This window comes from Oncorhynchus mykiss, chromosome 8 (assembly GCF_057628025.1).
Source record: "Oncorhynchus mykiss isolate SJ-2025 chromosome 8, ASM5762802v1, whole genome shotgun sequence".
Lineage (NCBI taxonomy): Eukaryota > Metazoa > Chordata > Actinopteri > Salmoniformes > Salmonidae > Oncorhynchus > Oncorhynchus mykiss.
Window position 1 is genome coordinate 66726924 of NC_143029.1, and position 72089 is coordinate 66799012.

General features: G+C 40.8%; 1 protein-coding gene across 1 annotated transcript; it reads left to right on the plus strand.

Moving 5' to 3' along the window:
- Positions 1–17610: 17610 nt before the first annotated feature.
- cdh12a (cadherin 12, type 2a (N-cadherin 2)) lies at positions 17611–52387 on the plus strand. Its single transcript, XM_021613322.3, has 12 exons — positions 17611–18087; positions 28972–29394; positions 32558–32852; positions 36648–36767; positions 37392–37559; positions 37954–38141; positions 41094–41347; positions 43895–44031; positions 46986–47107; positions 47344–47458; positions 50611–50862; positions 51677–52387. The coding sequence occupies exons 2-12, from the start codon at positions 29152–29154 to the stop codon at positions 52201–52203; spliced, it is 2421 nt and encodes an 806-aa protein (XP_021468997.3). The 5' UTR covers positions 17611–18087; positions 28972–29151; the 3' UTR covers positions 52204–52387.
- The last annotated feature ends 19702 nt before the right edge of the window (positions 52388–72089 follow it).

Here is a 72089-nt window from a genome sequence, read left to right on the forward strand (position 1 = left end):
AATTAATGACAAGTCAGAATATTTTAAGACAGTTTTTTAGTAATGTCACAAAAAAGGCTTGATGAAAAAGCATGTAACTTTTTCTGATCATAACTTTGGCCTATGTCATAAAGTGGCTACAACACAGTGGATTCCAATGCAGATATTCATAAGTATTTGGTCATACATCATATGTGAATTTCATAAGGGCTTGTGGTTCGTGATCTGTGTAATAATACATAATGGTTGCCTATGCAGCATATATACTGCATAACTGTCAGAAGTCATAATCTTCCTAGGCCGGTCGATGGAAGATGAGTCGCATCGTGTTTTCTAAGTCTAGAACCCAGAGAAAAAAATACAGCCCTCCTATTTTAAACTTGAAGTTTCTGTCCACAACTCTTTCCTACTCCACCTCTGTTAAATGTTGCATCAGCATGAAAGGGGGCACAGACAGACGGAGAGAGAGTGAGAGAGATAGTGAGAGAGCTTGACCTGGGTTACTCTGGAGTGAAGTAACTAGACCAACAGTAAAACTGTGTTCTCATAGTCACCGTGTCAGAACTCCTCTGCATCTAAAACCTCAGATGAGAGGACATTCATATGAAATTTACGTTTTAGTATAATGTTCTCATATTCAATCAAATACTGTAATTTCAAATAAGGCAATGATGTTTCAATTTGAGATTGTAAACACTAGCCTGTGACCATTTGAAATTCAGATCCATCATAATTATGAATACAACAGGTACATTGATGTTTTACTGCAGTGTAAGGTAACTCATGTACTGTAGTAATCCATGCACAGCTGCAGTAGCCCAACTCTTAATAGTAAATTAATGACAGTAACATGTTGACATGTGGCTGGTAGGAATACAGTACAGTATATTCCCTGAAAGCACTACATAGATCAACGGGGTTAATTCATGTTGATAGATGCATCCCCAGAGTTACAGCAGGCTTTACTAAAGCAATACAGCTTTTTGAGATTATTCTAGAAATCAGGAGATATGGTTTACCAGGTAATCCATTTGAACAGCTGAAAAACAGATAAAATAAAATATATATTTTTATAGCCTAAACTGTGTCTTTGTTCATCTGGAAAAGCTGAGAATAAGTGCACTATAAAGTACTTATAGGGCCATAGATTATCCTAGCAAACCACCCCTACTGTGTGACAAATGACAGAAGCAGGATGTGGCTTCACCAGCACAGCAGATACCATCTCTTGGAAAAAGCCCTACGGACCTTGTTAGAGAATAGAATTAATGTGTAAAGTAAAGGTCATTTGGTATTTGTCAGGATAAATATGTTTTGTTCATTCAAGTAAGAAGAACCTGTGTGGGCTTCATGGAGAAAGAATACCATTATTCTATAGAATAGAATGTATAGAAGTCCATTTTCTTGCTGAATTACGACGAACTACAAAACTAATTGCTCTAGTCTATGTTTATGTGAACAGGCAAAAAGGCTTATGATTTGACAAGCACAATAAATTGAACTGGCTAAGATATTACTGTATGTATTGTGAGATATTGTAATGGTATGATCAGAGACAACCATGCTTTATGAAGAGACAACCAAGCTTTATGAAGAGACAACTAAGCTTTACGAAGAGACAACCATGCTTTATTAAGAGACAACCAAGCTTTATGAAGAGACAACCAAGCTTTAATTAAGAAGAGACAACCAAGCTTTATGAAGAGATAACCAAGCTTTATGAAGAGACAACCCAGCTTTATGAAGAGACAACCAAGCTTTATGAAGAGATAACCATGCTTTATGAAGAGACAACCAAGCTTTATGAAGAGACAACCAAGCTTTATGAAGAGACAACCAAGCTTTATGAAGAGACAACCAAGCTTTATGAAGAGACAACCAAGCTTTATGAAGAGACAACCAAGCTTTATGAAGAGACAACCAAGCTTTACGAAGAGACAACCAAGCTTTACGAAGAGACAACCAAGCTTTATGAAGAGACAACCAAGCTTTATGAAGAGACAACCAAGCTTTATGAAGAGACAACCAAGCTTTATGAAGAGACAACCAAGCTTTATGAAGAGACAACCAAGCTTTATGAAGAGACAACCAAGCTTTACGAAGAGACAACCAAGCTTTATGAAGAGACAACCAAGCTTTATGAAGAGACAACCATGCTTTATGAAGAGACAACCAAGCTTTATGAAGAGACAACCAAGCTTTATGACATGTCTCCTTATAATGCCGTTCACCACTGTGGAACCTAAAGAGTGGGAGGAGGAGTGTCCATTTTTGTTCATAAATGTTTTCAGTTCTTTGTAAGAGAGGACCTCATACTTATATCTGATAACATTGATGTTGTTTTTTCATAGAAATTCCCTCCTGATTGTTTTTTTTGGTGGTCAAAAGTGGTAATTGGAAGCATCTATCGGCCACTCGATTCGGACATTGGTAGTTTTATTGATATCCTTGCATCACCCTTGGATTTGAATAATAATGAAGATAAAATGTGTTTTCTATTGGATGCTTACAACATAAACATATCTAAAAGTGAGAACCATTCACTGACATCAGACTTTCTGAATACTTTATACTCCAGCTATCTGTATCCCCTCATCAAAAGCCCACAGAGTGACCAGTTCGTTCATCTGTCATCCTTATTGATAATATTGTGCCTTAAACAGGTTTACTTTATACTAACATTTCTGACCACTTTCCAATTTCCCACTTCTCTTTGGCAGCTGGAAATTAACAGATGGGAATTATTAGTAGCATTGTGTAGAATATTTAACAAAAGTAATTGTGAGCGCTTTAAGATGTTGATTGAAGATTTTTCATGGGAAAAGTTTATAATCATGCCGATATGGATTCTAGGTACCAGATCTTTCAATTCTGTATTTCACCACTGCTTTCCCTTATTTAAATCACATAAGAGAGCAGCAGATGGGTTCTGGAAACCTTGGTTTACAACTGGTCTAAAAAAATCTGCAGTTAAAAAAAACAAGTTGTATAAAAAGTTTCTCACAAATCCCTCCCCTGAATTCTGCACATTTTTGGATATCCCAAAAATCTATATTTTACAAACAAATTCCTAGAATCCTTAAATAATATAAAGTCAAATTGGAAAATCATCAATCAACTGTTGAATATGAGGCATCTATAACTATCCCATCTCAAATTATTGTTGAAAATAAGACCAATAGTGATCCTGATGTTATTTCATGTGAATTCAAATCAAATCAAATCAAATTGTATTAGTCACATTAGCCAAAAACAACAGGTACAGTGAAATGCTTACTTAAAAGCCATTAACCAACAATGCAGTTTTTAAAAATACGAATAAGAATAAGAAATAAAAGGAACAAGTAATTAAAGAGCATCAGTAAAATAACAACAGCGAGACTACAGTATATACAGGGGGTACCGGTACAGAGTCAATGTGCGGGGGCACCGGATAGTCGAGGTAATTGAGGTAATATGTACATGTAGGTACAGTAACTATGCATAGATAATAACACAGAGTAGCAGCGGTGTAAAAGGGGGAGGGCAATGCAAATAGTCTGGGTAGCCATTTGATTAGATGTTCAGGAGTCTTATGGCTTCGGGGTAGAAGCTGTTTAGAAGTCTCTTGGACCTAGACTTGATGCTCCGGTACCGCTTACCATGCGATAGTAGAGAGAACAGTCTATTACTAGGGTGGCTGGAGTCCTCGAAAAATGTTAAGGCCTTCCTCTGACACCGCCTTGTGTGAAGGTCCTGGATGGCAGGAAGCTTGGCCCCAGTGATGTACTGGGCCATACGCATTACCCTCTGTAGTGCCTTGCGGTCGAAGGCCGAACAGTTGCCATACCAGGCAGTGATGCAACCAGTAAGGAGGCTCTCGATGGTGCAACTGTAGAACATTTTGAGGATTAGAGGACCCAGGCCAAATATTTTCAGTTTCTTGGTTTTGTCGCCCTAGTCACAACTTTCTTGGTGTGCTTGGACCATGTTCGTTTGTTGGTGATGTGGACACCAAGGAACTTGAAGCTCTCAACCTACAGCCACGTCTATGAGAATGGGGACATGCTAGGTCCTCCTTTTCCTGTAGTCCACAATCATCTCCTTTGTCTTGTTCATGTTGAGGGAGAGGTAGTTGTTCTGGCACCACACCGCCAGGTCTCTGGCGGATGTGTTGTTACCTACCCTCACCACCTGGGAGCAGCCCGTCAGGAAGTCCAGGATCCAGTTTCAGAGGAAGGTGTTTAATCCCAGGGTCCTTAGCTTATTTTCCGAGCTTTTGAGGGCACCATGGTGTTGAACACTGAGCTGTAGTCAATGAACAGCATTCTTACATAGGTGTTCTTTTTGTCCAGTTGGGAAAGGGCAGTGTGGACTGCAATGAGATTGCATCATCTGTGGAAGTGTTAGGGGGGTATGCAAATTGGAGTGGGTCTAGGGTTTCTGGGATAATGATGTTGATGTGAGCCATGACCAGCCTTTCAAAGCACTTCATGGCTACAGACGTGAGTGCTACGGGTCAGTACTCATTTAGGCAGGTTACCTTTGTGTTCTTGGGCACAGACTCGGGCAGAGAGAGGTTGAAAATGTCAGTGAAGACACTTGCCAGTTGGTCAGCGCATGCTCGCAGTTCAGGTCCTGGTAATCCGTCTGGCCCTGCGGCCTTGTGAATGTTGACCTGTTTAAAGGTCTTACTCACATCGGCTGCGGAGAGTGTGATCACAAAGTTATCGAGAACAGCTTGTGCTCTCATGCATGTTTCAGTGTTATTTGCCTCAAAGCGAGCATAGAAGTAGTTTAGGTCGTCTGGTAGAATTGTGTCACTGGGAAGCTCTCTGCTGTGCTTCCCTTTGTAGTCTGTAATGGTTTGCAAGCTCTGCCACATCCGACGAGCGTCGAAGCCGGTGTAGTACGATTCGATCTTAGTCCTGTATTTACGCTTTGTCTATTTGATGGTTCTTCGGAGGTCATAGCGGGATTTCTTATATGTTTCCAGGTTCGAGTCCCGCTCCTTGAAAGCGGCAGCTTTAGCCTTTAGCTCAGTGCGGATGTTGTCTGTAATCCATGGCTTCTGGTTGGGGTATTTACGTACAGTCACTGTGGGGACGATGTCATCGATGCACTTACTGATGAAGCCAATGACTGATGTGGTGTACCCCTCAATGCCATTGTAAGAATCCCGGAACATATTCCAGTCTATGCTAGCAAAACGGTCCTGTAGCTTAGCATCTGCTTCATCTGATTACTTTTTTATTGACCGAGTCACTGGTGCTTCCTGCTTTAATTTTTGCTTGTAAGCAGGAATCAGGAGGATATAATTATGGTCAGATTTTCCAAACTGAGGATGAGGGAAAGCTTTGTACCCGTCTCTGTGTGTAGAGTAAAGCTGGTCTAGAGTTTTTTTCCCCTCTGGTTGCACATTTAACATGTTGACAGAAATTTGGTAAAACGGATTTAAGTTTCCTTGCATTAAAGTCCACAGCCACTAGGAGTGCCGCATCTGGATGAGCGTTTTCCTTTTTGCTTATGGCGGAATACAGCTTATTGAGTGCGGTCTTAGTGCCAGCATCGGTCTGTGGTGGTATGTAGACAGCTACGAGAAAATACAGATGAAAACTCTCTAGGTAGATAGTGTGGTCTACAGCTTATCATGAGATACTCTATCTCAGGCGAGCAAAACCTCGAGACTTCCTTAGATATCATCCACCAGCTGTTATTTACAAATATACATAGTCCGCCTCCCCCTTGTCTTACCAGATGCCGCTGTTCTATCCTGCCGATACAGCGTATAACCAGCCAGCTGTATGTTGATAATGTCATCGCTCAGCCACAACTCCATGAAGCATAAGATATTACAGTTTTTATTGTCCCATTGGTAATTTAATCCGCCTTGTAGATCGTCGATTTAATTTTCCAATGATTACATGTTAGCTAGTAGAACGGAAGGCAATGGGGGTTTATTCGATCGCTTACGGATTCCCAGAAGGCATCTCTTCGTGCAAATGATGGGGATTTGGGGCTGTTCCCGGGAAAGCAGTACGTCCTTCACCTCAGGCTCGTTGGACTTGTTAAAGGGGGAAAAAAAGCTTCTGCAGTTCGTGGTGAGTAATCGCTGTTCTGATGTCCAGAAGTTATTTTCTGTCATAAGAGACGGAAGCAGCGACATTATTTATAGAATAAGTAAAAAAAAACAAGTACCAACAACACAAAAAACTAACAAAGATTCACAGTTGGTTAGGAGCATGTAAAACGTCAGCCATCTTCTCCAGCGCCATGATACATTCATTTAAAGTTTTTAATTGTATAATTTGTATATAATAACTTTTTTTATAACTTTTTTGTGAATGTGGGTTCCTCTCTGTCAAAGAAAATAGAGAAAACTGATTGAAATCCTTTGGATTACATTAACGCATATTTCCCTTCTCTGCATCAGTTTGATCCTCCTGGTGTAATGGAAGTGATGGAGGTAATTGGTAGCTTAAAGATATCAGCAGCAGGTCATGATGAGATTGGTGCCTCTCGATTACTGAGATCTTCCTCGATTACTGAGCCTCAAAAGTATATCTTCACCAAATCAATGCAAACTGGTACTGTTCCTAAAGATATGAAAATTGCCAATGTTCCCCCCTCTATAATTCTGGGGGTCCCAGATATTTTACAAATTATCTGCCAATATCTGTACTGGCATGTTTTTCAAAAATCCTAGTAAAATTGTTGTTTTAGAAAATGATCAACACTGTATTCTACGAGCACCAATATGGTGAAAACTATTATGGTAAAAACTACATGCCTCTTTTGTAACTTGTGGATAAAACCTTTACAGTCCTAACAAACAATGAATATGCTCTTTCTATCTTTTTAGATTTATCTAAAGCGTTTGACATGGTTGATCATGAAATATTACTTTCTAAATTGCATTATTATGGTTTTCATGATTATACATATAATTTACTTTAGTTCTTCATCTATATCAATGACCCTGCTGTTGTGTCTTCGACCGTACTTCCTATTCTCTTTTCTGACGATATCCATTTGATTTTATCACGCAATCATTTTGACTCACTAGTTCATGAAGCCAACTCAGGTATGGCCAAATTTTCTGAATTGTTCTAGATAAACAAATCATTCCTTAATGTTAAAAAAAATCCAACTTAATTTTATTCACTAGCAAGAATAAGAAATAATTTGTGTAGGTAGGAGGCACATGCACTGGCCCAGACAATATTACAGTAAATTAGATGTGGGTAAATTAAGCTATAGTATAGAGTTAGGAAGCAAGCCTGATGAGCCAAACCACTAATCTTTCTGATGATGCCAACAGATTTCATCACTTTGCTGCAGACAATTTTTTTAAACAAAATTATTGTAAATTAATTTATCCATATCTCATTTACTGTAATATTAATATTGTCCAGGCCAGTACATATGGCTCCTACCTACACAAATTACTCATCATACAAAATAAATGTGCAAGTCTAGCCACCTCCTCTAATTACCTGGCTCCATCTGCACCTTTGTTTAAGAAACTCAATCTTGTCTGTTTACGACATTAATGTAAGTCAATCATTCACTTTTATCTACAAATACTCATACCTCACAGACAGTTTACCTAAACCTTTCAATGGATTCTTGCAGGTTAATTCTGAAATCCATCCATGTAACACAAGACACTGCGATAGCCTTCGCCCTCCCTACTGCCGCACCTGACATTTTCTATCAGATACAGAGGTACCATACTCTGGAATTCTTATCTTCACATTGCCAAAACATCGTCATCCCCAATAACTTCAAGCAAAGACTGGGGGTCAGCCTGATGAACCTAACTACTCAGTAATCTCCTCCATATAGCCTAACAAGTGCACATACATTACAGGTCATTTGTCATGAATACCAACCACACCTGCACACCCCTTTTTGTGTTGTTGTTTTCATTTGGTTTTATCAATTGTTTTCTTTGGTGCAAATAAATAAATATGTTGAGGGAGGAGGCCTCTTCCAAAGCATCTTTACGTTCCAGTTGATATAAATATGTTTGTAATGTTACAACAAAGTCCTGCAGCATCAAAGACCTATACAGGCTTAGGATAGAAGAGAGCCGAGAAACCCCTCATACATACATAATGGAGCTAAAATGCAGTGGATTACACAGCCCTGAGGAGCTAACAAATTACAAGCCAATATCTTGAGTGTATTAGGACTGCAGTGAGAAGGTTGTTGGAACTTCTGACCTCTTTCATGTCTAAATACCTATGATGCCTACTTGCACAGATGCACAGTAAGAGACTACAGGGAGTACTCAACAAGTAATACACAAGTACATTATGATCTCAACTAAGAAACAAACCCACTGAGATGTGAAACTAAACCTGACCTTGGTGGGTGTAGTGTCCATCATTATTCAATTACATGCATAGACCTTTTTAAACTCATGGGAATTCATGAATTCATGAATCAAATGTTACATTCTGAACACACCACCTTCCCGCTGGGGGAAATGAAATTTGAGGAGCCCATACCAATCTCCAGAGAGGGAAATTATGTGCAAATGCATTTTATTTTGCCTAATTATCCTGCATGTTGGAAGACCATCATAAGTCTTACCAGGATAAGCTGACTGGAGGACAATTTTGCAGGAGGTTGATTACAACACAATCCTGATATCACTGTATTGTTTATGTCCACAAAGTACATTCATTTCATTTCCATTTTGATGTCAGACTGGATGAGAAAATAATACATTGCATGTATAGGAAATGCTTCTAAGCCCTTAAGAATATGCGTAAGTCCTCAACATTTTTTTGGACATATTTTGGACATGAGAGAAAATGACAAGTTTACACACATTTCATTGTAATTACATTAGGGAAGATACCTTCTGCTTCATTGAGCAAATCAGGGCTTGATTTGTTTCCACCCTATCATGGTAGGATTAGCCACCTTGTTAGAGAGGGTGCTACTCTACCTAGTCATGAACCTGTTGAGACTGACCTTGCCAGGGGCTAGACCCTGCTAGGTCTCCCTATCCTGTGTTAGCTGAGAACAGGCTTCGTTAGTGTGCAGCCCTAAAAAAGCCACTATCCAGACTGTGATAAGGATGAATAAGGATTATAATGTCACCAACCACTTTATACAGTGAACTATAAATTATATAAATCGTTTTTTTGGGCTGGTAAACTTGACTAAAATACTTTGCATTAAAGATTAGAAATCATATTGTTTTCTGTATGAGTAAAATACAATTCTAAAATTAGAAATATAGCAAAAAATAATATTGTAAAATGTAATTGTCAAATAAAGCAACCGTGTGCTTGGAGGCATGTTAATTAGCTAGTTCATTATGCCTGTTCATAACATATATTTTAGTCCTTTTCTGACCTGGTTATAGGTACTGTAGTCCGTTAAAAAAAAACGGAGAAAAAAAAAGGATATTATTGTCACAATGATTAATCATTCCATGAAAATGTTGCAATAGGAAGGATGGGAAGGATAACCAAATCAGTTTGTAGCCTATTCTCTGAGACCTCATTACATCATTACACTGTCTTTTTTCTCCTATGGAAGTGCGAGACGGGACAAATTAAATGTGTGTGGCTGACCATGATTTAATTTGATAGCCATTGCAGAATGCCTCTCGGTATCTGATATGTCGCCCTCATTTGTGGTCAGCCAGAGGCACAGGGACTATGAATAGAATCGTCTGCTGGTTAGAACACGGACAGACCTGTATGAATCTAAGCCTCTGCTGTATAATACCAAGCACACTCTAAAAACAGATTCTTGCGCCCTATTCTCCTCTCATATTTTCAGTTGGATTCTAGGGGGACATGTTCAATCACTGTACAGAACCTCAGTAGCTCCACAGAGCACTGGAGACCCTTTGGTTTACAATGAAACACTGATGGAAGGGTCCAAGGGGACCAACATTCAAATCTTATATTCTAAGAGGTTGGAGAGAAATGAGGTCAGGAAAAATCATCTTCCCCCTCAAGGACCATCTCTAACTCATTTGACCTCAGAGGGAGGTAGTGACTAGACTACGTGTCATCTGTGCCCAAGTAATGTGTGTAAATAAAGGTTGGTAAAACCAAGAAAAAATATAAACGATTATTGGAGACATATACAAGCAGAATCAGCATTTTACAAGTGTATTTCCATTCAGGGATGCACTACGGTACAGCCTTCTGCTGCCTGGTAAACAATAGTGATGAATGAAAGCTTGTATTGATCTACATTATAGCTTGTATTGATCCGTTATATTGTCCAGAAGGACAGTGTTGCCATCTTAGGTCAAGGAGAAGATGAACACGAGGAGAAAATGGTAACAATGGGAACAGTTACTCTCCCAGGAAAAGCATAAAGGCATACAAAAACAGAATTACTCTTGACCAGGTAGGGCTGCATAAAGCGTTTTTGGAAGCTGACAATTAATGAGTTTGGAAACAACAGACTAATGGGCCAGTGCTCTCAGACCTCACTGTTTGCCAGCGGCATGGTAACTGTACAATTCAATTTGACCTTCCACTAAGCCCCGCCCCAGGATTTGGGGCAACCAATCGCAGTGCTCCAATTGATAGCAACTGTCGAGTCCAACACCTTGGACAAGCTCACATTTCAAACACATGAAAGCCAGGGTAATGGCAAAAATAGTTTTCTTTTTTTTTTTAATAAAGCTAATTAACTTAACAGTGCACCAAGGGTACTTGCTACTGGGATTCCTGAAATGCATAGCCTGTATTTTTAGAATCCCAAATTATACTTTTGTTACATTGTTTGCTAGCTCAGCTGGTTAGCTAGCTCTGTCTCACTGACCACCAAACGTTGCTAGTGCTAGTTAGCTATGCTCTGGAACTTAAGTTTTTTTAAACCTACCGCTTTGAGCTGGATGTGTCCATGTGTAGTTCAAACATGCATAATCTATGAGCAGAAATACTGTTTAACCTCAATTAGCCACCAAATCCCTAGTTTGAAAGTGACTGTTTAATGGAAGTAAGGTGTCCCAGAGTGTGTGAAAGTGTGCTTTGGTGATGAAATTTCACTTTATTATGTTAGAAAATACATTTTAACAAGACAAATATGATTATTAATGTTCTGAATCGTTCTGTGGGGTCTAACATATCATTGACATTATATCCAAAAAGTCAGATTTCATAACCTTATACAACTGATAATAAGCACCAACCTCTGGTGACATAGCGGTGCAGGTTTCTTGAAACAACTTTTGAGGATTTTACATTTTGTTGTGGTCTCCTTCAAAGTTTTTTCAGAGGGTCGCAAAAAGCTAAATTAGTATGACACGAGCTGAATTAAATATAAAAGTGCTTCGTTGACCTTTCACAGAGATACACTTTTTTTGTGAGAAATTTTCGAAAAAGAACAGGAATTTCGAATAAATATGACAAGCGTATACTAAAATATGAATTTACTACTGTACATGTCATGTCTCAAAATGGATATCCATCTAACCTCTACACTGAGTATACAAAACATTAAGAACACCTGCTCTTTCCATGACAAACTGACCAGGTGAATCCAGGTGACAGCTATGCTCCCTTATCGTCACTTGTTAAATCCACCTTAGTCAATGTAGATATAGGGGAGGAGACAGGTTAAAGAAGGATTTTTAAGCCTTGAGAAAATTGAGACATAGATTGTGTATGTGTGCCATTCAGAGATTCAATGTGCAAGAGTGCCTTTGAATGGGGGTATGGTAGTAGTAGATGCCAAGCGCATCGGTTTGTGTGAAGAACTGCAACGCTGTTGGTTTTTAAAGCTCAACAGTAGGAAGGTGTTCCTAATGTTTGGTATACTCACTGTATATTGGTTTATGTCCTGTGGATTCGAGAAGATGACAAGTTCAATGGGAAAGTGAGCCTGTCAGGTAGCCAGTAGCCTTAATTCTTGCACAGAATCCAGACTAGTTGACCTGATGCAATGTTCCTGATTTTTGACCACTTTTTTCTCTGGCCTCTATTGATTTATTCTAACTCTGGCCATTTTACAAGGGTAAACACTCCAATAATGTTATAACAGATTATGATAGAGACATGCGGTTTGGACCATTGGTTAGTTAGAGGATTATCCACACAATTAAGATATTATTTTAGTCATTGGTCAAAATATGCTATTTTTGTTTGGACACACTGGAAGCTGTGCAGCACTTTTTCCCTTACATTTTCTGCCACGTGGGCCAGCCTCCTAGCAATTCATGTTCTAGCCAATGACCTTCTGCCCCTTTCCATTTGAGTGAAAGCTAGCAAGATACACACAGCAGAGCGAGAAAGAGAGCAATGACATGGCACACACAGTGGTGGAAAAAGTAGCCAATTGTTATAATTAAGTAAAAGTAAAGAAATCTTAATAAAAAATGACTCAAGTAAAAGTGAATGCCACCCAGTCCTACTTTAACAAAGTCTACAAGTATTTGGTTTTAAATATACTTAAGTATCAAAAGTAAAAGTAAAAGTATAAATCATTCCAAATTCCTTATATTAAGCAACAATTAAGCAGATGTCACCATTTTCTTGTTTTTGAATTTACAGATAGCCAGGGGCAAACTCCAACACTCAGACATAATTTACAAGTGAAGCATTTGTGTTTAGTGAGTACGCCAGATCAGAGGCAGTAGGGATGACCAGGGATGTTCCCTTGATAAGTGCGTGAAATTGACCATTTTAATGTCCTGCTAAGCATTCAAAATGTATCGAGTACATTTGGGTGTCAGGGAAAATGTATGGAGTAAAAACTACAACATTTTCTTTAGGAATGTAGTGACGTAAAAGTAAAAGTCTCAATAGTAATGTACAGATACCCCCAAAAATGACTTAAGTAGATAGTAATGTACAGATACCCCCAAAAATGACTTAAGTAGATAGTAATGTACAGATACCCCCAAAAATGACTTAAGTAGAACTAAAAAGTGACTTGCTCTATTATAATCAGCCCCATTGACCCCAAAACATGTGGAGTGTTATACAGTGCTGGAAAGAGGATCATGTTAGCTTTCTAATGAGACCAAAATCATCTCTCTACTCCAAATATCAAGTGAGTGTCACCAAACCATGTTTTCGCAAAAAACACAGTCGAACTTTGCAGTTACTTTTAAGACATGTATTTAATAATGAATAACAACAATTTATTTCATACAAAACACAATACATGAAATCTTCTTTCACTCACACTCACACTCACAGTGTCTGTCTGCATCTTTGTCACACACACATACACGTATGCATACACATGCACATGTATGCGTGCACACATTTGTACACATGTTTGTACACATAAAAGCGTGCCCATTCACATGTACAGTACACACATACATGTACATTCATACTGTATGTATGAAAGACAAACACTCTCACACTGCACATGTTCATGCCATGATACTGTATGTGCGAGTACTGTACATGCAGTGTGCATGTGTATTCGCACGTGCACATGCATACATGTGCACATACACATACACATGCACACAAACATGTCCAGAATCCATATAGTCCTCGCACATATCATGGTTGTGGCCCTTAGTTTCTCTATGTCAGATTACATTCAGAGATAAGGATAAATAATGAATAAATGTCCACGCTAAATAACATCTCAGAAATACATGTCACAGAGAATGTGTATAGGCTATAGTCAAACACATCTGACATGTCCCTGGGTACAGCACACAACATATGCAGATGTGACCAAGAAACCCTCTCACAAACCCAGGACCTGCATTTTTATGACAGTCACACAGAGTAAAGGTCATCTGAAAAGAGCTAAAACAGGGAAGGGGGTGGAGGGGGGTGAGAGCTAAAAGGGTCAGAGTAAGCTCTGGTCTCTCTAAGCAGCAACTCAAATTAGAAATGTTAAAGAAAATATGACCGTCCTGGGAGCGGCATTGCATGGACATCGGTGAAGTTGTTGACATCGTGGACGATTCGCTTAATGTCCTCGTAGAACAGCACCCGTTTGCACGCGAGACAGCCACCACAACTCTTCTTCTTTGGAGCCACACCATGTTCCTTGTAGAACTCTATCACTGCAGTCAGCTTATCTGTAGAAATTGTGAAACCAGAAAATAAACGATTTAAAACATGCCTGTTTAATATGTGCTGAAAAGCACAATGTATACGCAGCTCTTTTTTCCAAATGATGACACAGCCTACAACTCATTCTTTCTTAAATACCTCATGAACTTAAAAATGTTATTTATACTCTGAATTTGGCCATAAAACATACAGATTATAAAAGCAAAGAGATTGTTTTGTTGAAACTGGATAAAACCCCAAAACAGCGAAAAATCTAAATTTGGCCAAAAACACAATTTTTATACAAATTAGCCATTGCGACTTCCGACTGATTACTATAGAGCGAGTCACGTATGTGATGTTGTATGCCATTTTTGGTGAGCATTACTTTCAGAACTACTGGCTAAAAAATATACAAAAGTACCGGACAATCTCTTTAATATAATTTGTTGTCTCTAAATATCTGTGAGCTAGCTAAGTTAGCCAAGTTATGAATACAGCTATCATGTGCTTTTGACATCAGGATATGATTTAAGAGTACTTGTTAGCTTCAAAGTAGCTTTGACTGCTTGCTGACAGTGAATTCAGAGCCAATCAGTGCCTGGCCACAAGACAAACATAATTTGACCAGGTTCCTGTGAACCAATTGTAATGACAGTCAACCACAACATACCAGAGCCTCCTGATTAGCAAGGAGTAGTCTGTGTTTAATTGAATTGCGTATTAAAAACATTTCACCAGTGGTATGAGTGGTGAATTGGGCTTCCGGGGAAAATGTTGTCTGAGGATGCAACAGTAACCAAGGGGTACAGGGCTTAGCGATGTGTCAATTCCCTTGTGATTTCATAGAATCTCATAGCATCTCTGGACGATTCCTTTGTATTACAATGGATTATCTTCACTTTATGACAGCCAACCCCCATCAGTCACAATAGCATACAAATCCACAATGGGTAATGTAGGGGGCATACAGTATGCAGTTTCCATTTCTATCCTTTTTTGCCTCTAAGCTTCATAATTTCCATAAGGCAAAGCAAGCGTCTAGAGCTACTTTAATCTGTAATGTTATGCCAGTATTCTTTGTTCTGACTGCAAAGTTTAACATGACAAAAGGGAATAGATGAGCTGCATCATATGGTCAGTGTTAAATTACAGCCTCTTTCTAAAACTGATTCAATATTTTTTTCCACTTGTCAATCTACACACAATTCCCAAAGATGTCAAAGCAAAAACAGTTTTTTCAAAATGTTTGCAAATGTATAAAATTAAATAAACGAAAATATCACATTTGCATAAGTATTCAGATGCTTTACTCATTACTTTGTTGAAGCACCTTTGGCAGCAATAACAGCCTCAAATCAAATCTTCTGGGGTATGAGGCTAAGAGCTTGGATTGGGAGTTTCTCTGCAGATCCTCTCAAGCTCTGTGACATCAGGTTGGATGTGGAGCTATTTTCAGCTCTCTCAAGAGATCTTCAACCGAGTTCAAGTCCAGGTTCTGGCTGGGCCACTTAAGGACATTCAGAGACTTGTCCCGAAGCCACTCCTGCACTGTCTTGACTGTGTGCTTAGGGTCGTTGTCCTGTTGGAAAGTGAACCTTCACCCCAGTCTGAGGTCCTGAGCGCTCTGGAGCAGGTTTTCATCAATGATCTCTGTGTACTTTGCTCCGTTCATCTTTCCCTCGATCCTGACTAGTCTCCCAGTCCGTGCCTCTGATAAACATCCCCACAGCGTGATGCTGCCACCACCATGCTTCACCGTAGGGATGGTTTTGGCCAGGTGATGAGAGGTGCCTGGTTTCCTCCAGACGTGACGCTTGGCATTCAGGCCAAAGAGTTCAATCTTGGTTTCATCAGACCAGAGAATATTTTTTTTTGTGGTTTGAGAGTCCTTTAGATGCATTTTGGAAAACTCCAAGCGGGCTGTCATGTGCCTTTTACTGAGGAGTGATTTCCCTCTGGCCACTCTACTATAAAGGCCTGATTAGGGGAGTGCTGCAGAGATGTTTGTCGTTCTGGAAGGTTCTCCCATCTCCACAGAGGATCTCTGGAGCTCTGACAGAGTGACCATCGGGTTCTCGGTCACCTCCCTGACCAAGGCCCTTCTCCCTCGATTGATCAGTTTGCCGGACGGCCAGTTCTAGGAAGTGTCTTGGTGGTTCCAAACTACTTCCATTTAAGACTAATGGAGGCTACTGTGTTCTTGGGAACCTTAAGTGCTGCAGACATGTTTTTGTACCCTTCTCCAGATCTGTGCCTCGACACAACCATGTCTCGGAGCTCTACGGATAATTCCTTCGACCTCATGGCTTGGTCTTTGCTCTGATATGCACTGTCAACTGCGGGACCGTATATAGACAGGTGTGTGCCTTTCCAAATCATGTCCAATCAGTTGAATTTTCCACAGGTGAACTCCAATCAAGTTGTAGAAATATCTCAAAGATGATCAATGGAAACAGCATGCACCTGAGCTCAATTTCGAGTCTCATAGCAAAGGGTCTGAATACTTACGTAAATAAGGTATTACCATTTTTTTATTAATTAATTTCTAAAAACCTGTTTTCGTGTTGTCATTATGGGGGTATTGTGTGTAGATTGATAATTAAAACATTAATTCAATACATTTTACATGTCTGAATACTTTCAGAATGCACTGTATGCATACACACAAACACACACATGCACGGACACACACACACACACACACACACACACACACACACACACACACACACACACACACACACACACACACACACGCTTACACACAAACACACACTGAGCTTGACTCAGCACACCATGTGTTCAGAGGATTAAATAGTGTTTTTCACAGGACATGCTATGCCATCTGGACAGGGGTTGATCAGAGCAGGCACATTACTCCATGAACTACAATCAAATTAAGATCACGTTAGGAGAAAAGGCAGAGGTTCAGACTCACAGACACAAATGCTATCATGCAATGTCAACATGATAGCGTGCTACACACCACTACTACCAGGTGTTGTGGCTTAGCCTTTGGGTAGTTTTTAATTTGGCTTTGACAATGGACAAGATCATGTATTCCACTAATGCTTCTGAGAGAGCAAAGAAAAAATAATACCTTAGTACATCTGCGATGACATAAAGTACACAGATACCATGCCACTGGGAAAGGCATCTTGAGCCCTGCTGGGTTCCTCCTGAGTGGCACAGTGGTCTAATGCACTGCATCTCAGTGCTAGAGGAATCACTACAGACCCTGGTTCGATCCTGGGCTGTATCACAACCGGCCGTGGTTGGGAGTTCCATAGGGCGGTGCACAATTGGTCCAGAGTTGTCCGGGTTAGTGTTTGGCTGTGATAGGCCATCATTGTACATAAGAATTTGTTCTTAACTGACTTGCTTAGTTAAATAAAGGTTAAATAAATAAAAAATTAAACCCTATGAAACAACAATTGTATCAGTAATTACATTAGCAATAAATCATGGTGAAGCTCTTTACAATCAAAGTCTCAGGGCACAAGTAAACTCCTCAGATGACCACATCAGAGCACATCACTGGTTCCTCCCCTCTACTTATCCAGGAATTTAGAGGTGGGAGGAGGATTCCAGACCAGCATGGGGACCTTAAGGGATTGAGACTCTCTTGACACCCACCTCAAATATATTCACAACACGGCACAGGAGCCCATCAGAGTGCTGGGCTTGCAACTTGGCTTTACGCTATGTGCACTGCTGAGCACTCCTGCATACAATACTACTACATACAGCTTATACTCTATCTCTCCTTTTTCATCTCTCCTCCGCACTCGCCTGCTGAGAGAAGAGTGAGAACAAAGTGTATTGGAGAACCTTGGAAAGAGAGGGAGAATGAAAGAGAGAGGGAAGGAGAGAGGGGTAGAGTGAAAAAGAGAGACTGAAAAAGAGAGGGAGAAAAGAGAGGTTGAGGGAAAGAGAGAGAGCAGGACAGAGAGAGTGGGAGAGATAGAGACAGAGAGAAAATGTGTTTGTAGGGCTGTAAGTCTGAGTGTGTTCTTCGCTCGCAAGGGAGTTTCATCGCTTTTACCATCAGATGTGTGGATTCATTTGGTCTAACCCCACCAGCCTGGGAGCCTGACGAGAGACAGTTAAGGTTTGTTTCACTGTTAAGGTCCTTAGTTGTTTTGTTTGTTTTGTGAGGATGAAATGCTACAATTACATAACAGAGATGTGGAGTAGTTATACCCACTGGGTTAATTTCGCTGTTTCATTAAAATAATAATTGAACTGAATATTTTATCTTTACAAAGATAAGATAGATAACGAAAAGACAGTAAAGTGTGACAGTAACGAAATAAGAAATGACTGGTACAGTAGCAAACCAAATCTGTCTATATCACCACCCGAAAACATCCTACTAACATGACTCCAAACTCGATTAAGCCCCCATGGAGTATGCCGACATGGATTAAAAGGTTTTTATTGCATTTGAAGTGATAACATGCAGCAAGTAGCCCAGTCGGTCGTCTTTTGCTCAGTGATCTGCACTGGATGATATTGATGCAAGTGGTGCAGGTATTCAAATTCCATATAAAGAATTGCACAGAATTCCATATAAAGCTCCATGGTATTGTTTCTGTGTCTAGGTAAACACAAATACTGTACATGCAAGGAAGACTACGGCCTCAGTTTTCTTTCCTTTGACTTGCTGTTTTTATCTTTCCTTTCTAAATCCTGGTGAAGGCACCGTGTGCCCAAGTGCTGCTTTTTGCCTTCACTGCTGCTTTTTGCCTTCTGCATTAATAAAATATGAGAGTAGGCTACAATAGAATGTGTGACTCTCCACTTTCTTTAAAATCACTTAAAAACAAAACATGATTTTATTGCAAAGGCCGGGTTTTAGCACAGATATTGCTGACACGTGGTTTGTGCATTTATCTTTTACTTGCCTCAGCTCTACACATACAGTCAGGGCCGGCCCTAGCCTTTTGGGATGCCCTAAGCGAATTTGGCTGGGGGATCCCCCCACTTTTTAGTTGACCCCATCTTTGCGGCGGAGAGAAAAAAAATGTCCTGCAATTCTACACATCATGCCATGGTGATACAGAACATTTAGTTTTAAAGCAGATTTTCTGCAATTCTACACATTTGTGATTGGCCTCCTTGATCCGATCTTATGTAGAAACATAATTGTATTTTTTTACATTGGATAAATGTAGAAACTCGGAGCTAGTATGGTATATCATACACGGCAGTTGAGGAACACTGGGAAAGTAATTCTGCTTTGAAACTTGTAACTCCACTTTTGAAAAAATAGCCCTTGATTGTTTTGGGACACTTTGGAGAGTTCTTCATTGTCTTCGTCGCCATTCAACATAGTAGCCCCACCCATCTCTTTAAGGATTCACATGTGAGGCCATGTGCTAAACAGTGAGTATGGAAGTGTACAACCAAAGATCATGACTAAAGGCTGGTTTATATGACTTCCACATGTCTGTATAGAGTGGTTGCAGTGACAACATGGGAATTCTATTGTCATTTTCATTTTAACCTTTATTTAACTAGGCAAGTCAGTTAAGAACAAATTCTTGTTTTCAATGACAGCCTAGGAACAGTGGGTTGCTCAGGGGTAGAACATCAGATTCTTACCTTGTCAGCTTGGGATTTGATCTTGCAAACTTTCAGTTAGTACTCCAACACTCTAACCACTAGGCTACCCTGCAGCCCCAGTATAACCACAAAAACGACAGGCTGCATGACATCAGCACACTGGGGGTCCAAAATAGCATAACTGGTGAATTTTAACACCAATAAATCCATCTGTTTCGAAAGGAATTTAGTATATGTCAGTCTAGCAAACCAGGCAACTAAATGCAACTTTTTAGATAATGTTTTTGGTTCACTTCTAGCTTGTTGGAAGGTGTAAACGGTTCAGTGAAATGGTTACTTGCATAATGGGGTCTTTTGTTTAGACAATTAACCATAATCTGACCCTTCTTTGGACACTGTGTTAACAAACCTCCAAACAAGCTTCAATGCCATACAACACTCCTTCCGTGGCCTCCAACTGCTCTTAAACACTAGTAAAATGAAATGCATGCTCCTCAACCGATCCCTGCCCGACTAGCATCACTACTCTGGATGGCTCTACCTTAGAATATGTGGACAACTATAAATACCTAGGTGTCTGGCTAGACTATAAACTTTCCTTCCAGACTCATATTAAGCATCTCCAATCCAAAATTAAATCTAGAATCGGCTTCCTATTTCGCAACAAAGCCTCCTTCACTCATGTTGCCAAACATACCCTCGTTAAACTGACTATCCTACCGATCCTTGACTTTGGCGATGTCATTCACAAAATAGCCTCCAACACTCTACTCAGCAAACTGGATGCAGTCTATCACAGTGCCATCCGTTTTGTCACCAAAGCCTCATATACTACCCACCACTGCGACCTGTAAATAAATCAAATCAAATTTTATTTGTCACATACACATGGTTAGCAGATGTTAATGCGAGTGTAGCGAAATGCTTGTGCTTCTAGTTCCGACAATGCAGTAATAACCAACAAGTAATCTAGCTAACAATTCCAAAACTGCTACCTTATAGACACAAGTGTAAGGGGATAAAGAATATGTACATAAAGATATATGAATGACTGATGGTACAGAGCGGCATAGGCAAGATACAGTAGATGGTATTGAGTGCAGTATATACATAGGAGATGAGTATGTAAACAAAGTGGCATAGTTAAAGTGGCTAGTGATACATGTATTACATAAAGATGCAGTAGATGATATAGAGTACAGTGTATGCTCTCGTTGGCTGGCATTCGCTTCATATTCGTCGTCAGACCTACTGTTTCCAGGTCATCCATAAGTCTTTGCTAGGTAAAGCTCCACCTTATCTCAGCTCACTGTTCACCATAACAACACCCAACCGTAGCACACACTCCAGGAGGTATATCTCACTGGTCATCCCCAAAGCCAACACCTACTTTAGCCGCCTTTCCTTCCAGTTCTCTGCTGCCAATGACTGGAACGAATTGCAAAAATCACTGAAGTTGGAGACTTATATCTCCCTCACTAACTTTAAGCATCAGCTATCTGAGCAGCTCACCAATCGCTGCAGCTGTACACAGCCCATCTGTAAATAGCCCATACAACTACCTACCTCATCCCCATATTATTTTAATTTACTTTTTTTGTTATTTTTCACACCAGTATTTGCACATCATCATCTACACATCTATCACTCCAGTGTTAAACTGCTAAATTGTAATTACTTCGCTACTATGGCCTATTTATTGCCTTACCTTCCTAATCTTACTCCATTTGCACACACTGTATATAGATTTTTCTCTTGTTATTCACTGTACTTTTGTTCATCCCATGTGTAACTCTGTGTTGTTGTTCTTTTGTCTCACTGCTTTGCTTAATCTTGACTAGGTCACAGTTGTAAATGAGAACTTGTTCTCAACTGGCCTACCGGGTTAAACAAAGTTGAAGTAATTTATTTTTCTGACATAATTAGAAAGATATAATATCTGAAAATGTAGCTAGCTAGACTCTCTAGCTAGACTCTCTTACCCTTATACATGGACATATCCCTCTCTGTCACGGATGCCATGATTGCCCTTAGTTTGAAGTTGTAATCCAGTTTTATACAACAGCCTTCTGTGTTCTCTTTTCAACTCCCTCCACATTTGCAATCAAACACCCGCATTTTCTCCATCTCCTTAGCTATCATACTCTGCTCACACCAGGCATTCCAATGATTTCAAAACTCGGTCCTCCGGAAAGTGGAGAGCCACTTGTACAGTTCTTCGTGATATCTTTCAAAAAATCCGCTTTAGAAAGGATTACCTACACATAGTAAGCAGCTCATGTTATCGACAGAAGCGAGCTACATGGCAGACCAATCCGAACTCATCTCTCGGCATGTCCAGCTCTTCCATTATCTAAGCCAATCATGGCTAGCAGGAAGGTTCCTGGCTTTTTCCGTGGCTTAACCAACTAGGCTCGTAATTTAACAATTTTATTCATATTTACAGATGGCATACAAGTTTGTTTTTAAGGCACATGAAAGTTCACATGTTCCAGAAGGCATTTCTGCCCCAAAATGCATTTTGATATAAAAATATGCCTCTCATGTGAAGTAGTGATGCATGGCATATGCCTAGTTTCCTAAAACAAGTCACATTTTGTGATGGGGCAGATTTTTCTTTGCAGTTTTAAAACTAATTTCATGCAATTATACTCATTTTGCCATGGGGTGGAGATACATTTTTGCGGTTTAAAAGAACATTTCCTGCAATTCTACACATTTTGCCGTGATTATACAATATCTGGGTGAGGGTGACTAACAAAATCAATGGGGGCCCCCTGGAGGTCAGGGCCCCTGTGCATGTGTCCTGCATGCCCTGTCGGTAAATTGGCCAGGATTACTGCAAAGTTTAGATAGCTGGCAAGACTAATTTACCTATCAATCCAAAAAATGGTCTAATTGAGTGACTATCAGTGACCTACATAACAAGAAGAAAACTGCTGATGCACTACTACATTTCCAAATTGCACCTTGTGTATTGTAATATGTATACTGTATATATATTATAACTGGTAAGTTGAGACTGAGTTCCCTTGGTGGGGGGCCCCTTAGTGGCCACTTATTTTGCTTATTGGCAGGGCCGGCCCTGCATACAGTATGTAATGCAGTAAGTTGACTAACAACATTAAATAAGTTGGTCAACCCATAAAGATAATTGGCCATATTCGTTGAAAACTTCAAATTCCAAATTCAAATTATAAACTGTGATTTAGCATTAAAACTGTCGGCAGTGGAGAGCCCAGTGATAAATTGTGTTAATATATTCCAAACCAGAATTCCTAAATTCTTCTACAACTGGGGCAGCAGAGCTGGTTTGACGTCATGGGATGATTGATGACGTTTGTGTTTGGGTGGATTTGCAAATGTTTCAGGGAGAGTGTGTGGTGTGTGTGAGAGAGAGTGATAATTATGTAGAAACATACAGTACAGATTGTTTAATGGTCCATAAGGGCATCTCAGACCATCCTTTCTTGGTGCTCCCGAGTTACTCTGCGATCTAAGGCAATGCATCTCAGTGCTAGAGTGGTTAGTACAGACCTTGGTTCAATTCCAAGCTGTATCAAAACCAGCCGTGATTGGGAGTCCCATAGGGCCCAGCGTTGTCTGGGTTAGGGTTTGGCCGCTGTAGGCTGTCATTGTAAATAAGAATTTGTTCTTAACTGACCTGCCTAGTTAAATATAGGTTAAATTAAATAAAATGAAATAAAAAAATTCTAGCCTCTGGTGATGTTTGTGCCTTTGGCCATGACTTTAGAGATATAATAATTATCTGAGGATAAATCATTACCGTACAGTATACAGGCCAGAGGGTCATATGTATGTGTTGATGCGTTAATGCCAACACTGTTCCTAGGCTTTGCTGGTTCATATTGGGTTCTATTTTATATGAAAAACAGACTCTTATGTAACACAATTTCAGTCGAACACAATACCATTTCCTTTGTCTCTGAATATTGATCCAGCAACAAAAGTATTTTATGCTTTGCAATGGTCTACGTCCTTGTATGCCTTGTTCTTCGTTTCTATCTAAAAGTCGTGACACATCTCTCAATATAGAGATGGGGTGCACATGCAAAGAATACAAGTTTGTTATTGCTTGCTGTGGTCTTTTACATTTGAATTCAATATAGTACAGCCATCACAGAAGTTTCTGCTACTACCTTTCTCAAGGGATGCTGTTGAACATCTCACAACATATCTCTCAACCCATAGGATACTACTGGTGGATTAGGGATAGCTGTCTTTTAGGGATGTGTATCTAACACTTTCAAGACGATTCGATACTTATATACACAAAACAAAAATATTAACACAACATGCAAAAATGTCAAAGATTTTACTGAGTTACAGTTTATATAATTAAATCAATCAATTGAAATGAATTCATTAGGCCCAAATCTATGGATTTCACATGACTGGGAATGCATATATGAATCTGTTGGTCACAGATACCTTAAAAAAAGGTAGGGGTGTGGATCGGAAAACCAGTCAGTATCTGGTGTGACGACCATTTGCCTCATGCAGCGCGACACTGGAACACGCTGTCGTACACGTTGATACGTGAGCATCCCAAACATACTCAATGGGTGACATGTCACAGTGAGTATGCAGGTCATGAAAGAACTGGGACATTTTCAGCTTCCAGGAATTGTGTTCAGATTCTTGCGACATGGGGCCATGCATTATCATGCTGAAACATGAGGAGATGGCAGGGGATGAATGGCACGACAATGGGCCTCAGGATCTCATCATGGTGTCTCTGTGAATTCAAACTACCATCAATAAATGCAATTGTGTTTGTTGTCCTTAACCTATGCCTGTCCATACCATAACCCCCTGCCAGCATGGGCTTCTCTGTTCACAACTTTGAAATCAGCAAGGACAAAGAGCATGCCTGATGAGCTTCCCTGAGACTGTTTCTGACAGTTTGCGCAGACATTCTTCGGTTGTGCATACCCACAGTTTCATCAATTGTCTGGGTGGCTGGTCTCAGACGATCCCGAAGGTGAAGAAGTCATATTTGTAGGTCCTGGTTGCGCGTGGTCTACAGTTGTGAGGCCGGTTGGACGTACTGCCAAATTCTCTAAAATTATAATGGAGGCTTATGATAGAGAAATTAACATTCAATTCTCTGGCAACAGCTCTTGTGGATATTCCTGCAGTCAGTATGTCAATTGCACATTCCCTTAACTTGAGACATCTGTGGCATTGAGTTGTGTGACAAAACTGCACATTTTAGAGTGGCATTTTATTGTCCCCGGCACAAGGTGCACCTGTGTAATGATCATGCTGTTGAATCAGCTTCTGGATATGGCACTCCTGTCAGGTGGATGGATTATCTTGGCAAAGGAGAAATGCTCACTGACAGGGATGTAAACACATTTGAGCACAACATTTGGGAGAAATAATATTTTTGTGCTTATGGAACATTTATGGGATCTTTTATTTCAGCTCACGAGACCAACATTTTTACATTTTTATTCAGGATAGATAGAGTGCATTCGGGAAGTATTCAGGCCGCTTCCATTTTTCCACATTTTGTTATTCTAAAATGTATAAATTATTTGTATTTTTATCACTATACACACAATATCCCATAATGACAAAGCAAAAACAGGTTTTTAGAAATGTTTGCAAATTTATAAAAATAATAAAAAATGGAAATACCTTATTTACGTAAGTATCCAGACCCTTTGCTATGAAACTCGAAATTGAGCTCAGGTGTATGCTGTTTCCATTAATCATCCTTGAGATGTTCCTTCAACTTGATTGGAGTCCACCTGTGGTAAATTCAACTGATTGGACATGATATGGAAGGCACACACCTGACTATATAAGGTCCCACAGATGACAGAGTATGTCAGAGCAAAAACCAAGCATGGAGGTTGAAGAAATTATCCGTAGAGCTCTGAGACAGGATTGTGTGAGGCACAGATCTGGGAAAGGGTATCAAAACAGCATTGAAAGTCCCCAAGAACACAATGACCTCCGTCATTCTTAAATGTAAGACGTTTGGAACCCCCAAGACTCTTCCTAGAGCTGGCCACCAGGCCAAACTGAGCAATCGGAGAGAAGGGCCTTGGTCAGGGAGGTGATCAAGGATCCGATTGTCACTCTGACAGAGCTCCAGAGTTCCTCTGTGGAGATGGGAGAAACTTCCAGAAGGACAACCATCTCTGTGGCACTCCACCAATCAGGCCTGTATGGTAAAGTGGCCAGACGAAAGCCACTCCTGAGTAAAAGGCACATGACAGCCAGTTTGAAGTTTGCCAAAAGGCACCTAAAGAACTCTCAGACCATGTGAAACAAGATTCTTTGGTCTGATAAAACCAAGATAGAACTATTTGGGTTGAATGCCAAACGTCATGTCTGGAGGAAACCTGGCATCATCCCTATGGTGAACCATTCTGGTAGCAGCATCATGCTGTGGGGATGTTTTTCAGCGGCACGGACTAGGAGACTAGTCAGGATCGAGGGAAAGATGAACGGAGCAAAGTACACAGAGATCCTTCACGAAAACCTGCTCCAGAGCACTCAGGATCTCAGACTGGGTTGAAGGTTCACCTTCCAACAGGACAACGACCCTAAGCACACAACCAAGACAGTGCAGGTGTGGCTTCGGGACAAGTCTCTGAATGTCCTTGAGTGGCCCAGCCAGAGCCTGGACTTGAAACCGATCGAACATCTCTGGAGAAACCTGAAAATAGCTGTACAGCGACAATCTCCATCCAACCTGACAGAGCTTGAGAGGATCTGCAGAGAAGAATGGGAGAAACTCCCCAAATATAGGTGTGCCAAGCTTGTAGCGTCATACCCAAGAGGACTCTAGGCTGTAATTGCAACCAAAGACGCTTCAACAAAGTACTGAGTAAAGGGTCTGATTATTTATGTAAATTTGATATTTCAGTTTTACATTTTTAATACATCTGCAAAAATTTCTAAAAACCTGTTCTTGCTTTGTCATTATGGGGTATTGTGTGTAGATTGATGAGGGGGACAAAAACGATGTAATCCATTTTAGAATAAGGCTGTAATGTAAGGAAATGTGGTTTGAATACTTTTCGAATGTACTGTACATACAGGAACAATACGATACAGGAACGATAAGTTTCAGATTGAAATGATTCGGTGCTATTCAGTTTCATTAGAGGAACGCATTGATGTGATTCAATAACATTTGTTGATTAAGATTTATTTCCCATGTGAATCCAAATCTGCTGCTGATGGAGCTCATGAGCTGCGGCTATGAGATGGATCGGCCTGAGCTAAATGTGTGTGTGTGACCTAATGTCTATGGTGTATGTAGTCACCTGAGCCCAGCTAAGGGAGAATAGTGGGCCTCTACCACCCCACTATCAGATCAGGTGGCTCTCTGTTAAGTCACATGTTTGTGCAGTAAGGGGGTTGGTTGAGCCCTCCTTTGCCAGTATCAGTGCCATGCAGGCTCCCACTACACACACACACACACACACACACACACACACGTCTGTTCTCATTAGGCCTTCTGCTCTGGAGGCAGAAACTACGGAAGACATCTCACATCAACTGTAAAATAACAGTGATGACTTATGATGGCCTACTCATTAAGTCAAACAGTACTTTATAGGACACAACACTATAATTTGTGTCAAAAAGTCATATGGATGCAGGTACTATAATCAACAAGATCATCCAACACGTCATCAGTCAGATGTTGTCATCATTCAGTGACCACTCAATCTCAGAAAGTGGGATATGGAATAGCCGTGTGTGGCACGATACAAGGACATTTTGTACAATCTCGGGACTTGCCTTCCAGACAGATAAGAACAGCGGGGGTTTAGCCTCCAGAGAATACATGGATGCACAATAACCTGTTAACCAAGGAATATAGCCTACCACAATGAAGGAGAGAAACTACTGTAAATTTGTATAAACCCGAAGCTAAAAATAAACAGGTCTGTTGAAGCAGATTTGAAGGGGGGAGGGATAGAAGTAAAGAGGGATGAGGGGTGGGATCAGTGGAAGTTGGCCTACAGCTGTCATTCAGTGCTACGCATACAGACGCTGCACTGTTAACAACTAACATTAGTATAGAAGAGGTGGACTGTTTAAGGAAGTTTTGACTGGTTCAGAATGCCACCATGGCACGTCGATAAGGCAGATGAAACGAAGAGATGAAGCAAGGATCCAAATAGTGGGGTTTATTGTATACACCGACACAGGAGCACTTGGAGAACAGTTGCAGTATAACGTTGAGGTTTACTAGGGAAATACAAGAGGGGGATACAAACACATTTTAACATACAAGCATGACTGACAAGTGCAAAATGGATAACTGAAATGCATCTCAAATGCTGGATTGACAGGAAATGGTACTAATTTGCATGCAGAATATACACTAACTTTAACAAGGATCTTGATATGAACATGTATACATATTATTCAATAATGAAAGGTATTCACTTGTCAGTCACTCACAAAATGGAAAGGAAAACATAAGTTGGCCGCCCCATGCATTTACCAACAGGAATAAGGAAGCCTGGAGGGTGCTAATGAACAGAGTGGAGAGGCAAGGAAGGGGCATGGCCAGAGGTTAAGGGTGAGGACATAAGCCTTAGCAACAACTAGTGTGTAATGTCTTTGAAGGGGACTACAAAGTATCCCCTTCAAGTCAAAAGGTGACAGGAATTCTAGTTAATTATGCAATATGTAAACTATTCTCTAATCTCCAGTATGCAGTTGTTGTTAGAAATGCAGGAATGTCACATACTTTCTGCAAAGTTAATTAGAAAGTCAAAACCCTGACAGAGAACCTGGATCCTTGACATCTAGCTCTGGCACTGCCTCCTCCAGTTTCCTCCAGTCACTTCAAGTAAAATCAATGTTTGGACCAATATCCTGGACACTGGCACAATATATTGTATCTTTCATGCTCCCTTACAGTGATTTTTCTGGACGTGGAGTCTTGTCATTTTTGCTCATCTCCCTTTCCTCTGTGTGTGTGACTTTGTTTGATGTCTGCTCCTGCTCCACTAACTTCACATAGCCTGACTCGCAGAATTAAATGCACGCCAGAGGACCAATTTGCTCATGTTTCATTTTTCCGGAATCATTATCCGTAAAATCCCTCCGGTAAGATACTGTCAAGGTTGACTAGACGAACATAGAAAGTGCATTTTGACCTCAAAATGAGTAGATATAATCGGAGCAGAGTTTGTTAATAATGATGATGAGTTACTGATGTGCCAGTTATAAGATTGGGACTGTATGAAGTACTGTTGTTTATTTCAATGCAGTACTTAGTATGTAACCTCGTCCCCAGGCTATATTGCTACCACATATAGACAGGTTCAATTGGCTGGTGGATGAGATTATTTTTCATGTTGTCTTGTAACTACTTTAACTGCATTGTAAAGTAAGCCCATGTCTTCCCTCTTTCCACCAGGAGACCTAGGTAATGAGGACTAGTTGAGTGAGATGCCAAACATCCTGGAGACCAATCTACCCATGTCACCACAACCTCCTCCCGTCCCTTTCTTCATTGGATCTGCAACCCAGCTTCTATTGTCTCACTGACAGTCTCTCATTGGAATTCAACAGAGATACTCCACTGCCCAGATTGCCAATGATTACAAGGAACGGTCTGCTGTTGGTCTTTTGGTTTCTCTTGGACAAAGGTTTCCTGGCTCCCCTCCACGCTCCACCCCAAAGCAGGATGGGAAGAGAGCAACACCTGAGGGGTGTGGAAGGACTGGGACTGAGGAGACATGTGGCGTCAGGGGTTCAGAGGGTGAAGAGAGGATGGGTGTGGAACCAGTTCTTTGTACTGGAGGAATATATGGGATCGGAACCACAATATGTTGGAAAGGTAAGGCCACCATCATTTTAAAGCATTCATTCAGACTTATCTATATGAACTTTCCCACAGTAGGTTGGAAAAAAAAGGCAACATAAGTTCAAGGTTATGGTTCTCTAAGACTAATCCATGTAAACCTCTGTCTTTATTCTTGTGATGACAGTTTGAGGTCAGAAATCAAACTGAGGAGTTTGAAGGCTTGTGCCTCTGTCCGTTAAGACTTAAAGAATATAGGAATACAAGCAGCACGACACGAATCACATCTAATTGCTTGAGCTGCTTGATCGCCTCTGACTGCGATTTTGCAATTTTCTCAGCATCGGCTCTAATTATCCACACACAGAGGAAGTGAAAGGGATTTTTGGGCAGTTCCAAATCAAATTTTAAGAGGCATTAAGAACCATTCTGGAATCTGGCACTTCCAGCTCAAATGAAATAATGGCTTAGATTGACTTGTCAGCTGCTGATGCCAAGGACATCTACCACCGCCTTTCTCAGCACGCACAGTCCCGCTGGATGTGTTTCTGTTGGCTGAGAAAGGAAGGATGGGATAGTCGCATCCACACATTGTCAAACAGATGCTACAATTACTGAGTGATTCACTCCTCACAGCGGGTGCATCCCCCAAATGGAATGTAACCAGTGTCTGAATGTAACCAGTGTCTGTGTTGAGAATGAGGATGGCAGAAGTCGTAACTGACCAGCCCTGAGACCACTGATTAATCTGTTGCTGGTTAATAGGGGACAGTGTGAAGGATCAGGACCTTGATTATCACTGTGAGCTGCATGTTTGGAAAAGGGAACCAAAACCAAATCTGGCTTGAAAACCATCTGACTGCCAGTTCATGAATCCCCCTCCAGCTAGAGAGCGCTGTCTAATGGTTTCTGTTACTCTATTTAGAAAACATACAGAGGCATATTACAGTATAACATGGTAACTTGCACCTGGAGACTTTCCTCAGCCATTGAATTGGTTATTGTTTCTATATCGCCTTTGTAAAGAGATTTAGCATGACAACGCTATGATTTATAAACAGATACAAATGAGTCTTCACAACTTTGAATTTACCAACAGGTAAGGGCCGCAGCCTTCCTGGCTAAAACAGGAGATAAAGCATTTTCTACCATTAATAGCACACCTTTGTGTGAGCATTTTGAAGACAGAAAATGACTGCACCACTGATCCACTTTGCCGAAAGCTCCTCTGCTGGGTTTGTTCCCATGTATTATGCAACTGTAGAGGCAGACACAGACAAAGCTGACCAGCTAAGAGTGAAAGACCTAAATTTAAACACCAGCTTGCCTTGTGCCCCTGGATCTGACATTCAGCAAGCCTTATGAGGAAAACAGCTATATGCAACTGTACTCTTTACAATTAAAAAGTCTGCTACTGGGCCCCATACTAAGCAAATGCCATCTGCAAGGAAGACTGAGCTAGTGGGCTTGTCTGGTCTGAGCTAAAACACACTAAGCTTCTCTCTAGTCTAAATCACTGTGTTAAATTGTTTGTGGTACGGCTGATCATTTAAGCATTCTTGTTGGGTCTCTCAAGGATAGACACTCCTCAGTTTAAACTACAACATGTAACTTAGGTTATCATATTATTTTGCATTGCATGTTTGCAGTTACAAAGTCGAAAACCAGTATATGTATAGCCACTAGCCCATGACTATGTAATGCAGAGAAATGCTGCATCAGATAATAAACAGATTATAATTTTCTTCAATCATGAAAAAGGCTCACCTCTCAAACCTTGGTCAAGGATATATCGACCCCTTGCCAAATATTCCTTATTGGTGAATAACCTTTTACAATGAGACGTTATTCACATACAGGGGAACCAGTAGGATAAATTATCAGACAGACCACAAGTTGTATCATAATATATGGATTCAGCTAAATATCAACACCTCATTCTTTTCTATATCTGCCTGATGCCGACAGATACCCCCATCCCAACACTGCTTTGTACTCAGGAAACAAGCGATTCCTCTACATTATAGCACTGGGTGGATACTGTTAAATATTCTATTAATGTTTATTTCCTCCCGATTTATTTTAATCCAGACATTGCTCCTGTGGAGGTTTCATTCGATTTTATTGGTGTACCACAAATTCCATTAATATCTGATTCACTTTAAAACTCATTATATCCGAACCCACTGTCAAGAGTAAAATCGTGTTCTGCCTGCTGAATGAGGTACATCAGACGGTGAGGGAATGGCCATAAAACAATGTAATGAGTGAACGTGTCTTGAGATTCAGCCCTCTGATTTAATTACATTCAATTCACTGACTTTCTAAATAAACCATTAATCTCATGGATAGAAAGGGTTTTATTGTCCCCTGCATACTGAAACTGAATGGACAATCTGTGTCCCAAATGGCATCCTATTCACTATATAGTGCACTACTTTTGACCAGAACCCTATAGGCCTTGGTCAAAAGTAGTCCACTACTATAAGGGTAGGGGTCGGCAACAGGCAGAAACAGGCGTGGCCCCCCAAAGTTTTTAGTAAAAAATCACAAGGAATTGAGAAAATAAATGTATTTAGGAAAGTATTCCCAATAATAAAGAAATAGACATACGTGATCGTATCTCAACGTAATCAAGGTATGAAATTATTCTTATTTTCAAATACAATATTTTTTTGTGCTTAGTTGTGGTCAATTTGCAATGTGCAAATTATTATAATTATGGTCCAGCCCCATGACCAAAAATCGTCCCGTGGCTGAATTTAGTTGCCAACCCCTGACATAGGGAATAGATTGGGACTCATCCCATTTTATCGTTATTGTTGTGGCTCATGGATTATCTACTATGTAAAACTTAAGCCTTGCCATCCACCCTAAGTAATAAATCCCTTTATGGGATAACCAAGCCACAGGTCAACTAAAGGATGTCTTCATTGACTCGGGGACTGTGCTCTGCCATTATATGTATCTATCAAGGGCACAACATGTCCTCAGCATTTCCATATGGTCAGTGACGGTTGGAAGGAAGGAATGAGGAGGAGGAAATAGACACAGCTCAGCAACAAAACTCTGTCCCCTTGTCATCCGTCAAACAAGCTACAGTATGCACTTATGCTCAAGTCACATAAAGATCTAGGCCAAGTACATGTGTATTCCTACTTTGATTCACTGACAAATACAACATGTTTTCTCTATGCAGCTTCACACTGACCTGGACAGGGGCGACAGCGACGTGAAGTACACTCTATCAGGAGAAGGAGTCGGAACCATCTTCACCATAGACCAGACGACAGGTGACATCCATGCCTTGATGGGTTTGGACCGAGAGGTGAAATCTTACTACACGTTACGAGCCCAGGCTGTGGACATGAACACAGGCAGGCCTCTGGAGCCTGAGTCTGAATTCATCATAAAAATTCAAGATGTCAATGACAATGAACCAAAGTTCTTGGACGGCCCATACACAGCCAGTGTCCCAGAGATGTCACCAGGGGGTAAGAAAGGCACCTGTAATGTACTTTTTGGCTTATACAAATCCATATGGAGTAAAGCTATGATGACAATTGGACATTAAGCTACACTAGAGTATCTGAAGGGAATCCTGTAGGAATACAGGCCTAGTTCTACTGTCTATGAATTTTACCTTCATAGAATCATATGATTGAGATCTGACTCCAATTGAAATGATAGGCAAAGGTTGTTGTTGTTTGGTTTCATTTCAAGTCATGGCAGTCAGGTGGCATTGGTGTTTTTGTGTTGGAATGTTTCTGCAGTCGAAAGGAATAAAGTCCATTATTTTCTACAAAAAACACACATTGAAAGCAGGTGACATTCATTCACAGTTTATTGTGGTGGACTGGACTCAACAAATGTTGCTAGTCTCAAACAAACCGTGCCATTTTTGTAAACGTTTGCAACGCGCACTGATCACCATGAGCAGTGGTAGAAACCTAAAGATTGCTAACAATTCGGCCTAAAGCCAAACATTTTCAGTCTTTATATGATACATTACATGTCCATGTTTAAGTGGTACAAAATAATTAAGTGGTACAAAACACTGAATTGATATTAAATCAAAGTTAAAGCAGTTAGTTCTACTACCTCTTTTGAGCACAGGTGGGATACCATGGATACGGTATCCATATTAAGTCCCAATAAGAGTTGAGTCAGTCTCAGTAGAAGTTGAGTCAGTCTCAGTAAGGATTTGAGTCTTTCCAACTTGCCTATCTTCATTTCCTAAATCCATTTCCTTATTTCCTTTCCTAGATTCCTTTGCTCCTTTCCTAAACCCATTCCTTCTTTAATTTACTAGCTCTCTTTTCTCCTTTCCTTTCCTAGATTTGTTTCCCCCTTTTCCAGCTTCCTTACGTATTTTCCTTTCCTAACTCCTTTCCTCCTATAGGTTCTACGCTTCTTTGCCTCCTTTCCTAGATTCCTTTCCTAGCATCCATTCCTAGTATAATTTCGTAAAAAGGTTTCCTTAATTCATTTCCTTGCCTGTATCCTTGTTTCCTTTCCTATCTTTCTTTCCTATTTTCCTTTCCGAGCTCTTTTTCTTCCTTCCTAGAAAAAGGAGCTAGTAAAGGAGGAAAGGAAGCTATGAAAGGATAGGAGGAAGCGGAGCTATAAAATCAAAGGATGGGAGGAAAGGAAGCTAGAACAGGAGGAAAAGAAAAGGAGCAGGGAAACCAAAGGAGGAGAGGAAAGCAAGGCAAGGTTTCAAGGAAATTAAACTAGGAAATGAGGAAAGAAAGATAGGAAAAGGCAGAAAGGAAGCTAGGATAGGAGGAAAGGACATTTTGTTAATAAAGTAGGAGGAAAGGATTATGCAAAGTGAGTGCACATGTGGTATGTGGTAAGGATTCACCAGTGCCAGTAGATGTTAATAGTATTGCCTTTAATGAGAGGCCAGTTTTTTGGTGACAGGACAGTTTTAGTGATAACCAATGGAGTCATACTGACACATTATCAGTAACCACAGGCAAGGTGGTAGCATGATCATCATATATTTATTACTCTCCTTATGCTCTAAAGAAATGTACGTACATGTAACCTGTGTCACTGTGCTGCTACCGGCTTCTCTTTTGCCACTGTCCCTGTCCCCTTACTGGGCTCAAATAAGTGGTCCTCTGATTGCAAACAAACATGACCGCCCACCTGATAAACAGACCAGGGGTGCATTCAGCAGGATGCAATGTTTTGGTTCAGATAGAAATATGCTATGTAGAACAAACACCCTTCTCTGACATGTAGAAAAAGGAATCACTTTGTCTCTACTCGTGGCATATCCACAATGTTCAGCAATGTTTGGCTACTGAAAGAGGCTTTATTTAGCATTGGCAGCGCCATTAAGGACTGAAACTATTTTTAAATAATCAACTGGATGGGACTTCCTATGGGTTAAGGAAGGATCCCATGATTCCATCCAGGTCATCGGGAGGGATCAGCCAATTAATTATACTTGTGAGCAAACATTCCATAACTGCAGGTGGCAATAAATCCCAAACCTTGGCTTTATACCTGTTCAAACAACACACTCCAGGGGGAAGTATGCTCTGTTACAGTTTGTTTCCCTACTCAGAAGTAATAGAAGAAGAAAATTGACCACTTCAAAATGAAGATGGCCTCAATGGCGCTGTCCGTGCTCTCACAGACGCCATGATGATACAGATACAATGATGCAATGTCTATGATGCCATGTCCTAAGTCTATGCTGAAATGACTGACATTCGCGCAACTGTGGCCACAAATACTCACCCACGCTCTAGGATGCACACACAGTAGAGCACACATGAGCGGTCAGTGAAGGAACAGGAGGTTGCTGAGGGGAGCACGCCTCTTAATAATGTCCGGAACGGCGCAAATGGAAACCATGTATTTGATGTATTTGATACCATGCCACTAATTCCACTCCAGTTATTACCACAAGCCTGTTCTCCCCAATTAAAGTGCCACCAACCTCCTGTGGTGAAAGCGCAGAAACACAAACAAAAGAAACAAGGATATGAATATTAAATAAGAAAACCTCTACCTCGTGCTTCGCACTAAAGACCTAGTCTTTATATTAGTTATGCCTGCTTAATATGCATCCTGTACTTTATTCAATAATTTTGTTGGTGACATAACTTCTCCCATCTATTTGTCTGATAAATACAATTTCGTAAAGTTATATTAACAATTAGGTTTTAAAACCATAATCTCTTCATTCTCATGAAGTCTAAACTCCATGTAGAGGAAGCTTCAGATTCAGCCGTTATCAAAAAAGTTCAGCCAAGTTGTCAATATCTTGCTTTGAATTATATTAGATATCCTATAGCAGGGGTACTATTTGAGAAGGTCCGGTCACATACACTTCCTAGTATCAGGTATGAAGGTAAGACCTAGATGCAGACAATGTCGAATTAACAACGGTTTACTATTCCAACAGGGGCAGGAAATAGACAGGTCAAGGCAGGCAGGGGTCAGTAACCAGAGGTGGGGCAACAGTACAGGACAGCAGGCAGGCTCAGGGTCAGGGTAGGCAGAGGTCAATAATCCAGAGGTGGGGCAAAAGTACAGGTTTGGCAGGCAGGCTCAGGGTCAGGGTCAGGGGTAGACAGTGTGGTCAGGCAGGCGGGCACAGAGTCAGGACAAGCAAGGGTCAAAACCAGGAAGGTGAAAAAAAGAGAGACTGGGAAAAGCAGGAGCTGAGACACAAAAACGCTGGTTGATTTGACAAACAAGACGAACTGGCAACAGACAAACAGAGAACACAGGTATAAATACACAGGGGATAATGGAGAATCTGGGCGACACCTGGAGAGGGGTGGGGACAATCACAAAGAGAGGTGAAACAGATCAGGATGTGATACCTACTGCAGGTGGCAAAGGTCTGGATGCATAAGGTAATTTATCGGCGCAGTAACAAACCCCCACTTCGCAACCCATGCGACCCTAAACTGTTCACACCTCTTTTTTTTTGTTTTAAAGCTAATTTCCCACAATTCTAAACATTTTGCATGTGGCAGAGCATTTTTTCCCCCCACTGTTTAAACGTTTTTAGGGGGGGGGGGACATGCGGTCCGTATTGACCCCGTTCATGATCTGGTCCGCGGTCCACCAGTTCAGTATGGAGGTCCTATGGCCTATGTAGGTTACATTGCATGCCAGAATTTGTCAATTATAGCATTACATTTTTAATGATGAATTCAAAATAATCATGTACTATTCTTAAGACGTAATGCTCGAAGTGATGAAAATAACACTATTTATTAACAATTTCCTACCTTTTGTCTCTGTATGATGGACAGGTACTTTTGTTATGCAGGTGACTGCCACAGATGCTGACGACCCCTCCTATGGGAATAGTGCACGGATCGTCTACAGTATCCTACATGGACAGCCTTACTTTTCAGTCGACTCCAAAACTGGTGAGATCACAACATAGTTGAAATCAAGGCACATCCACAATGTCAAATAGAGAGATTTGAAAACCAAAGCATTAAATGTGTAACCGGCCTTTACAATGGCAAAATGTATAGCTGTACCACTGCAATATGTGATTATTGTAAATACTTTGAGATTATATTGCAGCTGAAGTTGGACTGAGAGTATAGGGGAACACATTGAATCAGGATTACTCGTTGTCGGTGGCAACGACCCTTTAGTACCCGAACCATGAGACTCACTCCTGATCAAACGCTATTCACACAGGTAGAAGCACTATTAGGTCAGATTAGTATTTGCACAGTGTCAAAGATCTCCCTTTGCTACACATCTGTGAAGGATGTCATAATTCTCCCAAATGAATGCATGAGTCAAAATCCACCTCTTCTCTCTTCCTTCGACAAACATCAAAGAGGATACAGTCTCTTATAATCACAACTCATCTCTCTTTCTCCCCCTCACTACTCTTTACTCTTGCTTGCCTCTCTCTCTCACACACACACACACACACACACACACACACACACACACACACACACACACACACACACACACATACACACACACACACACACATATTCTCTGTTGGTTTTTGTGACCTTGAACAGGGGTTATTAGAACTGCGTTGCCTAACATGGACCGTGAAGTGAAGGAGCTTTACCAGGTCCTTATTCAGGCAAAGGATATGGGCGGTCAGCTGGGAGGACTAGCCGGAACCACCACCATCAACATCACCCTCAGCGACGTCAACGACAACCCACCCAGGTTTTCAAAAAGTGTGCCAAATTGCATTTTAATGACTATGGTTTTGTTTGCTATTACCCAATGCATTTAACAATATTGTGGGCACTGGAAGGGAATCTTTCTGCACAAACGGGATCTCATCATATCTCTAGGCAACTAGATGTTACTTTAATAATTAACTAGTGTTAGTGTTAATCAATTATAATGAGGTAATTCATATTTGTATGAGCTGTTTATATATAATCAATGGTTTAGCAACACCAGTGAAGTGATACTTGTATAAATAGGCTTCACATGATTAAAAGAGGTTAAAGTGAGTCTCTGGCCCTTACATAAAACTAGAGACTTGAGACTTGACTCATACAAGAAGCAGCCAATAACATATTTTATATTTCTACATTTGAATCTATTCTTACTGTACGGCAGGTATATTCCACCTCAGGATCCCAGAGTCTTCGTTAGTGGGCTCAGCAGTGGGGAAGATCAGAGCTCATGACCTGGACTCTGAGAAGAATGCAGAGGTGGAATATTCTATCGTTCCTGGAGATGAAGGACACATGTTTAACATCACCTCCAACGGGCACAGTCAAGAGGGAATCATAGTCCTAAGTGAGGTAGGAATTAACAACCCTTCACCAATCACTTTATTTTACTTGAACCCTTTTACTCTATGTTGAGGAAAGGTCCACAAATGATCTCCATCGCGCTTTGTTTTGGGCCAGTTTCTCAAGTAAGAATTACAGGTCTGTTATGACAGATCATGAGCAAAGCTGTGCTCATTTAGATAATTAAACTAACGTACTACTTAGGCCTTGGAATATTAATAGATAATTGCTGCATATATCCTTTTTGTCACACCCTGATCAGTTTCACCTGTCCTCGTTATTGTCTCCACCCCCTCCAGGTGTCGTTTGTTTTCCCCAGTGTATTTATCCCTGTGTTTCCTGTCTCTCTGTGCCAGTTCGTCTTGTATGTTTCCAAGTCAACCAGTGGTTTTCCCGTTCTCCTGCTTATTGCATTCACCTTCTTCTAGTCCTCCCGGTTTTGACCCTTGCCTGTTTCTGGACTTTGAAACCGCCTGCCTGACCATTCTGCCTGCCTTGACCACGAGCCTGTCTGCCACTCTGTACCTCCTGGACTCTGATCTGGTTCTGACCTTTTTTCCTGTCCACGACCGTTCTCTTGCCTACCCCTTTGGATTAATAAACATTGTAAGTCTCCAACCTGCCTCCTGTGTCTGCATTTGGGTCTCGCCTTGTGCCTTGATACTTTTATTACAACTACAAACCATCCTCAAAACCCAACCATGAGGAAATATGGAGAAATTGATGATCCCTATTTTCTGGCAGTCTAAAAATGTATTTTGATATTTTTTTCAGGAAAGTGCTTGGATGTGTTTTGGTTTAGCCTAAAATGAATACTGTTGAGGCTATGATCAGACAACACAACTCCTGATGGGATGTGACAAGCAGGAATCCCTTTAGAAATCCCCTTTACGACAGCTTCTTCTCTCTCTCTGTGGCCCACAGACTCCCAAATACTGGTATCCTATATTCACATAAGTGGATAGTTGCACCAAAGCTTTTGAACTGGGTTTGAGTGCATGTCTCGTCTGGGCTGGGATTATATTATTATTCACAGATGGGGTGTGTATCTTGCAGCTCTGTGAGTTACCTCGATATACTGTAAGTACATCAAAGCGCTACTTGCACTTGTCTGGATGTTGACAATGAACATTCAAAACATTAGGCACTTTCTTGCAAATACATAGTGGGACTATACAAAGGCACTTTTGCCTTCTGAAATTGAAATGATTTTAGAGCCATCTATTTGTAGCTGTTTGTATCATAGCCATCCTTGTTAGTGATCTGTTTCTTCCTGCTCTCTAACTGGTCCTGACAAGGTCCTGACAAGTTGCCCATAATGACCATTTACCTGACACTGCAGAATGATACCTGAAAATGACTGCTAGTGGATCACCAGGTGGTAGAGACTCAGGGGTCAACTACAACCCCCTCCCCCCATGTTCCTCTGCTAAAACAGCACCTGTAAAACTGTGAAAGCCCAGGTGATGGAGGAAAGTATGGAAAATGGCTGATTTGGAGAGGGCTCAGCCAAAGTTTGCCACAGCTTGTGACAAGAGGTTTTGGAAGAGTAACCGTTTCAAGGGATAATCGACTCCGTCAAAATAAAAGATTATAGTGAAACGATAGATAAACCGTCTGTGGGATTCAAATGGCCTCTAAATGTATTTATGTGTCAAGGTATTGGGTCTATACTTTGTTTCTACATTGGACAGTGCTGGATTTAGTTTAGGCCTGAATGCACGCCCAATTTATGATATGCTTCAAGACTCCAGGAGTTATCTATTCCAACCAAAATAGCACCAAAGCGATTATAAAAAAAAAAACTGTAGTATGCAGGAAGTCAAGCACTTTGATATGGAAATGTCAAACCTTTATACTTTAGAATATCAACCACAGTCATCTATTTATTTATTTTAGATAATAACATCTCTTTCCAAGCCAAACTCTGGTATATTCCAAAAACAGTTTTTACCATGTAGGTTATCAGTGAATTTAAAAAAAAAATCCATCACACGTGAAGTGGGAGGTTGAGGTGCTATGCTTACCCATGGATCTCCTTGATGATGAGTCAGGCACCTAGGAGGGCACAGTAAAAACAGCAGGAGCATCCTGGCACAAATACTGTAATTGACACCTCTGTGCCGTTAAAAAGAAGGAATTGTCACTAGGTTGTGGTTGGGAGGTGGGAGGTAGAGTAGGAGGATATAGGCCCAAACCAAAAACGGATGGCTTCACTTTCCAGATAAGGAATATTGTCCCTGCTAATTTGCAATGTTGCAAGAATTGTGTTCCCTGCAGGTAACGCTGAGCGGTGCTTTTTGGATGGGATGGCACACATGCTGTGGTGTCTATCCTCCTGCATCTCCTGCACAGTCCTGTTGTCTGTCTGGTTGTTATGCAGTCAGCAGGGTGGCTGCCCATTCCGCAGACAACCAGGCTTTTGCATGTGTGTGTCTCAGACAGGGACTGCTGTGTGTGTGTTGACAGTGAAAACTGCTCTGCTGTCAACGCTAACTAGGGACCCAGCTGAGTTAATGTGAGACTGTAAAATAGGGTCAGAGAGCGGTTCTCAAAGTATCTCCATGAAAATGTGTTCAATCCCCAAACATTGGCTTTTCAAGTCTCAAATTGCTTTAAAACTCAGACACTGAAGAACATGAGTCCGTTGATAAAAGAACATTGAATCCAACTATTTTTTTAACATAAATCAATCTTGGTTGGCTCAGTTAACGTGCATATTTCCATATCAAAGTGCTTGACTTCCGTGTCTGTTGAGCATACTAAACCTAACAGAGGTGTTAACAAACTGAACCAAGCACTATATTTGACCATTGCACACAGTATATTCATATCACAGAACATTGACATGAAATGCATTCTGATTTTGACGATGTGAATGATTTTATAAATACTGATTCTCTGTTGATTTGATTACTATGAATAATAAATGCATTTCACCTTTCATTCATTATCTTTCAGCATCTCGACTACGAAACCAAAAGATCATACACCTTTAAAGTGGAGGCCTCCAACGCTCACCTGGATCCCCGGTTCCTGCACCGGGGCCCCTTCAAAGACACTGCCACCGTGAAGGTCAACGTGCTGGATGTGGATGAACCCCCTGTGTTCACTAAGACCTCTTACACCATAGATGTGTATGAGGACACTCCTGTGAGCACCATCATTGGATCTGTTACAGCGCAGGACCTAGATGCAAGTACCAGCTCAGTTAGGTAAGGACTCTTGAATACATTTATACATACATGTATGGTAAGTCCTATTTACCTACTGTATGGTTAATCAAAAGGTGATTCATCAAGGCTGGTGTTGAGCAATGGGACCATGATGGATTGAGGTATTTATTGGGCACCTGTATCCGACACCTTAAATGGCAAAAAGAAAAAGCTGTCAACATAGATCAACTTTACTGTATCTATTTAGCGAGATGGGAGCATTTTGGTCTGGTGACTGGAGTGTTGGATGTTTGATTTAACCAACAGAGACACACTTTGCTCCTCAGAGTTATGAACACTGACAGCTAATATACATTTGACTTGTTGTTTTTCTTCTTCTTCCAAATGTTTTTCAAGTACAGTTGACTTCCACTCTGTTGGTGTTGAGAGACAGAGCGTGAGATGCAGGACATCTCTTGTGCAAGAACATACAAATACGTTGTGGCCCAGCAGTGTTTTTTGTTATCGATGAATATTTAATGTCTTGCTAGAAATGGAGGAGGCAGTAATTCACCTTGCTCAAAAGGCCATCTTTGTGATGTCTGCTTAATATTTTAAAGCATTACATTTGTCATTGTTTTCATGGGACATGAAACACATAAACATACTAGAATGCTGATCAGAACACAACCACATGGCATTATGTTCCCTATATAGTGCAGTTCTTTTGATCAGGGTCTGGTCATAAGAAGTGCACTATACAGGGAATAAGGTGCTGTTTGGGACGCATCCCTAGTTTCTACATGAAAAGAGAGTGATTATTCTTCTGTGTAATGTTTGCGGTCATTGCCTGGATCTTTATTTGACTAATCGTAAGGACATTTCTCCTTCGGGACCAATACATTATTTAGGCCTATCTATCTCTGTAGACCTATTACATTCAGATGTTCTATTACAGTGCCTTCAGAAAGTAGTCACACCCCTTGACTTTTTCCACATTTTGTTGTGTTACAGCCTGAATTTAAAATAGTTTAAATTGAGATTTTGTTGGTCACTGCCCTACACACAATACCCCATAATGTCAACGTTTTTTTCAAAATGTTTACAAATTAATAAAAAATGAAAAGCTGAAATGTCTTCGGTCAATAAGTATTAAACCCTTTGTTATGGCAAGACTAAATACACTTAGGAGTAAAAATGTTCTTAACAAGTCACATAATAAGTTGCATGGACTGGATGAATGACTACCTCATCTCTGTACCCCACACGTACAATTATCTTCAAGGTCCCTCAGTCAAGCAGTGAATTTCAAACACATTTAACCACAGTGAGGTTTTCCAATGCCTTGCATGATAGGACACCTTGAATATCTCTTTGAGAATGGTGAAGTTATTCATTATACTTCGGATGGTGTATCAATATACCCAGTCACTACAAAGATAAAGGCGTCCTTCCTAACTCAGTTGAGAGGAAGGAAACAGTTCATTGATTTAACCATGAGGCCAATGGTGACTTTCAAACAGTTAAAGACTTTAATGGCTGTGATAGGAGAAAACTGAGTAGTTACTCCACAATACTGAGTCGTTAAAACCACAACATTGTAGTTACAACACAATACTAACCTAATTGACAGAGTGAAAAGAAGGAAGCATGTACAGATTTTTTTTAAATATTCCAAAACATGCGTCCTGCTTGCAACAAGTCACTAAAGTAATACTGCCAAAAAGTGGCAAAGCAATTACCTTTTTGTCCTGAATAGAAAGTGTTATGTTTGGGGCAAATTCAATGCCACACATTACTGAGTACCACTCTCCATATTTTCAAGCATAGTGGTGGCTGCATCATATTATGGGTATGCTTGCAATCGTTAACGACTGGGGAGTTTTTCAAGATAAAAAAATAAATGGAATGGAGACAATCACAGACCAAATCCTAGAGGAGAACATGCTTTAGTCTGTTTTCCACCAGACTTGGGAGATGAATTCAACTTTCAGTAGGACAATAACCTAAAACACAACGCCAAATCTACACTGGAGTTGCTTACCAAGAAGCCAGTTAATGTTCCTGAGTCACAGAGTTACAGTTTTGACTTAAATCTGCTGAAAATCCATGGCAAGGCCTGAAAATGGTTGTCTAGCAATGATCAACAAACAATTTGACAAATCTTGAAGAAGTTTGAAAAGAACAATGGGCAAATGTTGCACAATCCAGGTGTGGTAAGTCTTAGTGACTTACCAGAAAGACTCACAGCTTTAATTGTTGCTAAAGGTGCTTCTACAAGTATTGTTTTCACATTGTCATTTTCACGTTGTCATTATGCCTTCAGAAAATATTCATACCTCTTGACTTATTCCACATTTTGTTGTGTTACAGCCTGAATTGAAAATGGATTCCATTTTGAATTCAGGCTGCAACACAACAAAATGTGGAATAATTCAAGGGGTATGATTACTTGCTGAAGGCACTGTACATGCAAATACAGAATGAAGGTGTGGAAAGAATAGTTCAGATGTAAATATTGATTGAAATATGCTGTGTGAGGTTGAAGAAATCATGTTCAGTAGTTAAAAAAAAAATGTATTCATGTTTTTTGTGAATGTTTTGTAGATACTCTATTGAGTGGAAGAGGCCTGTGGACGGCTGCTTTGACATTGATACTGTGGAAGGGACCATCTCCACCACCGAGATGTTGGACAGAGAGAGTAATAGACAGCACAATATCTTTGTTGTGGCCACTAAAGTTAGTAAGTATAGGACAAAGGGTAAATATGTACAGTATATAATATGTGTTAATATACACTGAGTGTACAAAACATTAGGATGTTGAATTGCACCCCCTTTAGCCCTCAGAACAGACTCAATTCAAGATGTTGAAAGTGTTCCACAGGGACGCTGGTCCATGTTGACTCCAATGCTTTCAACAGTTTTGTCATGTTGGCTGGATGGTCTTTGGGTGGTGGACCATTCTTTTTTTGTAAGATGTGTTTAATCTTTTATAAACAATACAAAATATACACACACAAACAATATTTACAAACATCAACTACATCACACCTGCCCAGACCAACTAGCACACATCCCCATCTCTAGCGCCCATGACCTGTGTAAGAATATTTTGAAGATAAATACACAACGCAGAGGACGAGAGGTCAATAGAGGACTAAAAGTCAATGGAGTACTAACAATCAATGGAAATAGGGTTTTTCTGTAACAGGGGATTAAGGATTAATGGGTCAGAGACATGGGAGGAATTTCAGTCTGGGACTCATATCTACATGGCAAGTTATCATTGGTCCAAATTGTTTATACATTGAACCTGAAATAGGATACTTGTTATTTGGCCAATGGCCCAGTTTTATTACAAGGAATTCTAATTGGTCAACCACAGGCTAGGGCTGGGTTAAAAAGTACATCCTGTCTCTTTGTTCTGTGGAGAGAATCACTGAAGAGAATCACTGAAGAGAATCACTGAGGACAGGGGAGAATGAACATCTACCTCTCAGCATAACATCTATGATTCGTCCTCTTTGAATAAACCTATTTTCCTCTTCCTGATTTGCTTTGGGGTCTGTGGTTTTGAAGAGTAACATTAACTGCTAACACCTGAAACTGCACCATTTTGATTATCTTGGTAACCCACACACTTTCTATATTTAAATAATACATTATTAGATTTTTCCATTCTGTTAATAATGGTGGATTGATTGATTTCCACATTTTTAGTCTGTATTTTTTAAACATAAATCTTCAATAATGTTCCAACCGGAGCATTCCTTTGTCTGTAGAATCTGTAGAATTTCTTTGTCTGCAATGGAGCTCAAGCTAACTTTCACGTGAACGTGCGTGGTCAGCTCATGCATCTCTGCCAGACCTCTGACTCATTCCCCTCTCATTTGACCCCAACTCACAGTAGAAGCATCAAAAAAGGTTCTAAAGACTGTTGACATCTAGTGGAAGCCTTAGAAAGTGCAATTTGACCCCATAGACACTGTCTATTCGATAGGCAAAGAGTTGAAAACCTACAAACCTCAGATTTCCCACTTCCTGGTTAGATTTTCTTCTCAGGTTTTTGCCTGCCATATGAGTTCTGTTATACTCACAGACATCATTCAAACAGTTTTAGTGTTTTCTATCAAAATCTACTAATAATATGCATATATTAGCAACTGGGCCTGAGTAGCATACAGTTTACTCTGGGCACCTTATTCATCCAAGCTACTCAATACTGCCCCCAGCCATAACAAGTTTTTTAATATGAGTGATGAGGAGAATCATCCAAACCATCGTGTATCTCAATACACCCCCACATACCATGTCTTGAAATATGCAGACAGACAGATTGAAAGTATGTTTACATTGTAATACTTCTGACAGCCAACTTTCTAGCTCTGTCCACAACTTCCGGACTTTATAACATTCCCAGAACGCATGGATTAATTGAATACTTATTAGATTTACACTTAAGACATTTAAGACATGACCCTGCAGTTGTGTTGTGGAATTTATGAATTTTGTCTCCTGTAAGTTCTATATTAGCTTCTACTGGATCAAGCGTACATTTTAGTTAAACTTAATTTTGTTAGTTATGCTCCAACTTTCCCCTACATCTCATGCCAAAGTTTTGGTTCAAATAGTTAATGTTTTTTTCTAAGAGATTGTCAGTTGGATATGCTCTCTGCAAGGTTTTGTATATTCTTCCCTATCAAATGAACATCATTTTCTAACTCACATAAGATTCCCTCAAGGTTGCTCTAATGTCCAAGAGATTTCCTGTTACCAAGTCATTTACAGTTTCTATGCATTTATGGTTTCAATGGATAACCATTCTTGATACACACGGGAAAAACACAGCAGCGTTGCAGTTCTTGACACACTCAAACTGGTGCGCCTGGCACCTACTACCGTACCCGTTTAAAAGGCACTTACATATTTTGTTTTGCCCATTCACCCTCTGAATAGCACACATACACAAACCATGTCCAAATTGTCTAAACTGTCTAAATAGTCTAGAATCAGTTGTGCCTTTAAAATCATAATGAACAAGACGGGGGCCCTGATCCTAGATCAATCAGTACTTCTCTGAGACGCTTGTGAATAAGGGTCCTGGTGCAAGTAATTTGGGAAGAGATTGCACAAAGCAGGCCATACCGTAGTCTACAGACACACACAGGGTTCCATACTTGTGGCACCATCTAGTGAAATTGACTGATGCTTACAGTAAAGCATCTCAACAGATTCAATGAACTAAATGCTATTTTTCCTCTGAAAGAGCAGTTTTATTGAATGGGAATCTTTTCAATGGATTTTTACAAATTCATTAGCATTATTAGAAAATCACACAATACAATCAACACATATTATTCATTTCTTATAATTTGACTGTGCAGCCATTTGTTTTTCTATGAAAACATGTTATTATTTGTCAATGACTCTATTTTCAAGTATTCTCATGTTATTTCATTGTCAATTTCATATTACTTGTATGAGGCCTGCAGTTTAAAGCGTAAACAGACAGTGTCACTGTTACATCTTTCATCAAGCTACTTTAAACATAACACTGTTTGTTTTACAAAGCAGTTCAGACATGAGAGAAAAGGCTTTTGCAAAGCTCACTCATTTGTGATGCTCACTGAGGTCCACTATGTGCATGGTGTATTTATTATGTGTTGTATGATTACTGTTTTCTTTGATTCTGCAGACAACCCTCTCCTATCCAACAAGGTCACAGTCACAGTCAATGTGCTGGATGTCAACGAGTTCCCTCCGGAGCTCACCATTCTCTTTGACACGTTTGTCTGTGAAAATGCAAAAGTAGGCCAGGCAAGAACAGCTCCTTTGTGATAAAGGTTGTGTGTGTGTGTGTGTGTGTGTGTGTGTGTGTGTGTGTGTGTGTGTGTGTGTGTGTGTGTGTGTGTGTGTGTGTGTGTGTGTGTGTGTGTGTGTGTGTGTGTGTGTGTGTGTAAGAGAATGAAAGAGAAATATAATAATTGTGAGAATTCTCTCTCCACTTGTTTCTGGGCATATACTGTAGTTTAAAGCTCTTTGTGCTTTACCAGGTAATTCAGACCATCAATGCTACGGACAAGGATCTTCCCACTGTTGGACAGAAGTTCTTCTTCAAGTCCCCCAGGGAAATCAGGAACAGGAATTTCACTGTGCGAGACTTTGGAAGTAAGCCATGTTTTTTTTTTTTTCTTCAGAGAAATAAAGGAAAGGATAAAAGAGAGCAAGAGATGGAGAGAATGTGAAGAAGGGGACAGAGAAAGAGATGGAGTGAGAGAACGGAGAGAAAGAGGGAAAGAGAGAGTTGAAGAGAGAGTCTCTGAAAGTCTCTGGATATTATATACAGACTATCTATTACGATGCCATGCCAGTGACTCGCTTCAAATCTGCTTTCTTGATACTAGCTCCCTACAATATCCACTAACAATTGGTATTGAATTAATAGATGTTCAGTGTTTTTTGTCACAACCCAGGGGATGCAAGGGTGGAATTTTCTACTTTTTGCTAACCCCTACAGCCTTCCCACCTCACCGTCCTCCGTTAGTATTTTTCTAACACAGTAACACATAAATACCAGAGCTGATTTAGAGAGACAGAGGCGCTCATGGCCATCGCAGCAAACAGGCACAAGGTGTGCTATAATGGCTCCTACCTTGTCAAATGAGATATTCATCCAGCCAGGCAGAGGGAATGCTGTGTGACAGAGTCAGTTCACCACCACTATCCTGGTGCTGGAGACGAGGCAAGGCACATCGACACGTCGTCTCTGTAAAAACACAAGGCCTGTGTTTTATTTTTTTTGTACATGCTAAGTACTCACCATCACCTTATTTCAAATAAGGCACTGGAAAACTGACATTCTAGATACAGTTGGAGTCGGAAGTTTACATACACCTTAGCCAAATACATTTAAACTCAGCTTTTCACAATTCCTGACATTTAACCCTAGTAACAATTCCCTGTCTTAGGTCAGTTAGGATCACCACTTTATTTTAAGAATGTGAAATGTCAGAATAATAGTAGAGAGAATTATTTATTTCAGCTTTTATTTCTTTCCTCACATTCCCAGTGGGTCAGAAGTTTACATACACTCAATTAGTATTTGGTAGCATTGCCTTTAAATTGTTTAACTTGGGTCAAACATCTCGAGTAGCCTTCGACAAGCTTCCCACAATAAGTTGGGTGAATTTTGGCCCATTCCTCCTGACAGAGCTAATGTAACTGAGTCAGGTTTGTAGGCCTCCTTGCTCGCACACGCTTTTTCAGTTCTGACCACACACTTTTTATAGGATTGAGGTCAGGGCTTTGTGGCCACTCCAATACCTTGACTTTGTTGTCCTTAAGCCATTTTGTCACAACTTTGGAAGTATGCTTGGGGTCATTGTTCATTTGGAAGACCCATTTCTGAACAAGCTTTAACTTCCTGACTAATATTTTGAGATGTTGCTTCAATATATCCACATCATTTTCCTCCCTCATGATGCCATCTATTTTGTGAAGTGCACCAGTCCCTCCTGTAGCAAAGCACCCCCACAACATGATGCTGCCTCCCTCGTGCTTCACGGTTGGGATGGTGTTCTTCGGCTTGCAAGCATCCCCCTTTTTCTCCAAACATAACAATGGTCATTATGGCCAAACAGTTTTATTTTTGTTTCATCAGACCAGAGGACATTTCTTCAAAAAGTACGATCTTTGTCCCCATATGCAGTGGCAAACCGTAGTTATGGCGGTTTTGGAGCAGTGGCTTCTTCCTTGCTGAGCGGCCATTCAGGTTGTCGATATAGGACGTGTTTTGCTGTGGCTATAGATACTTTGGTACCTGTTTCCTTCAGCATCTTCACAAGGTCCTTTGCTGTTGTTCTGTAATTGTTTTGCACTTTTCGCACCAAACTACATGAATCTCTAGGAGACAGAACGTGTCTCCTTCCTGAGGAGATGAACATGGTACCGTCAGGCGTTTGGAAATTGCTCCCAAGGATGAACCAGACTTGTGGAGGTCTACAATGGCTGATTTATTTTGGTTTTCCCATGATGTCAAGCAAAGAGGCACTGAGTTTGAAGGTAGGCCTTGAAATACATCCACAGTTACACCTTCAATTTACTCAAATTATGTTCTAAATCCATGACAGCATTTTCTGGCATTTTCCAAGCTGTTTAAAGGCACAGTCAACTTGGTGTATGTAAACTGCTGACCACTGGAATTGTGATACAGTGAATTATAGGGGAAATAATCTGTTTGTAAACAATTGTTGGAAGAATTACTTGTGTCATGCACAAAGTAGATGTCCTAACCGACTTGCCAAAACTATAGTTTGTTAACAAGAAATTTGTGGAGTGGTTGAAAAACTAGTTTTAATGACTCCAACCTAAGTGTATGTAAACTTCCGACTTCAACTGTACAAGACCGGAGGCAATATCAATCTTTAGTATGTGCCCTATATTTCTCCCTAAACAAAGAACTGCAGGTTCACGCTCTACAACATCCATAGAGTACGACTAGAAGACCATGATTCTTGCCTAGGGAGCAGCAAGGGGAACTGCCCCTCTCTACATTTAGGCTGTGCTCAAACCCTACACCCCAACCCGAGCTCTTTGTTCTGACACCTCAGGTCTCTTGGCCATCCCAATCCTACAGGAGGTCAGCTCCTGCTCATCCCAATCAAAGCTCTACTCTGTCCTGGCACCCCAATGGTGGAACTAGCTTCCCTCTGATGCTACGACAGCAGAGTCCCTGCCCATCTTCTGAAAACAAAACATGTGCACTTGTCTTTTCCTACTAGCACCGACTTTTCTGAAAAATGTACTTACTACAACTGTGATACCTAGCTCGGGGGGGCCCAGTCTAAGGCACTGCAACTCAGTGTTGGAGACGTCACTACAGACCCTGGTTTGTTTCCAGGCTGTATCACAACCGTCCGTGATTGGGAGTGCCATAGGGCGGCGCACAATTGGCCCAGCATTGTCCGGGTTAGGGTTTGGTAGGCCGTCATTGTAAAGAAGAATTTGTTCTTAACTGACTTGCCTAGTTAAATAAAGGATAAATAAAAAATAAAAAAGCTATCTTAAGATGAATGCACTAAGTGTAAATTGCTTTGGATAAGAGCATCTGCTAAATGACTTAAATGTAAATGTGACTATGTAAATACATGTGAGTACTCTCTGTTGCATCACGGGTGAACACTCTTTGATGATCCCTCATTTGGTTTTTAGACAACACTGCGGGGAAAGTGACCACACGTATAGGGTTCCAGACTAAATTGATTGATTGATTTATTGATTTAAGACATGTAGGGTTATTGGTTGTGTCATTTTGTTTCCAGACAACACAGCGGGGATAGTGACCAAGCGTGTGGGGTTCCAGAGGCGGGTCCAGGAGTACTACGTGGTGCCTGTGGTGGTGGAGGACAGTGGCTACCCAGCCCAGAGCAGCACCGGCACCCTCACTGTCCGCGTGTGTGCCTGTGAGACCGACGGTTCCCTCCTGTCCTGCACGGCAGAAGCAGTCTTTCTACCAGTGGGTCTCAGCACCGGGGCAGTGATGGCCATTTTACTGTGCATGGTCATACTCCTGGGTAAGTCATGTCTGTCAGTCAGAGATTGTAGTGTAGAAACACAGTATTTCTGAACGTACAGTATACAGAATATTATTTCCATTTGACACCCACCTTGATGATGATAAATAGCAATAATATCAATAACGGCTTCCTCCAAGTGTTAATTACCTGCTATAGACTGTAAATGTACATTATCATAATGTTCATGTGTACAATTTTACACTAGGGGGAGCTGAAGTCCTAACATACAGTAATGTTATTAAATTGACCGTTACAATTTAAAAAATGGCCCTTGAAACAATCCCATAATCATACTTGTAGGTCGATTTAGCTCACTTATCTTGGTCCATCAATTACTCCCTACTTTCTCCTACTAAAGTATAATCTCTTACTATTGAATAACATAACACAGTGAGCACTACAGTAGTGTGGAGTAAACTGCTGTGTTGTACTTTCTACTCTCTGCCACTGGGAGGGTGGAAGAGAGAGGGAGGGAGAAGGAGAGATGAAAGCATTGTGAAACAGCCTTTCATCCTGTCTGACTGCTGCCTCAGTACAATAGTGACAGATGGCATGTCAGAAATGGATCACGGCTGGCCTCAGGCTGTGATTCCTTTAAGTTCTCCTGCTGAAAAAAAGAATGGCTGAAGAAAAGAGGAAATTAACTAATGGCTCCTCACACATGACATCCCACTGTCTTTCTTCCCATTGCCTCCTACAGTACCTTGAAAATCTCTTGAAATGCACGTCACTGTATATTTTGACTGCAGTACATCCATGTATGGAGACGATAAATGGTGGGTGTGGTGCTCTTGTTTCTTTTGTATTGTAGTGATCGTGGTGCTCTACGTAGGCCTGAGACGGCAGAAGAAGAGGGAGACATTGATGTCGTCCAAGGAGGACATCCGGGACAACGTGGTTCACTATGACGTCGAGGGGGGCGGCGAGGAGGACACTCACGCCTTCGACATGGGCACGCTGAGGAACACCAAGGCCATAAAGGAGAACATGCTCCGCCGGGGCACAGGGTCATGGTCAGATGTCACCACTCAAACTGAGATCAATGGGTCAACCCCTACCACAGAAGGCAGCACTAACATCATCAGGGACTATATTCACCAGCGTCTCCAGGAGAACCACCTGGGTTTCTCTGCTCCCCCGTATGACTCGCTGGCTACATACGCCTACGAGGGGGATGGGTCAGTGGCAGAGTCGCTGAGCTCCATCGAGTCGTGGACGGTGGACGGCCGTGAGGACTTCAGATACCTCAGCGAGTGGGGGCCATCCTTCAAAACTCTGGTGGGGATATTAGACAAAGACAAAGCAGATCCTCCCACTGCGGAAGTGGAGGAGAGTTGAGAGTACTTGTTAAGACAGAATTGACAGAAAATACTATTTGATTTGCAAAAGTTGTTTTACTTTTATAGTACTTTTATAGACAATGGGAATAAAATACAAGCCGTTCACTTAAGTTCTTATCATAGTTTTGTGGTGGTTGTTATTGTTGTTTGTTTTTTGGTTAAAATAAACTTGACAAGTTATCAAAGTGCCTCGGGAAGTGCTCTGATTTTTATCTAACTACAGAATCTACAAAATGTCTTTATTGTAAGAATGTAATAATCTATTGAAAAGAGACCCCTCATCCATGCTCACATAGGCCAGATACACTCACCCACTTGAGCTAAACCGGGGCTTTAGACCATAATCATCACAGCCTTTCAAAAGCATGCAGCAGTGAACTACAGTATTGTACAATAATCTTCACTTAAACCCTTGTCCATGGATTCTGATGAGCTAGCCAGAATTGAAGGTGGTGCTAATCACAATAGGCAAATTGTTTCTGTCAAAATCAAGATCCAACCAATGCTCTTGTTTGTCTTGTTCATCTGCAAGGAGCTACAAGCTTTCATCCCCTTTCATTCTTGTCAAATTAAATATCAAGTGATTTTTAAATGTCAACTGCAGTGGCATATTTTATTGTAATGCGATTCTCGCATTAATTATGCTAAAGACTGTAAGGATAAGACGACTATCTTGAAAATTATAAGCTTTCTAGTTCACCATACTCCAAATGGTTTAAACACTTAGATGTTTACATTTTGTACTTTGACTTTACAGAAAAGTAAACAGGGTAGGATCAGACCGTTTCAGAGGATTATTTGATTTGTTCATCTATGTTGATCCACATAACCTTTTCAATATATGTTGATCTACTTGAAAGCATACATTAACATAGAACATTGTATCCTTTTGAGTTTTGCTTCATATACTGTATGTTGTGATAATACATTATCACACACTCCTTGAGTAGGCAAGTGATAAACAGTTATTTATTCTTCTCACGTGCATTAGCATGTGTGTCATTTGTCGAAGGAAGCAAATAGATTATGAACCTAAAAGTCGCACCTTGAAGTTGACGAAGAAATATATAATTCCATTTTTATTGTGCATGTAAAAGCAACATAAATCATTTTTAAGTGTGAGGCTCGTCAAACATCCAATATCAACACACAGTGTTATTCTACTCCCAGAGAACAACGTTGCATGTTGACCCTAATAAACATGTCATCATACTAAATCAATATTATGTTATTCACATCTACAGCAGTAACCCACAGCCCCCAGGCCAGAAGCACCTCTGGAAGTGAGAACATGGATGAAGACATCATCATCATCATCAGGCTGCTAAGCTACTGGTATCCCACTGCACAGTATCATGTTCCTTGCTCACATGCTGGGGCCTAAATTAGCCAATCTAATTCAGTGCAAAGACATATTAATTAATTCCCTTTTCCCCAATACTATACTACAAGCAGAGCTCTAGATTTACCCTGTTTTATTTATGCAGTTGAAATGGCATATTCTGAGCAATTCCCTTCTCTCTTATTTAACCATTATTTTGACAGGGAATCTGCTGAGACCAAGGTTTCTGTCACAGATGAGCCCTGCATCACATCAATACATATCAAAATACATTATACACATCATTATACACATCAATACATATCAATAAACATTATGCACACCATTATACACATCATTATACACGTCAATACACATCAAAGCAAAACACGATCATAGAAAACAAACACATTTTTCAGTAAATGGTCAATAAGTCTTGTTGAATTGCCCTAGAGGCAGCAATTCATCAAATTTTAGAGAGCCTTGGAGATTATTCCATAAGTAAGGTGTAAATAAACTAAAAGCAGATTTACCTCTCAGTGGAGTTCGAAGGGATCTCCAAATGTAGCCATCCCTGAGACTGAGTGTGGTATCTCGTACATCTGTAAGATAACAATGAAGTAAGGTACGGCGGAGGTTTACGCAGGAGGGCTTTATAAACAAAAAGAATGCAATGCCTTGATCAATGAGACCTCAGAGAGGGCCAGTCTACTTTCTAATACAGAATGCAGTGATGTGTACTGAACCTATCGCCTGTAATAAGTGTTGTGTGCTATGATAAACAGCTGCATTCATTTACAGTGGCTTGCGAAAGTATTCACCCCCCTTGGCATTTTTCATATTTTGTTTCATTACAACCTGCAATTTAAATGTATTTTTATTTGGATTTCATGTAATGGACATACACAAAATAGTCCAAATTGGTGAAGTGAAAGTAAAAATATGACTTTAAAAAAAAAACGGAAAAGTGGTGTGTGCATATGTATTCACCCCCTTTGCTATGAAGCCCCTAAATAAGATCTGGTGCAACCAATTACCGTCAGAAGTCACATAATTAGTTAAATAAAGTCCATCTGTGTGCAATCTAAGTGTCACATGATCTGTCACATGATCTCAGTATATGTACACCTGTTCTGAAAGGCCCCAGAGTCTGCAACACCACTAAGCAGGGGGCTCCACCAAGCAAGCGGCACTATGAAGACCAAGGAGCTCTCCAAACAGGGTTGGCTTACAAAAAATATCTGGAACTTTGAACATCCCACGGAGCATCATTAAATACATTATTAGAAAAATTGAAAGAATATGGCACCACAACAAACCTGCCAAGAGAGGGCCGCCCATCAAAACTCACGGACCATGCAAGGAGGGCATTAATCAGAGAGGCAACAAAGAGACCAAAGATAACCTTGAAGGAACTGCAATGCTCCACAGTGGAGATTGGAGTATCTCTCCATAGGACCATTTTAAGCCATACACTCCACAGAGCTGGGCTTTACAGAAGAGTGGCCAGAAAAAAAGCCATTGCTTAACTTCTCTAGGGTAGGGGGTAGCATTTGGAATTTTGGATGAAAAGGGTTCCCAAATTAAACTGCCTTCTACTCAGGCCCAAAAGATAGGATATGCATATTGATTTTGGTAGATTTGGTAGATTTGGATAGAAAACACTTTAAAGTTTCCAAAACTGTTAAAAGTGTCTGTGAGTATAACAGAACTGATTTGGCAGGTGAAAACCTGAGAAAAATCCATTCAGGAAGTAGGATTTATTTTGTTGTTGTAGTTTTCTATTCAATGTCATTACAGTATCCATTGACTTAGGACAAATTGCAGTTATGCTTTCTATGCCTTCCACTAGATGGCAACAGTGTTTAGAAATTGTCTCAGGCTTGTATTCTGAAAAATTAGGGAGTAAGAGCAGTCTGATTGAGTGGACCCTGCCGTGTCACAGAGCTTTTTCATGTGTGCGACCGAGAGAGTACCTTTCTTGTTTACCTTTTATATTGACGACCTTATTGTCCGGTTGAAATTATCGATTATGTAGGCTAAAAACAACCTGAGGATTGAATATAAACATTGTTTGACATGTTTCTATGAACTTTACGGATACAATTTGGATTTTCTTTCTGCCTGTTTTGACTGTGTTTGAGCCTGTGGATTGCTGAAGAAAACGCGCAAACAAAACTGAGGTTTTCGGTTATAAAGAGAGACTTTATCAAACAAAAGGAACATTTATTGAATAAATTAATGTCTTCTGAGTGCAACCATATGAAGATCATCAAAGGTAAGTGATTAATGTTATCTCTATTTCTGACTTGTGTAACTCTTCTACTTGTCTGGTTACTGTTTGTAATTATTTGTCTGCTGGGCTCTGTTCTCAAGTAATTGTAAGGTATGCTTTTGCCGTAAAGCATTTTTTAAATCTGACACCGTGGTTGGATTCACAAGAAGTTCATCTTTAAACCTATGTAAAATAGTTGTATCTTTTCTGAATTTTTATAATGAGAATTTCTGTATTTCTGCTCTGCAATCTCACTGGATGTTGGCCAGGTGGGACGCTGGCGTCCCACATACCCTAGAGAGGTTAAAGAAAAAAATAAGCAAACAGGTTTGGTGTTTGCCAAAATGCATGGGGGAGACTCCCCAAACATATGGAAGAAGGATTCTAATCAGATGAGATTAAAACTGAGCTTTTTGGCCATCAAGGAAAACGCTATGTCTGGTGCATACCCAACACCTCTCATCACCCCGAGAATACCATCCCCACAGTGATGCATGGTGGTGGAAGCATCATGCTGTGGGGATGTTTTTCACTGGTCAGAAGTGAAGGAATGATAGATGGCGCTAAATACAGGAAAATTCTTAAGGGAAACCTGTTTTAGTCTTCCAGAGATCTGAGACTGGGACGGAGGTTCACCTTCCAGCAGGACAATGACCCTTAGCGTACCGCTAAAGCAACACTCAAGTGGTTTAAGGGGAAACACTTAAATGTCTTGGAATTTAAATGGCCTAGTCCATGCCAAGACCTCAATCCAATTGAGAATCTGTGTTATGACTTAAAAATTGCTGTACACCAGCGGAACCCATCTAACTTGAAGGAGCTGGAGCAGGTTTGCCTTGAAGAATGGGTAAAAATCCCAGTGGCTAGATGTGCCAAGCTTATAGAGACATACCCCAAGAGACTTGCAGCTGTAATTGCTGCAAAAGGTGGCTCTACAAAGTATTTACTTTTTTTTTGGGGGGGGGGGGGGGGGGGGTTGAATAGTTATGCAAGTTTTCTGTTTTTTTGTCTTATTTCTTGTTTGTTTCACAATTAAAAACATTTTCCATCTTCAAAGTGGTTGGCATGTTATGTAAATCAAATGACACAAACCCCCCAAAAATCTATTTGCATTAAATGTGGCAAGGTAACAAAATAGGACAAATGACAAGGGGGTGAATACTTTCGCAAGCCACTGTATAACTGATCAAATTATGAAAGACAAGCATTGTAATTTTGAATTCCGTAAAGTGAGTGTGGAAGAAGTGAAAATAATATTGCTGTCTATCAACAATGACAAGTCACTGGGGGCTAAAAACTTGGATGGATAATAGCAGATGAAATTGCCTCTCCTTTCTGCCATATCTTCAATCCAAGCTTACTAGAAAGTGTGTGCCCTCAGGCCTGGAGGGAAGCAAGAGTAATTCCGCTATGCAAGAATAGTAAAGCCCCCTTTACTGTCTCAAATAGCCAAACAATCAGCCTGTTACCAACCCTTAGTAAATTTTGAAGAAAATTGTGTTTTGTCAGATACAATGCTATTTTACTGTAAACAAATTGACAACAGGCTTTCAGCACACTTTTGGGGAGGGACATTCAACAAGCACAGCTCTTACTCAAATGACTGATGACTGGCTGAGAAAAATTAATAATAAAAAAATTGTGGGAGCTGTTTTGTTAGACTTAGACAGTGTTAGACAGTGTGGCTTTTGACATTACCGATCATAGTCTGCTGATGGAAAAACGTATGAGTTATGGTTTTACACCCCCTGCTATATTGTGAATAAAGAGTTACCCGTCTAACAGAACACAGAGGTTGTTCTTTAATGGAAGCGTTTCCAACATAATCCAGGTAGAATCAGGAACTCCCCAGGGCAGCTGTCTAGGCCCCTTACTTTTTTAAAATCTTTACTAATGACATGCCACTGCCCTTGAGTAAAGCCAGTGGGGCTATGTATGGGGATGACTCAACACTATACACACCAGCTACTACAGCGAGTGAAATCACTGCAACACTTAACAAAGAGATGTAGTTTCAGAATGGGTGGTAAGGAATAAATTGGTCCGAAATATTTCAAAAACTAAAAGCATTGTATTTGGGACAAATCATTCACTAATCATAAACCTCAACCAATCCTTGTAATGAATTGTGGAAATTGAGCAAGATGAGGTGACTAAACTGCTTGGAGTAACCCTGGATTGTAAACTGTCATGGTCTAAACATGTTGATACAAAAGTAGCTAACAAGGCACTATCAACAAGGCAGGTCCTAGATGCTCTAGTTTTGTTGCAACAGGACTACTGTTCAGTCAGGTGGTCAGGTGCCACGAAGAGGGACCTCAGAAAATTACAATTGGCTCAGAACATGGCAGCATGGCTGGCCCTTAAATGTACATGGAGAGGTAATAATAATTATAATGCATGTAAAACTCTCATGACTCAAAGTGGAGGATAGATTGACAACATCACTACTTGTTTTTGTAAGAAATGTTGACATGCTGAAGTGTCTGTTTAAACTACTAGCACACAACTTGGACACCCATGCATACCCCACAAGACATGCCGCCCCATCCGCAAGTCAAGAACAGACTATGGGAGGCACACAGTACTACATAGAGTCATGGCTACATGGAACTCTATTCCACGTCAGGTAACTGATGCAAGCAGTAGAATCAGATAAAAAAACAGATAAAAATACACATTATGGAACAGCGGGGACTGTGAAGAGGCACATACAGGCACAGACACACATGCACATGATAAGACACGCACTCGTGCATATGGATGTTGTGCACATGGATGTTGTATTGTAAATATGTGGTGGTGGAGTGGTGGAGTGCCTAAGGGAACACACTAAATGTGTTGGGTAAGGTGTCATGAAATGTAATGTTGTGTAGTATTTTAAACTGTATGTAACTGTCTTATGTTGCTGGACCCCAGGAAGAGTAATGAGCATCCATAATAAATACAATTCAATACAGGTGTACAGTATGTAAAAAATTGCAGATTGACTAACATTGTTTATATAGACAGTACAGGACCTAAATTCCTGTGGGACACCTTTCGTAATATCAAGGAAACCTGATTTTTTTTTTTTTAAGAAACCTGATTTAAGAAAAAAAACACATTGTGTCCTGCCTGTCAAGTCATTTTCAAACCAATTACATGACGCCTGATCCATACAGATTACAGACAATCTTTGAATCAATAAAGAGTGGTCAACAGTATTGAAAGTCTTCGATAAGTCAATTAAGAGGGCAGCACAGTGCATCCTCCTATCCATACCCTTTACCACGTAATTTAACACCAAGGTTGCAGCAGAGGTGGTGCTATGACCCGGTCTGAAACCAGACTGGTGAACACAGAATACAGCTTGTAGCTAGGAAGGATCTAAGCTGACAGTTGATTAGGCAAGACAATTTCAAGATAGGTCAATAATTATTTATATTGGAAGGGTTACCAACTTTGTGGAGTGGGAGCACATGGGCTGCCTTCCAAACCCTGGGGATAGCACCCGAGATAATAGTCAGATTAAAAATATCAATATCAATGTCAATGACTCCTTAATCAGCGGAACAGAACGCTGCAGCAAGAACGGATCTGGGAAATCAGCCCCATCAAGGCATCAAGCACATCACAAGTAGAAAGTTGTTGCAATGAAAAAGGGGGAACGAGAAAAGTAGTTGAGTGTCATCCGCATAGCAATGATAGGAGAGACCATGTGAGGACATGACAGAGCCACGTGACTTGGTGTATAGAGAGAAGAGGAGGGTGACTAGAACAAAGCCCTGGCGGACACCAGTATTGAAAGTATGTGGTGCAGACACAGATCCTCGCCACGTCACCTGGTAGGAGTGACCTACCAGGTAGCATGCAATCCAAGAGTGTGCAGAGCCTGAGACGCCCAACCCCTGAGAGGATGGAGAGGAGGAGCTGATGGTTCATGGTGACGAAGGTAGTGGATAGATCTAGGAGGATGAGAACAGAGGAGAGAGAATAAGCTTTGGCAGTGTGGAGCGCCTCCATAACACAAAGGAGAACAGTCTTGGTTGAGTGGCATGTCAAGGGTCAAGAAGATCAATCTGAGAGATAGCGAGAGAGTTGGTCAGAGACAGCACGCTCAAGTGTTTTGGAAAGAAAATAAAGAAGGGATACCGGTCTGTAGTTTCTTGTGGAGGGGAGCGACTGTGGCCATTTTGAAGTCAGAGGGGATCCAGCCAGTTGTCATGGATTAGTTGATGAAGAAAGTGATGATTGATAGAAGCTCTCCAGAGATGGTCTGGAGAAGGGGATGGGGTCAAGCAGGCAGGTTGTTGGGCGGTCGGACCTCACTAGTCACAGGATTTCATCTGGAGAGAGAGGGGAGAAAGTGGTCAAGGCATAGGGTAGTTCTATGTTTGTAGGACTAATGGACTCAAAAGGCTGAGTTAATAATGAGGAGTGGATGTCGTCAACCTTCTTTTCAAAGTAGTATGCAAAGTCGGTTCACAGAGAGGGAGGAGGGAGGGAGAGGGAGTGGTTGATTAAGGAGGGAGGAGAAGGTGGAAAATAGTTTCCTAGGGTTAGGCTTACATTTTTAAGTGATAGAAAGTGGCTTTAGCAGTGGAAGTAAAGATAGAGAGGTGGGAGTGAAAGGATGATAGTTCCTCTAGAAGTACATTTTTCTTCCGTTTTTGCTCAGCTTCCCGCTCCTCCCTTGACTCACAATGAATCACTCAGCCATAGAGCAGGCCGGGTAGGCTGAGCTGGCTGGGAGGAAAGGGGACAGTGTGAGTCATAGGAGGCTGAAAGGGAGGAGAGTAGGGTCAAAGAGGCAGAATCAGGAGATAGGAGAGAGAAAGATTTAGCAGAAGGGAGAGATGATAGGATAGAAGGGGAGAGAATAGTGGGAGAGAGAAAGCAAAGATTGTGATGGCGCATGACCATCTATGTAGGGGCTGAGTGACTATGGTAGGAGGAGAAGGAGACAGAAAAGAAAACAAAGTATTGATCAGGGACCTGAACAGGGGTTGCAGTGAGATTAATAGGCAAACAGCATCTAGTAAAGATTAGGCTAAGCGTATTTCCTGCCTTGTGAGTGGGAGGGGACTATAAAAGGGTGAGGTCAAAGGAGGCAAGGAGGGGACAGAAAGAGGTGGAAATAAATTAATTGAAGGCAGACATCGGGAGGTTGACATCACCCAGTACAATGAGCGGTGAGCCATTGTCAGGAAATTAGCTTATCAAGGTGTCAAGCTCATTGAGGAAGTCTCTAAGGGCACCTGGTGGGCAATAGATGACAACAATGTTAAGCTTGAGTGGACAAGTAACAGTGACAGCATGGAATTCAGATCAGGAGGTGAACAGGAGAGTGAGGGAGAAAAGAGAAAATCTCCACTTAGGAGAAATAAGTAGCCCTGTGCCACCACTTTGATGACAGATGCTCTTGGACTATGAGAGAACACATAGTCAGATGAATAAAGAGCAGCTGGAGTAGCAGTGTTCTCTGGGGTGATCCATGTCTCCGCCAGGGCCAAAAATTCTAGGGACTGATCAAATCACTCCATCATTTTCTGGTTGCTAAAATTATAATAGTTTTGTGACAAAACAAGCAACTATAGTGTAGAGAATCATTGTACCATCTAAACCGCTGTGAAATATATTTTCCATAAATATTATATTTTCAGCTGTTTGAGGCTGGTGTACAAAACTGAAAGTAAAAGTTCAGAACAGGAAGCAGGAAGCATAGATACAGCGCACATGGAACAGATTTGCTTTCAATGAGAATTACCAATATATAACTCACATTTCTATATGAATTTCGTCAGGTCACCAAAAAAGGAAGGGAAGGGAAATTTCAAAATTGTTCAACTTCATATTCATTATCTTCAGCACCACCCCAACATCAACATATGTGAACATTGCCCATTTCTATGTTTTGCAGTAAAAAAAGATAGAGGAAGATATGACATTATCGATGTGCATTGTATGATTTTAACCAATTTTGAGTCGGCATTGCCTACTAATTGGTTAATGATGTCATTGGAAACACTTCTCTTCCTCCATCTTTTTTTTTGTGGAAAACATGGAAACACGCAATTTTTATATATTCACTACTGTTCAAAAGTTTGCGGTCACTTAGAAATGTCCTTTCCATAAAAACATACACGAAATGAGTTGCAAAATGAATAGGAAATATAGTCAAGACGTTGATAAGGTTATAAATCATGTTTATTTTTTTATTTATTTTTTACTCCAATTAAGCACCGTCCACAGGGTGTGGCATGGTGTTGCAAAATGGAGTGATGGCCTTCCTTCTTCACGATCCCATTTACCCTGTACAAATCTCCCACTTTACCACCACCAAAGCACCCGCAGACCATCACATTGCCTCCACCTTGCTTGACAGATGGCGTCAAGCACTCCTTCAGCATCTTTTAATTCTTTCTTTGTCTCACGAATGTTCTTCTTTGTGATCCGAACACCTCAAACTTAGATTTGTCTGTCCATATCACTTTTTTCCAAACTTCTTCTGTCCAGTGTCTGCGTTCTTTTTCCCATCTTAATTTTTTATTTTTATTGGCCAGTCTGAGATATGGCTTAGATGGAATAGCCTTCATTTCTCAGAACAACAATATACTGACGAGTTTCCGAAGAAAGGTCTTTGTTTCTGGCCATTTTGAGCCTGTAATCGAACCCGCAAATGCCGATGCTCCAGATACTCAACTAGTCTGAAGAAGGCCAATTTTATTGCTTCTTAAATCAGCACAGCAGTTTTTAGCTGTGCTAACATAATTACAAAAGGGTTTTCTAATGATCAATTAGCTTTTTAAAATTATAAAACTTGGATTAGCTAACACAACGTGCCATTGGAACAGATAATGGGCCTCTGTACGCCTGTGTAGGTATTCCATAAAAAATCTAAAATAGTAATTTACAACATTTACAATGTCTACACTGTGTATCTGATCAGTTTTATGTTATTTTCATGGACAAAAAAAATTGCTTTTACCCTGTACAAATCTCCCATTTTACCACCACCAAAGCAAGGAAATGTCTAAGTGACATCAAACGATTGAATGGTAATGTATGTTGATGTTGAAGTGGTGCTGGAGATGATGAATATGAAGTAAAACATGTTTTTAGATTTCTCTTTAAAGACGCACTCCAGCTATTTTTGTACTTTTCCTGTTGAGAAACAATATCCCACATATGAATACAGTACTGTACACACACTTAAGGGGAACAAAAATATGTTTGAGCAAAGTGTTTTTTTTCAAAACTTCAAGGAGTAGGCCAAAATAATAAGGAGTAGGTCTTATGGTGCCCTCTGATGTCATCAGCCTCCCGCCTTGCTTGCAGGAACACATAGAGGAGCAATAGAGAAAAGAAGAGGAAAGCCCCACCATGTCATGAGGATACCTCAACCATTTACTGAGATGTGCCTTTTGTTAAGTAAATCAGCTGATAAATGAGGTGAAAAAGGAGACTGGAGTGCGACTTTAATCTTCACATGGATGATTCACCATCTGATAAAGTATCTTAAATAATGTGGCCTTATATTAACAGTTGCGTAATATCTTAGTGCTGTAAGGATTTTTAATTGTTAATGGTAGTCCATTATAAACTGAAGAACGCTTCAGTAGTCCATGATAATTCCTAGAAGAACCTATTTGTTTTCTCTGTCTCTAACATATGGCAATTTTGAATATGATGGAGCTAATTATAGAACTTTACATCTGAGGTTTTCTTTAAGATACACTAATTTGATGAATTTGATTTATAAACTGAATGTTATTTTCAGAGATTTGAAGTATGATTACATTCAGGTCAAATCCTGTTCCCAGAATGAACAAAAATAGTAACCTAGACAATACATTTATTGAGTGCTTTTGGATGTGCATATGCTACAGTACACATACACAGTACATTATCCTACTGTACAGTGCATTCGGAATGGATTCAGACCCCTCAACGTTTTCCACATTTTGTTAAGTCACAGCCTTATTCTAAAGTTGATTAAATTGCTTTTTTTCCCTCATCAATCTACACACAATACCCCATAATGACAAAGCAAAAACAGTTTTTTAGAAATTGTCGCAAATGTATTACAAATAAAAACAGAAATACTTTATTTACATAAGAAATTCAGACCCTTTGCAATGAAACTCGAAATTGAGCTCAGGTGCATCCATTGATCATCCTTGAGATGTTTCTACAACTTGATTGGAGTCGACCTGTGGTAAATTCAATTGATTGGACATGATTTCAAAAGGCAAACACCTGTTTATATAAGGTCCCACAGTTGACAGTGCATGTCAGAGCAAAAACCAAGCCATGAGGTTGAAGGAATTGTCCGTAGAGCTCCGAGACAGGATTGTTTCGAGGGACAGATCTGGGGAAGGGTACCAAAACATTTCTGCAGCATTGAAGGTCGCCAAGAACACAATGGCCTCCATCATTCTTAAATGGAAGAAGTTTGGAGACTCTTCATAGAGCTGGCCACTCAGCCAAACTGAGTAATCGGGGAGAAGGGTCTTGGAAAGGGAGATGACCACTCTGACAGAGCTCCAGAGTTCCTCTGTGGAGATGGGAGAACCTTCCTGAAGGACAACAATCTCTGCAGCACTCCACCAATCAGGCCTTTATGGTAGTGGCCAGAAGGAAGCCACTTCTCAGTAAAAGGCACATGACAGCCCACTTGGAGTTTGCCAAAAGGCACCTAAAGGACTCTCAGACCATGAGAAACAAGATTCTCTGGTCTGATGAAACCAAAATTGAGCTCTTTCATTTGAAAGCCAAGAGTCATGTCTGGAGGAACCCTGTCACCATCCTTAGGGTGAAGCATGATGGTGGCAGCATCATACTGTAGGGATGTTTTTAAAGGCAGGGACTGGGAGACTAGTCAGGGTTGAGGGAAATATGAACCGAGCAAAGTACAGAGAGATCCTTGATGAAAACCTGCTTCAGAGCGCTCAGGACCTCAGACTCAGGCTAAAGTTCCCCTTCCAACAGGACAACGTCCCTAAGCACACAGCCAAGACAATGTAGGAGTGGCTTCGGGACAAGTCTCTGAATGTCCTTGAGTGGCCCAGCAAGAGCCCGGACTTGAACCACATCAAACATCTCTGAAGAGACCAAAAAAAAGCTGTGCAGCGACGCTCCCCATCCAACCTGATAGAGCTTGAGAGGATCTGCAGAGAAGAGTGAGAGAAACTCCCCAAATACATTTGTGCCAAGCTTGTAGCTTCATTCCCAAGGAGACTTGAGACTGTAATCAACAAAGTACTGAGTAAAGGTTCTGAATACTCATGTAAATGAGATAATACAGTTGTTGTTTTTTTGTTGATACATTTGCAAAAAAAATCCCCAAAACAGTTTTTGCTTTGTCATTATGGGGTATTGTGTGTAGATTGATGAGGGAAAAAGCTATTTAATCAATTTTAGAATAAGGTTGCAACATAACAAAACACATCAATGTTAGTCTGTGTTTATTATTATACTTAGCTGCATTTCTACTTGACCAGAAGACACACACTGGGGAGTTCCATTACATTTTCTATCAAACAGTGAAAATTGTAAAGACTATTTTCCCCAAGGAGTACTACAGTATTCCCTAAGGAAGGTGCCAGTCAGTCCCCTTCCACCCTTTGGATTTAAATGTATTATTCTATTAGCTCATACTTTGCATCAATTTGAGTGTTCCCTATGTTACACTGCTGCAGATGTATTTATTTTTCTTTTGGAATATAGTGTGTCTGTTGCACTCTGCCAAATGTCTAATTGGTGTGTTGTAATCCATTCGGTACAGTCGCAGCAGCCTGGGGTAGAGTCAGGGGGATACAATACATCGTATTGATTGTCCTGTGAAATCGAGTGCCATTATTTTCTATCAGACCCAATTGATTACACAACTGTGAGTGCAAGAGCACAGAAGTGTGTGTGTGTGAGAGAGAGAGAGAGAGAGAGAGAGAGAGAGAGAGAGAGAGAGAGATAGAGAGAGAAATAGAGCAATAGAGAGAGTGGAGAGAAGGGGACTGAGAAAGAGATAGAGGGATAGAGAGCAGACTGGCAGGGTATTGTGCTGGTATTCTCTCCTTTCCCCCAGCTTTTTCTCTATCTTTTTTCTTGTAATGGACATTTTTTCCCTTGGAGCTGTTCTCGACGGTGCTGAAATGAGGACAATGCACATCCCTAGGTCTCGTGGGTGACCGGATCTGGAGTTGTTCATTCTTTACGCCATCCGGAATTGAGCGAATGCATTGCATTCCCCTCTGCATGTGGTTTCTGTACCTGATCCACGTGGCTTTGAGATGGAGCCCTGAGATTTAACTGAAAGTGAAACAGGTAGGATGGAACACTTCTGAGATGTTCTAGTTGATAGAAAATGTTGTTTTCGGTTGCTTTTAAAAGAACGCTTTGTGTGTGATTTTTAAGAGAGCCATTTCCGGCTTAGGGAATCTTCACTCATAAGGGAGGGATTTTGTTGTGTTGTCTAATGAGAGATTTTGAGAGAATGTTCAGAGGATGTGGTGGAGGAGACTAGAATGGACATTATCCTTCTTCTGACAGTCAAAAGGTCAGCCATGTTGGTCAGGGAGTTGGTCAACCATGGTTTCCCAGTGCTGTGATAAGATAACATTTAAAACAATGAATGTGAGAAAAAAAAATCTGAACTGTATGTGTGTTAGCTAGCTGGCCGGACAGTTTTAGAGTAAGTATTCTATTAATTATAAAAATGAACTGTCAATATGCCAACATTCCATTCAAACAGTGCAGTCAATCCCTAGTCATTCACTGGCTCAAATCAGTTGATAATAGGACTTTGACAAGTTGTAAATGCAACAATTAAGTGATAATGCCAGAGAAGCCGGTGTTTGTAGGATATATTGACATGGGTGTTATTAGGCCGGAGACAAAGTCGAGGGGCGGCAAACCTTGTCAATATATCCTACAAACACAGACTTCGAGGGCATTATCACTTTTATACTACGGGTTACCAACATATTCCAATAATGGTTGACATATTTTCATAAAAAAAATTATTTTGATGATTTTATTCATACTATTTCATTCTTCCACATGATATAGTCCCGACACAAATTTAGGGTTGCTACTCAAGCCGGCTTGTCGTTCATTCTATCGATTTGATTGCCAGAGACGCGACACAGTCGATCAGTGTTTTTGTTCTGCATCTACAGACACAACCAAGTATTTTGTTCTAAATGTTCCATTGCCATACTGGCTGGCAACGTTCCTATCCCTTGCTTGCTAGCTATCCAACTATTGCTAACTTACTGCACAGTCACGTCAAACAGTGCAGCCAGAATAACAGCAAAGTAGCTGCATTTGCATTTGTTTAAGCTGTTTTCTAGTGACATGTATTTGGATACATCCATAACAATGATGTAATGAGGCCTGACATCGCTTCGCATAGAAAATGGTCTCTCTCGTCAGGACACTGTTGTTCAGAGAAGCTAGCCCACACATGTAGGAGAAACAGAAGGCAAGGTTTATACAAATCTCCGATGTTGAAAACTAAATGTTATTGTAAAAGAAATGTGAGATAATGTCTAGATGCTTTTTATAGTGCAGATCAAATGTATAAATTGCCTGTCTGGGCCGATGAGCCAGTGGATTGTACAGTCATATGGGACAAAGTAAATAGCCATTTTAACATCATGGAATGCAGTTTTAACCAATCAGCATTCAGGATTAGAAACACCTCAAATCAAATCAAATCAAATTTTATTTGTCACATACACATGGTTAGCAGATGTTAATGCGAGTGTAGCGAAATGCTTGTGCTTCTAGTTCCGACAATGCAGTAATAACCAACAAGTAATCTAGCTAACAATTCCAAAACTACTACCTTATAGACACAAGTGTAAGGGGATAAAGAATATGTACATAAAGATATATGAATGACTGATGGTACAGAGCGGCATAGGCAAGATACAGTAGATGGTATTGAGTGCAGTATATACATATGAGATGAGTATGTAAACAAAGTGGCATAGTTAAAGTGGCTAGTGATACATGTATTACATAAAGATGCAGTAGATGATATAGAGTACAGTATATACGTACGTATACATATGAGATGAATAATGTAGGGTATGTAAACATTATATTAGGTAGCATTGTTTAAAGTGGTTAGTGATATATTTTACATCATTTTCCATCAATTCCCATTATTAAAGTGGCTGGAGTTGAATCAGTGTGTTGGCAGCAGCCACTCAATGTTAGTGGTGGCTGTTTAACAGTCTGATGGCCTTGAGATAGAAGCTGTTTTTCAGTCTCTCGGTCCCAGCTTTGATGCACCTGTACTGACCTCGCCTTCTGGATGATAGCGGGGTGAACAGGCAGTGGCTCGGGTGGTTGTTGTCCTTGATGATCTTTATGGCCTTCCTGTGACATCGGGTGGTGTAGGTGTCCTGGAGGGCAGGTAGTTTGCCCCCGGTGATGCGTTGTGCAGACCTCACTACCCTCTGGAGAGCCTTACGGTTGTGGGCGGAGCAGTTGCCGTACCAGGCGGTGATACAGCCCGACAGGATGCTCTCGATTGTGCATCTGTAGAAGTTTGTGAGTGCTTTTGGTGACAAGCCAAATTTCTTCAGCCTCCTGAGGTTGAAGAGGCGCTGCTGCGCCTTCTTCACGATGCTGTCTGTGTGGGTGGACCAATTCAGTTTGTCTGTGATGTGTACGCCGAGGAACTTAAAACTTACTACCCTCTCCACTACTGTTCCATCGATGTGGATAAGGGGGGTGTTCCCTCTGCTGTTTCCTGAAGTCCACAATCATCTCCTTAGTTTTGTTGACGTTGAGTGTGAGGTTATTTTCCTGACACCACACTCCAAGGGCCCTCACCTCCTCCCTGTAGGCCGTCTCGTCGTTGTTGGTAATCAAGCCTACCACTGTTGTGTCGTCCGCAAACTTGATGATTGAGTTGGAGGCGTGCGTGGCCACGCAGTCGTGGGTGAAAAGGGAGTACAGGAGAGGGCTCAGAACGCACCCTTGTGGGGCCCCAGTGTTGAGGATCAGCGGGGTGGAAACGTTGTTGCCTACCCTCACCAAACGGGGGCGGCCCGTCAGGAAGTCCAGTACCCAGTTGCACAGGGCGGGGTCGCGACCCAGGGTCTTGAGCTTGATGACGAGCTTGGAGGGCACTATGGTGTTAAATGCCGAGCTGTAGTCGATGAACAGCATTCTCACATAGGTATTCCTCTTGTCCAGATGGGTTAGGGCAGTGTGCAGTGTGGTTGAGATTGCATCGTCTGTGGACCTATTTGGGCCGTAAGCAATTTGGATTGGGTCTAGGGTGTCAGGTAGGGTGGAGGTGATATGGTCCTTGACTAGTCTCTCAAAGCACTTCATGATGACGGAAGTGAGTGCTACGGGGCGGTAGTCGTTTAGCTCAGTTACCTTAGCTTTCTTGGGAACAGGAACAATGGTGGCCCTCTTGAAGCATGTGGGAACAACAGACTGGGATAGGGATTGATTGAATATGTCCGTAAACACACCAGCCAGCTGGTCTGCGCATGCTCTGAGGGCGCGGCTGGGGATGCCGTCTGGGCCTGCAGCCTTGCGAGGGTTGACACGTTTAAATGTTTTCCTCACGTCGGCTGCAGTGAAGGAGAGTCCACATGTTTTAGTTGCGGGCCGTGTCAGTGGCACTGTATTGTCCTCAAAGCGGGCAAAAAATATATTTAGTCTGCCTGGGAGCAAGACATCCTGGTCCGTGACGGGGCTGGTTTTCCTTTTGTAGTCCGTGATTGACTGTAGACCCTTTCACATACCTCTTTTGTCTGAGCCGTTGAATTGAGATTCTACTTTGTCTCTATACTGACGCTTAGCTTGTTTGATTGCCTTGCGGAGGGAATAGTTACACTGTTTGTATTCGGTCATGTTTCCGGTCACCTTGCCCTGATTAAAAGCAGTGGTTCGGGCTTTCAGTTTCACGCGAAGGCTGCCATCATTCCACGGTTTCTGGTTTGGGAATGTTTTAATCGTTGCTATGGGAACGACATCTTCAACGCACGTTCTAATGAACTCGCTCACCGAATCAGCGTATTCGTCAATGTTGTTGTCTGACGCAATACGAAACATCTCCCAGTCCACGTGATGGAAGCAGTCTTGGAGTGTGGAATCAGATTGGTCGGACCAGCGTTGAACAGACCTCAGCGCGGGAGCTTCTTGTTTTAGTTTCTGTCTGTAGGCAGGGATCAACAAAATGGAGTCGTGGTCAGCTTTTCCGAAAGGAGAGCGGGGCAGGGCCTTATATGCGTCGCGGAAGTTATAATAGCAATGATCCAAGGTTTTTCCAGCCCTGGTTGCGCAATCGATATGCTGATAAATTTTAGGGAGTCTTGTTTTCAGATTAGCCTTGTTAAAATTCCCAGCTACAATGAATGCAGCCTCCGGATAAATGGATTCCACCTGTTGTGTAAGTACTGATATTGTATTAAATGCTAGCACGCACAGCTTTCCAAGAATCAAATCTGAGAAATCTATGGTCTGTTTACATAAAACTTTAGAGGCCATTTCTACAGGAAATTGGTATAAAACCTTTATAAACCTGTCTGTATAACTATATGACAATATTTTAGGTTGACTATAATTCCATTACACATTTTCTGATACGTCACATGCCTTACTTTTATTTTTCTGCATAAGTAAAGAGCAGAAAATTCATAATCTATGCCATCCATTCCAATTAGACTGGTTTTGGATTTCTCCCTGACCAAGATGTCTGCCATTTTCGCCCCATTATGGTACTTTGACAAAGCCCCTCTAGTAATTTAATAGGATCTCTATGGAGAAGACAGAGACAATATCAAACCCTTAACATGTAAGGGAGAAATTCAGCAGACACAGTAAAAGGTATTTTTGCAGCCCTGTGTACAATCTCTGCAAAATGAGGGGCTTTTGTGATGAAGCAATTCAAGTGAAAGCAGCCATTTAGAGTATAAATCCATGAACTGACAGACTAGTGAAGCGCACATCAACAACCAAACATCAGAGGCTAAAAAGCAGACAGCTCACATTATTCAATTTCAGTTTGCATGGCTGCACAACGTCAAGGTTTTGAGGCTACCGATAGGTGTGTGTGTGTGTGTGTGTAAATGCTTGAGATCAGGCATTTGTGTAAATTGTCAGGGTAGTGTACTACACACTTGTGTATTTCATTATGTTGTATGCATGTGCTTTTTAAATAGAAGGGCATCTTCATTCACATTGTGAAAACACCAAATAATTGGTGAATATTTGTTATCGCTTACATTCATTAAATACATATTAGGGATTAACATAACCGGGGTTCACTCTCCGGGAACACTTCACATTTCCCGAAAACATACAATGACAAGAACCGGGAAATTATGAAACATTTCCCCAATGTCGCACTAATACAATTTAACAAAATACACAACATGCGCAGCAGCAGATTTAGCAAAAAAATGTTATGCAACATTATCAAAACAGGTTGTCGCATGGAAGCCTTTAGCCTAGCTTATTTACTTCACACAAAGTCACCATCAATTCAAAGTACACACATAATTGGCACTGCCGGACTGCACACGTGACCCAAATACAGTTAATAAACTCTACAGGAAACCCCTACAACAGGGTTCTCCAACCCTGTTCCTGGAGAGCAGCCATCCTGTAGGTTTTCACTCCAACCCTAATTTAGCGCACCTGATTCTAATAATTAGCTGGTTGATCCACTGAATCTGGCTAGTTACTGTTATGTTTGTTCCTTATATAATGACAAACCGGGGCGTAGGTTTAACTACTTTTAATGAACATATACTTCAGCTAGAAAACTCCATGTTTAGCCATGCAAGGCATTCTTTAACCAACTTCCCCGCCCGCATAGCCTGCTGGGTAACGTAGTCTAAATGTTATTAACACATAACAACACATCTTCTTTCCTTTAAAATAAAACGACTTTTCTATGTAACTACACATGTCACATCACATTTGTTTACATTTGTTTACTCAACCTGCATAACATGCTATTTTCAATAACACACATTTCTTTCCCCCAATTTTTTTTTCCTTAAAAATAAAATAGTTTTCAACTAAATATAGTCTGTCCAACAATACTCTATTGTGGCTCTATTTCTATTCACATTAACAAAACATTCAGTCCAGGTGCCCCTTTTTTTATGTGTGTTTTTTTTGCAATTCTCAATAAGCCTTTCAGGGGCTCTGACAGTCCTTTTTGGTCGTTCTGCTGAAGTGCTTCCTGAAACAGTTGGACAGCGTTCATTGTCAGTCAGGGTGTTCTGGCTGAATTGTCCATTTCTAAAAGTATTTGACGCTTCAG

Bases quoted from the DNA above. Each gene is read 5' to 3' on its own strand.
- cdh12a (XM_021613322.3), top strand. From the start codon at position 29,152: ATGATTACAAGGAACGGTCTGCTGTTGGTCTTTTGGTTTCTCTTGGAC. The intron at 38,142-41,093 runs GTAGGAATTAAC...ATTATCTTTCAG, and splicing joins GAATCATAGTCCTAAGTGAG to CATCTCGACTACGAAACCAA. The intron at 47,459-50,610 runs GTAAGCCATGTT...TTTTGTTTCCAG, and splicing joins CACTGTGCGAGACTTTGGAA to ACAACACAGCGGGGATAGTG.